General features: G+C 44.2%; 1 protein-coding gene and 1 pseudogene across 5 annotated transcripts; both read left to right on the top strand.

Annotated features, from left to right (window-relative positions):
* The first annotated feature begins 13227 nt into the window (after positions 1–13227).
* Positions 13228–13436, top strand: LOC146060858 (U2 spliceosomal RNA; annotated as a pseudogene).
* A 1765-nt stretch (positions 13437–15201) lies between these two features.
* NUP58 (nucleoporin 58) lies at positions 15202–71549 on the top strand. 5 transcript variants are annotated; one of them, XM_083169894.1, is made up of 15 exons: positions 15202–15435; positions 17299–17438; positions 26926–27065; positions 29660–29789; positions 32797–32898; positions 34106–34130; positions 34310–34375; positions 36134–36308; positions 37552–37631; positions 45951–46069; positions 47076–47158; positions 52168–52369; positions 59911–60009; positions 67196–67291; positions 68384–71549. In XM_083169894.1, exons 1-15 carry the CDS (start codon positions 15332–15334, stop codon positions 68545–68547), a joined length of 1725 nt encoding a protein of 574 aa, XP_083026020.1. In that variant the 5' UTR covers positions 15202–15331; the 3' UTR covers positions 68548–71549. The 5 variants fall into 5 exon arrangements, with proteins under 5 accessions (XP_083026020.1, XP_083026019.1, XP_083026018.1 ...); XM_083169893.1 differs by having other exon boundaries at positions 15203–15435; positions 26929–27069; positions 29661–29789; XM_083169892.1 differs by having other exon boundaries at positions 15204–15435; positions 26926–27069; positions 29661–29789.
* The last annotated feature ends 540 nt before the right edge of the window (positions 71550–72089 follow it).

Raw genomic sequence — 72089 nt, 5'->3', positions numbered from 1 at the left:
TGAGTGCCACGGTGTGCCCGCAATGCAACAGACACACACACACTCTTCAACTTATTATATAGATATTGTACATATATGAAATGAAGCTACAATATGTATGTATGTCAGGAACAATCTAAAATCCAAGGCATATGCCTCAATAGTTTAAAAAGTCATAAATGCTCCTAGTATACTTTCTCAGGGATACGGTCGTATTGTCGACCTGACTTAGGTCGAATCATTAGGCTGACACTGTAGGGTCGACAAGCAACAAGGTCGACAGGGTTCTAGGTCGACATGAATGAAGGTCGACATGGGACAAGATCGACATGGTTTTAGGTTGACAAATGCATTAGTTCAACAGGTCGCAAGGTCAACATGGGTTTTTTCACTGTTTTTTGAGCCGACATGTGCCGACAGGTAGTAATTCATGCCCTACCATCCACTAGGGAGTGGTGGGAGAATAAAATAGTGTGCCAAGCGCAGTGAGGCACCGTGCCCGAAGCATTGCGAGCGATGCGAGGGACTGCGGTTGACTTCCTACTGTGTCCATGTCGACATTCAGGTAAAAAAACAGTGAAAAAACCCATGTCGATCTCGCGACCTAACCCATGTCGACCTTGTCCCATGTGGACCTAGACACCTGTCGACCTTCATCAATGTTGACCTAGAACCCTGTCGACCTTGTTGTCTGTCGACCCAACTGTGTCGACCTAATGACTATCGACCTAAGTCAAGTCGACAATATGATCCAGACCCACTTTCTCACGGTGAATAACACGGTGTGTACCAGTGCTCACCAGCCCCAGTAAGTTCTTTAATTGCCTGGGAAGATATGAGCTCCTGCTAGGGCTGGAATAAGGTCCTAATGAGCCTGGAACTGGAAATGTTCAAGGACCTGTTATGAGAAGTGGAGGAGTTGAGGCCAATGCCATGTAGAAGCCATACACTAGAAGCCCCAGTGGAAATATATAAAATGATATGACAATATAGAAATTGCATAAATAGTTATGCAATTTTAATACTTATGATTTAAAGCCAACCATGTGGCCAGCGGATGTATACCTCCCATACCTGAATCGCCGACAGCGCGCAACCAAAATCAAGGTGTGTGGTCTTGTGATTAGGGAGCGTGGCCTACAACCGCGTCACTACCCATGAGATCATGCCCCGTTTTAGCCACTATGGGGTTATGGCCAGCGCTCTGAGAGCTGCTGGCTATGCCCGCTGTACCTCTCTCCCAGTGAATACTATTCAGTGAATGATGGGGGTCTCCCAGCACTGCTACCTGCTGGTGGGATGCAGGACAGTCACAAAAAAATGTGAAAATCTGGACAGTTGCGAGGTATGCTGATGTCTGTCTGGTGAGCATATTGCTGTCATGATGATGGGCCTATTTTTATGTGGAGACCTGGAGCTGCAGCTCCATCTGCCCATTATTAATCTGGCTCTGGCTCCTGCTTTGATCGATCGTGGAGTAGTTCACTGTAAATGCATTTATGTGAGATCATCAGAACCTTAGGCTGTCTCTATGTATAGTAACAGGGATCCTGTAGTAGTCTGTGTGTGACCGTAACCCTTGTCTTCTTTTCTCTTTCCTATGAATAAGGCAAACTGAGGACCTGATGTATCAAGCTTCAAAAGGTGATAAACTGGAGAGCGATAAACAGTCAGCCAATCAGCTCAGGAAGATATGAGCCCCTGTCAGCGAGGGAATACTACCCTAATGGGCTGGACTGTTACAGGCTGGACTTAAAAAAATGACACATAGGAGCTGATTGGCTGGTTGTTTATCAATCTCCACTTTATCCATTTTTAGCGCTTGATACATCTGGCCCTAATGAGCATAGTATGTAAAGGCTGACAAAAGCTGCTGCTCAGGAGGGAATTGTGGGAGCCCTCAGTGAGTATCAGAAGTAGAAAAAAAGGGGGGAGGTTTGAGCAGCGCTGGGTTTTACTGAAAGAACCACTGGTGCCAAATAAAATCAACCATTTATTCAATTACAAATATTAATGACATTTATTTAAGAATGTCAATAAAAAATTAAAATAAGGATTAAAAATATTTGAGAAAACGCTGGTAAATGTTGCAACAAGTCAATCCTGCATGCTTTGTGAGGAGAAGGGGAGATTAACCTATTGATGATGACTATAATGGTAATGTGCTCTTTTTTTAAAAATATTTGTAAATAAATAAAATAAAAATGCCACAGCCTAGGAAGCAGCAGCAATGTTTGGCGGACACACAGTGTGAGCTCTTCTGGACAAAGCTTCTTCCAGTGCAAAGCCCTGGACTGGTGACACAGTAACAGGGTAGTCTGCAGCAAGGAGAGGTACATCGCTCAGTATCCCGTTTGCATCAGCAACCAGAGATGGTCGCTGATGAAAAAGAAACTGCCGGGGGAGCCTGGCAGTGGTAATCAGCTGGTCGCAGGAGCATGTTCCTGCGACCAGCGATCACTACGGGGAAAAAACGGGAGCGCGCACCCGACGATATATCGCCGGTGCACACTCCCATCGCGGGCAATATGGTCGCTCAGCGACCATATTGCCCGCTATATTAGCAAAAATCGCCCCCGTGTGTACACACCTTTGCCGTCATTATGTCAGACAGCTCCAGCCTGTGGATCTGGATGCCACCAGGGAATGTTGATGTTGGCAATTCTACAAGACCAGCATGCTCTGGCAGCAATAAATATACCAGTGGTATAACAGCAAAAAATAAAATATTCTGATAAATTAACACCACACCCTCTACACCAGGGTCATAGGAGGAGCAATCAGGCTATGGCTGGCCAACACTATGGATTTCCATGCTATAAGGCAGTGATGGCTACCCTTGACACTGCAGCTGTTGTTGAACTACACATCCCATCATGCTCTGCTACAGTTTTACTATTTGGCCATTCTAAAAGTGATGCAGGGCATGGTGGTATGTGTAGTTCAATAACAGCTGGACTGTTAAGGTTAGCCATCACTGCTAAAGGGTTTCCAGCCAGCCTGCCATAGCCTAGCACTGGAAGTTGGTTTATTTAGGCTATAAACACTAAAGATGGTCACTTTTGCAACAGGGGTAGGTACCCATAACAAATGGGTTGGATCGATCTCCTCCTTAGTAAATGTTTCTGGCTGATGGGACATACCATATCACCTGGCAGGGCAGGGGGAGCATGATAGTAGGCAACAGGTAACACAAAGTGTACCCACATTGCTTTGCTCGCCACACTTCAGTCCTAGTGGCTCGCTCTGCTTGCCACCCATTACTAGATGGAATAGATAATAGCGTGGATAAAGAAATTGTTGTTCCACCGTCCTTGCTGCGGACACTGCCACTTGGTATGTTCTATCGATCACGTGGTCCAAACTACATTCAGTACAGAGGAACTAGCCACAACCCTGCTTTAGGGATGTACATCAAAACCGCCATTGAATCTATCGATCGATACGATGGCTACTGAACATCGCATAAAAAGATTGGCCCATGTGCAAACAAAAACCCCTTCTTTTTATTTTTTGCGCATGCGCAAACATCTTCAGCCTGACCACTCAGGCAGAGAAGCACTGGCAGGCTGCTGAATGGGACCAATCGACTGTTTACCACTTGATGCAGCAAACATCGGAATGAAGCAATCGAATGGTAAAACCACTACAATAAAAAAAAAAAAATTGACAGTAGAGAAACATCGCAATGCAATGTCCATCCCTACCGTGCTTTACTGATTTGTATTTCCTAGTAACTGATGGCTGTCATGTATTGTCCACCAGGTTTCATGTATTTAACGTAAAGGAAACTTTAGCATACCTCCCAACATGACCCTCTGGGCTATTTCACACGCTCCGGCTCCTGCCGGATGGCCAAATGCCGTGCCGCACACAGTAGTTAATAATGGACACAATTGTGTCCATTCACACGGCCCGGCCGCCGGGTTGAAGCCGGACTCCACCACTGGAAAGGCTGTGACCATCCTTACCATTGTAAATTGCTGTGTGCGCACGGCAGGAGCCGTAGCGTGTGAAATAGCCCTCTGCAGGAGGGACACAATTAGGGAAGCCAATCCCGGGGCATTTTTTCAATCCCGGGATTCGGGATTGAAAAATGCTCAATGCCAGGATTCCCGGGATTGGCTTCCCTAATTTGAAAAAAAAAAACGCCCCGGCCACCCTGCACATTCACAGAACTTACATTTGCGGGTGCTGGGTGGGTGGGTGGGCGAGCGTGCAGATATTGCTGGGAGCCGGGTGGGCTGCAGGTATGTCCGCTGGGCGGGTGGGCAGCTTCAGCTGGGCGGGCGGGTGTACAGCTTCGGGTGGGCAGCTTCAGCTGGGCGGGTGAGCAGCTTCAGCTGGGCGGGCGGGTGGCTGGGTAGCTGTTCGGGTGGTCGCGTAGCTTGGCGGGTGGGCGTGTGCTGATAAACCGGGTTGCTGGGTGTGTGGGCGGCTCCGCTGTGTGGCCTGCGCAGAGTGACAGCTGACCTCATCACGCTGCGCAGGCCGCACGCCGGGTATGGGAGAAGCCGGGCAGCGTCTGAGCGGGTGCTCAGACGCTGCCCGGCATTAGACTGCACATGTGCAGTCTAATCCCGGGATTGGAATCTCCAATCCCGGGATTGAAATCCCAGCATTTTGGAGGCCAAATCCCGGGATCGGCCACCCTAGACACAATACTCTGTTTCTGGACTTCCCTGATAATGTATCATTGTCATCATATGATTTAAACAGGTTAAAGCTGCCCATTCGCTGGCATCTGTTCTGTACTATGCGATGCGCGCTCCCGCGCATCACATAGTACGGTACAAAAAGTATGTGCTGCACATACTTTTTGTACTAGGTACATCGTATCGGATCGCAGTGCATGCACACTGCATGCACTAGGGATGCGATCCGTTGTGTGCTGTTTAAGTCCCAAACGGATCCGTTAAACGGACCGTGTATGGGCAGCTTAATTGATAAGAAAGGTGTTTCACAACAGGTGATGGCAATTGTAAATTAAGAGGAAAGTCCATGACTAGAGCATTCTGTCCTCCTGGAGAGGGTCATGTTGGGAGGTATGCTTTAGTGCAGGGGTAGCCAACTCCAGTCCTCAAGAGCTACCAACAGTTAATGTTTTCCATGTCTCCTCACAGAATCACAAGTGAAGTAATTAGCTCCACCTGTGGATCTTTTAGAATGAATTAGACAGTAATGAGTGCAGCTGTACACCTGCGAGGTGAGCTGGAAAACGTGCACTGTTAGTAGCTCTCGAGGACTGGAGTTGGCTACCACTGCTTTAGTGCTTATTCCACAGTTGCTGGTTACATTTGTGAATAGAATATAAACTATATGGAACAAATATATCTTTGCGAGCGTGTTCCTATTATAATTAATATTTCTATGATTATACTGCAGTAAGCACCAGTCTGTGTAAAGTGTAATTTCAGGTAAGCAGTTGCATACCTCCCAACATGACCCTCTCCAGGAGGGACACAATGCTCTGTTACTGGACTTCCCTCTTAATTTAGGATTGCCATTCACCTGTTTAAAACAGGTTGATTGACATGACAGGTGTTTCACCACAGGTGATAGCAATCATACATTATCAGGGAAGTCCAGGAACAGACTAGAGCAATCTGTCCCTCCTGAAGAGGGTTATGTTGGAAGGTATGCATACCTCCCAACTTCTGTGTTGGTGAAATAGGGACACTCGCGCGGCGAAGCCACGTGTGCGCCCAAAAAGGGGGCGGGCATATGCAAATGAGGGCATGGCTTAGGCTAATTAGCCACGACCTCATTTTCATATGAGAATAGACGCTGTGCGCATGCGCACAGCGCCTATTCTATTAGATTGGGGGGTCTCCCAACTGCCACCCCCCGCAGTGGGACAATGCCTGCCGCAGGTGGGACAGGACCCGAAAATCAGAACTGTCCCGCTGTAATCGTGACAGTTGGGAGGTATGGGTATGCAGTTGGTGTGGCTCAGTATAAAGCATACTTGCCTACCTGACCCTCTCCTTCAGGGAGAAAATGCTCTGTTCCTGGATGAGTGCAGGTCTGCAGGGGTAGCCATTCTTATTAGGGGTAGCCTCTTCACGTTGGATTCTGTTCAGGAGCTTGTCTGCGGCAGATTAATCGTCGTAGACGGCTCCTGGGCAGGCGAGCCCATCAGGCTTATCTGCGTGTATGCTTCACCTTTTAAGAATGAGCGTTTGGAATTATTCCAGACTCTGCGGACCCAGCTCGCCACCACCAGGGCTGTAGTGATGGCCGGGGACTTCAACTGCCCGATTGAAGGGGATGGTCGAAGCACCTGCAACTCTGCGAAGCTGGACATCACGTCCAATCTGCTCAGGGAAATGGTGGCCGAAGCATCACTGCGGGACGCTGTGGGCTCCATGGGGGCTGGCTCCGTGAATTTCACGTGGAGCCGCCCCGATGGCTCCGTGCGTTCCCGCATTGACTTTGTGTTCACATCCCGGGCAGTGCAGCAGGTTAGGCATTCTATGGTTCCCTGCTTCTTCTCTGACCACAGGGCCATTCACTTCCAAGGAATTCTGGGCCATGGTTTTCCATCTGGCCCAGGCTCCTGGAAGTTGAACTGTGCCCTACTGGAAGGGGAGGAAGTACTGGCTGAGCTTAAGGATGCCTACATCACATGGAAGAATGACAAATGTTATTTTGACTGTATGTCTGATTGGTGGGAATATGCCAAATCTAACATCCGCAGTTTCTTTCAGGCTAAAGGGCGTATCCAGGCATGCGACCGTAAGAGGAACCTCAGAAAACTGCAGCGTGAGCTCCAGTCCATGGTGGACCTCCAGCGGTGCGGCTGGGACGTGAAGGACGACCTGGACGAGACCAAAAAGAGCCTGAAAAGGCACTTTGAGGAGGAGTCCAGACGTATCGTCTTCCGTTCCAAGGTGGAGAATCTGGAGAAGGGTGAGAAGTGCACTTCTTTCTTTTTCAGGAAACTCCACTCTGGCCATACGCCCCTGACAGAGCTGCGTGATGAGAATGGCATCCCCAGACAGGGGAAGGAGGGCGTGATGAAGGTCGTTCGCGACTACTACAGCGACCTCTACTCCCCTAAGACTACAGACACCGATGAGGCGGATAAGTTCCTGTCAGGTATCACTAACACTATTGATCCTGCAGGTAAATCAGCCATGGACGCTCCCCTGGCGTTGGAGGAGGTGCTCTTTGCCGCTAAATCCTTTAGGCAGGGCAGGACTCCGGGCAGTGATGGTCTCCCAGCAGAGCTCTATGTTGCGCTGTGGGATCTCATTGGCCCGGACCTGCTCGAGCTGTACGAGGAGATGGTGGTGGAGGGCAAAATGCCTCCTTCGCTGAGGGAAGGAATGATCACGATCTTGTATAAGCGTAAGGGGGAGAGATGTGACCTAAAAAATTGGCGTCCCATCTCTCTTCTGAACGTGGACTACAAAATCCTCGCCAAGGTACTGGCCAACCGGCTGAAGGCTGTCATTGGGCAGATCGTTCACCCAGACCAAACCTGCGCCATTCCCGGCCGCAGAATCGCAGACAGCCTTGCCCTCCTCAGAGACACGGTCCATTACGTGAAAGACCGTAATGTGTGCACGGCCCTGATCAGTCTTGATCAGGAAAAGGCCTTTGACCGTGTCTCCCATGAGCTGATGGGCAAGGTACTGCGTAAATTTGGTCTTGGTGAGCTATTCTGTTCGTATGTTAACCTGATGTACCTTGACATTTACAGCTCGGTGTTGGTGAACGGCTGGAAGACTGACCCCTTCTCTGTTATGTCTGGGGTCAGACAAGGCTGCCCTCTTTCACCTCTTCTTTTTGTTTGTGTTATAGAGCTCTTCGCTGTATCCATCAGGCAAAATCAAGAGATCAGAGGGATCACCGCACCGGGTCCAGACCACCCAGAGGCCAAGTGTTCGCTGTACATGGACGACGTCACTGTGTTCTGCGCAGACCAGAGATCGGTGACGGCCCTCGTTCAGACCTGCGAAAACTTCGGCCGTGCTTCAGGAGCAAGGGTCAACCTTGGGAAGTCAGAGGCTATGCTCTTCGGAAAGTGGCACCTGTCGTCCTCCACTCCATTCCCATTCACGGTAAAACCAGACCTCATCAAGATCCTTGGTGTCTGGTTCGGGGGAGATGGAGCGGCCCTGAAGTGCTGGGATGAAAGACTTGCGACAATGCGTCAAAAACTTGGATTGTGGAGTCTCAGAGATCTTACCATCGAAGGGAAAACACTTGTGCTGCGGAATGAGATTCTTCCTGTTCTTCAGTACACCGCCCAGGCCTGGCCACCTCTGGCGGCGATCTGCAAGGCCATCACACGGGCTGTTTTCCACTTCATCTGGGGCTCCAAAATGGACAGAGTCAAGCGGATTGTTATGTACAAAGATCCCCTCAAAGGTGGCAAAGGCATTCCAGACATTCCAACTATGCTGAGAGCCTTCTTTGCATGTAACTGTATCCGCAGAACTTTGATTGACAATTGTGCCGGCTCTGCGGGGAACTCCATGTCCCGCTTCTTCCTCCTACCTATGTGGAGGACCCTTAAATGGGACAAGTGGGACAGCTCCATCCCTTACAACTGGACTACTCCATGGTTCTACCTGGATGTGTCCAAGTTTGTGAGGGAGCACCAACTGGAGGGATTGAAACCCGACTTGTGGAAACCTAAAAATGTCCACAAGCTCATCAGAGCCAAAGACGTCATGGAACCGATTTCAGGGCTCCCTTCAGCAACTGCCAAGTTTGTCTGGGAGTATGTGGCCTCCAAAAGGCTCACAAATAGACATAAAGACATGTCATGGATGGCCATTCAGGGCGGCTTGCCTCACCGGTCATTCATGCACTCCCGAAACTTGTGTAGGTATAGACATTGTCCCTGGTGCCTTGTGCATGAAGAAACCTCCATGCACATCTTCTGGGACTGCACCTACGCACAGTTGTTGTTGGATGCCCTAGAGACTGAATTCAAGGACTCCGTGCCCAGGAACTGTCTTTCATACCTTTCGGTATTGTATGGACTATTCCCGGGTACCCACACATATGGGGCGACCCAGGAAGCCTGGCGCCTTATAAACTGTGTTAAGGACGCTTTGTGGTTTGCCAGAAATCGTCTCATATTGCGGAGGGAGAGAATGTCCGTTCAGGACTGCCGCAGGCTGGTTCACAGCCTGCTCAGAGACTATTCCATTCGGGATAGCCCTGAGGAGGAAGAGGACTAAACCCCTTTTCTTCTGGTCCTTTCCCCTTGTTTGGACTGTTTTATAAGACTTTGGGACCGTGGCCCCTTCCCCCTCACTTCACAATGTCTGTTGTTTTTGTTGATGTATTTCTATTTATTGCCCTCCCCTTATATGTGTCTGTCTGGTCAATAAAGCTTCGGGCATGTGATTCCTCCTCCCTCACCCCCTACCCTCCACACCCATAGTCTTGTATACTGTTGTGTAAATGTTACCGTTAGAATGCATAGTGCATAGTATAGTCTATAGTGTGAGTTTATCTCGTACTGTATTTTATAATATGTACTATACTGTCTGCATGTGTACTGTGTTTTGGCTGTGCTGCGACACGGTATATGTGTGATATTTGTTATCGTCTGTTTTTTGCATTCTTTATGTACAATAAAGACCTGCTTTTTCAATCAAAAAGTGCAGGTCTGCAGGGGTAGCCATTCTTATTAGGGGTAGCCTCTTCACGTTGGATTCTGTTCAGGAGCTTGTCTGCGGCAGATTAATCGTCGTAGACGGCTCCTGGGCAGGCGAGCCCATCAGGCTTATCTGCGTGTATGCTTCACCTTTTAAGAATGAGCGTTTGGAATTATTCCAGACTCTGCGGACCCAGCTCGCCACCACCAGGGCTGTAGTGATGGCCGGGGACTTCAACTGCCCGATTGAAGGGGATGGTCGAAGCACCTGCAACTCTGCGAAGCTGGACATCACGTCCAATCTGCTCAGGGAAATGGTGGCCGAAGCATCACTGCGGGACGCTGTGGGCTCCATGGGGGCTGGCTCCGTGAATTTCACGTGGAGCCGCCCCGATGGCTCCGTGCGTTCCCGCATTGACTTTGTGTTCACATCCCGGGCAGTGCAGCAGGTTAGGCATTCTATGGTTCCCTGCTTCTTCTCTGACCACAGGGCCATTCACTTCCAAGGAATTCTGGGCCATGGTTTTCCATCTGGCCCAGGCTCCTGGAAGTTGAACTGTGCCCTACTGGAAGGGGAGGAAGTACTGGCTGAGCTTAAGGATGCCTACATCACATGGAAGAATGACAAATGTTATTTTGACTGTATGTCTGATTGGTGGGAATATGCCAAATCTAACATCCGCAGTTTCTTTCAGGCTAAAGGGCGTATCCAGGCATGCGACCGTAAGAGGAACCTCAGAAAACTGCAGCGTGAGCTCCAGTCCATGGTGGACCTCCAGCGGTGCGGCTGGGACGTGAAGGACGACCTGGACGAGACCAAAAAGAGCCTGAAAAGGCACTTTGAGGAGGAGTCCAGACGTATCGTCTTCCGTTCCAAGGTGGAGAATCTGGAGAAGGGTGAGAAGTGCACTTCTTTCTTTTTCAGGAAACTCCACTCTGGCCATACGCCCCTGACAGAGCTGCGTGATGAGAATGGCATCCCCAGACAGGGGAAGGAGGGCGTGATGAAGGTCGTTCGCGACTACTACAGCGACCTCTACTCCCCTAAGACTACAGACACCGATGAGGCGGATAAGTTCCTGTCAGGTATCACTAACACTATTGATCCTGCAGGTAAATCAGCCATGGACGCTCCCCTGGCGTTGGAGGAGGTGCTCTCTGCCGCTAAATCCTTTAGGCAGGGCAGGACTCCGGGCAGTGATGGTCTCCCAGCAGAGCTCTATGTTGCGCTGTGGGATCTCATTGGCCCGGACCTGCTCGAGCTGTACGAGGAGATGGTGGTGGAGGGCAAAATGCCTCCTTCGCTGAGGGAAGGAATGATCACGATCTTGTATAAGCGTAAGGGGGAGAGATGTGACCTAAAAAATTGGCGTCCCATCTCTCTTCTGAACGTGGACTACAAAATCCTCGCCAAGGTACTGGCCAACCGGCTGAAGGCTGTCATTGGGCAGATCGTTCACCCAGACCAAACCTGCGCCATTCCCGGCCGCAGAATCGCAGACAGCCTTGCCCTCCTCAGAGACACGGTCCATTACGTGAAAGACCGTAATGTGTGCACGGCCCTGATCAGTCTTGATCAGGAAAAGGCCTTTGACCGTGTCTCCCATGAGCTGATGGGCAAGGTACTGCGTAAATTTGGTCTTGGTGAGCTATTCTGTTCGTATGTTAACCTGATGTACCTTGACATTTACAGCTCGGTGTTGGTGAACGGCTGGAAGACTGACCCCTTCTCTGTTATGTCTGGGGTCAGACAAGGCTGCCCTCTTTCACCTCTTCTTTTTGTTTGTGTTATAGAGCTCTTCGCTGTATCCATCAGGCAAAATCAAGAGATCAGAGGGATCACCGCACCGGGTCCAGACCACCCAGAGGCCAAGTGTTCGCTGTACATGGACGACGTCACTGTGTTCTGCGCAGACCAGAGATCGGTGACGGCCCTCGTTCAGACCTGCGAAAACTTCGGCCGTGCTTCAGGAGCAAGGGTCAACCTTGGGAAGTCAGAGGCTATGCTCTTCGGAAAGTGGCACCTGTCGTCCTCCACTCCATTCCCATTCACGGTAAAACCAGACCTCATCAAGATCCTTGGTGTCTGGTTCGGGGGAGATGGAGCGGCCCTGAAGTGCTGGGATGAAAGACTTGCGACAATGCGTCAAAAACTTGGATTGTGGAGTCTCAGAGATCTTACCATCGAAGGGAAAACACTTGTGCTGCGGAATGAGATTCTTCCTGTTCTTCAGTACACCGCCCAGGCCTGGCCACCTCTGGCGGCGATCTGCAAGGCCATCACACGGGCTGTTTTCCACTTCATCTGGGGCTCCAAAATGGACAGAGTCAAGCGGATTGTTATGTACAAAGATCCCCTCAAAGGTGGCAAAGGCATTCCAGACATTCCAACTATGCTGAGAGCCTTCTTTGCATGTAACTGTATCCGCAGAACTTTGATTGACAATTGTGCCGGCTCTGCGGGGAACTCCATGTCCCGCTTCTTCCTCCTACCTATGTGGAGGACCCTTAAATGGGACAAGTGGGACAGCTCCATCCCTTACAACTGGACTACTCCATGGTTCTACCTGGATGTGTCCAAGTTTGTGAGGGAGCACCAACTGGAGGGATTGAAACCCGACTTGTGGAAACCTAAAAATGTCCACAAGCTCATCAGAGCCAAAGACGTCATGGAACCGATTTCAGGGCTCCCTTCAGCAACTGCCAAGTTTGTCTGGGAGTATGTGGCCTCCAAAAGGCTCACAAATAGACATAAAGACATGTCATGGATGGCCATTCAGGGCGGCTTGCCTCACCGGTCATTCATGCACTCCCGAAACTTGTGTAGGTATAGACATTGTCCCTGGTGCCTTGTGCATGAAGAAACCTCCATGCACATCTTCTGGGACTGCACCTACGCACAGTTGTTGTTGGATGCCCTAGAGACTGAATTCAAGGACTCCGTGCCCAGGAACTGTCTTTCATACCTTTCGGTATTGTATGGACTATTCCCGGGTACCCACACATATGGGGCGACCCAGGAAGCCTGGCGCCTTATAAACTGTGTTAAGGACGCTTTGTGGTTTGCCAGAAATCGTCTCATATTGCGGAGGGAGAGAATGTCCGTTCAGGACTGCCGCAGGCTGGTTCACAGCCTGCTCAGAGACTATTCCATTCGGGATAGCCCTGAGGAGGAAGAGGACTAAACCCCTTTTCTTCTGGTCCTTTCCCCTTGTTTGGACTGTTTTATAAGACTTTGGGACCGTGGCCCCTTCCCCCTCACTTCACAATGTCTGTTGTTTTTGTTGATGTATTTCTATTTATTGCCCTCCCCTTATATGTGTCTGTCTGGTCAATAAAGCTTCGGGCATGTGATTCCTCCTCCCTCACCCCCTACCCTCCACACCCATAGTCTTGTATACTGTTGTGTAAATGTTACCGTTAGAATGCATAGTGCATAGTATAGTCTATAGTGTGAGTTTATCTCGTACTGTATTTTATAATATGTACTATACTGTTTGCATGTGTACTGTGTTTTGGCTGTGCTGCGACACGGTATATGTGTGATATTTGTTATCGTCTGTTTTTTGCATTCTTTATGTACAATAAAGACCTGCTTTTTCAATCAAAAAATGCTCTGTTCCTGGATCGCTTCTCGGCCTTTTGGCTAAGATCAAGTGTAGTATCTGTTCTTATCAGTTGGGTATGGACTGGCCTCTGGCAGAGAATAGAGAAAGGTGGGACTGAGTAGCTGCTCTGATGGGCGGAGGGTGTGGGACCCCTCTGTTTTTTCCCGGGAGTAGTGAAAAGTCTCACTAAGTATCTTCACCTCTGCCAGTGGTAGGAGGCTCCGTAAACCCACTGGTAGGAGGGGGGGAGAAACACTGGGCTTAGTAGTTTGACTCTCTTGACGGGGTTCGTAGCCCCCGAAGGATGAGACAACGAAAGGCTCAGTCTAGTATCCATTCCCAGGAAGCGGAGAAAAGCTGAGACCGAGTAGATTGGTCCAGGTTGGGAAGGATCCAACCTGGGCACAGCGAAAAGCTCAGCCTAGTATCTTAACCCTGGGAGCGGAGAAACACTGGGACTGAGTAGATTGCTCTTCCGAGGGGGGTGCAGCCCCTAAGGGAGTCTTTCGAAAAGCCCAGTGGAGTACCCATTCCCATGCCGGGGGCTGGAAAGTGCCTGCTGGTGAGACGGAGAAACACTTGGTCGGACGCTGACTGGCTGGCTGCCTGGAGTCCGAGGCTGCACTGTGCCCCCGGGGAAACTCGGGGGTGCCGGACATGCACGGGTGATCCCAAGTCACCTTGCACGAATGGCACTTGCACTGCGCACTTCCCTTTAGGTTAGCGTTTCACGTCCTTACCCTGTCCTTTTGGATGGGGTAGGACAATTTTTCACACCCCCCCCCGGCCTTCTGGCTAGGGCCTTATTCTTTTCTTTTTATGATTTGCACGTTTTGCACTCCACGTTTTTCGTTAGTTTGTCACGTTTTTTCATTTGGGTAGTGCGGCTGTCCCTAACGGGCCTTCCGTTCCCCAAACGTGACTGGGACTCTTCACCTTTTGGGGAGAGTCCCGGTTCCCTCGAGGGCAACCCCGAGCCACAAGGCGGAGGGAAGCCTAAGCGGGTCCTTCCAAACCTTCGGGTGCGGAGGACCCACCGTCCGAAACCCTTCCGGGGGTGGAGGAAACGCGGGTCCCTCTGAGCTTCGGCGAAGAGGACCCACCGATCCCTTTTTTCCCTTCCTCGGCCTTATGGTTGAGGGGGGTTAGGGGAACCATGGGGCCTTTCTCCTTTGGGAGAGGGCCACAAGTTCTGTACGGCTGCCCCCTGTGCACGCGTTTAGTCACGTCACTGGTGGTGGTGGGAGCACACCTCGGGCTCCCTGAGTTTCTTCAAACTCATGCTCTGTTCCTGGACTTCCCTGGTAATGTATGATTGCCAGCACCTGTGGTGAAACACCTTCTTATCCATTACCTAACTCACGACAGGTGATGGCAATCATACCTTACAAGGAAAGTCCAGGAACAGAGCATTTTCTCCCTGAAGGAGAGGGTCAGGTAGGCAAGTATGGTGTAAAGGTGCGTACACACAAACGGATTTTTCTGTCTGATCTATCTGGTGGGAACAAAAACCTGGAAATGTATGGGAGCAAATGACAATAAAAAATTGTTCCCAAACACTTGAAAACAGTCATCAGTCAGACAAATTGTTTAAATCATTCTGCTATAACAAATTTATGAAAGCATATATTTTTTTTCTGTTTTCCTGCATTTCAGTGGAAATTTTTGATTGTCTTATGCTCCCATACATTTCCAGGTTTTTGTTCCCACCACATAGATCAGACAGAAAAATCTGTACGTGTGTACGCACCTTAACGCAGTGACAGGTGAGCTGCTGCAGTGGGAGCGGCCTCCGGGGACAGCATGCAGCCAGGCGTAACAACCTGTGCATATACACACAGCTCTCCCGCAGTAACATGAGGCGGGCTGGCAATGGGGGTGTATGACAGTCTGAGCAGCGCAAGAGAAGCTGCTGTCCTTCCCTGTGTCTGCGGCTCTGCGCTAGTTGAGACGTTTGCGCGGCAAAGAACTGATTGAAGGCAGCAGCTCGTCGCTTCGGCGTGTGCGCCGGCAAGCGGCGTGACGTCACCAGCCGGCGCCTGTTCCCAGTGGCCACGGGCTGTGTGTGAGTTTGAAGTGTTTCCGGTGTCGGAGGTAACGGCGGGCCTCCTCTGTCAGCGACATGGCCACCGGATTCAGCTTCGGTACTCCGGGCGCTACAACCACGACGCTGAACCCCACAGCACAGGCGGCGCCATTCTCCTTCGGGACAAACCAGCCTGCTAGGTGAGAGGAGAGGGGAGTCGCATGGCAGCAGCGGCTGCTCATCCTACCTGTCACTTCACTAGGCGCCGAACTACACATCCCCCCTGACAATAAAAAAAAATTCTTTCCCCTCTTCATCTATGGCAATTATTTTGGTGAAACAAACCAAGCTGTTTATAGCCAATTTGTCTCCCAGTGTGGACAGTTACCCATGTGCCCCTCTCCCCTCCCTTTAAGAATGTGTGTGGCCTGGAAGGAAAATCCCACCTTATACCCCAGTTCTGCAACCCACCACCAAGGGAAAAATATGCCCTTTTATGCCATGCACACTGTCATTCCATTTGTGACACACACACATGCACACTGTCATTCCATTTGTTGTTACACGCACACTGTCATTCCTATTGTGCCACACATGCTGTCATTCCCCTTGTGACTTATGCTGTGTACACACGGGGGCGATTTTGTGCAAAATCGCGGGAAATATGGTCGCTGAGCGACCATATTGCCCGCAATGGGAGTGTGCACCGGCGATATATCGCCGGGTGCGCGCTCCTGTTTTTGCCCCTGTGATGATCGCTGGTCGCAGGAACATGCTCCTGCGACCAGCTGATTTTCACTGCTGGGCTCCCCCGGCAGTTTCTTTTTCATCAGCGACCATCTCTGGTCGCTGATGAACAGGAGAAACTGAGCAATATATTGCTCAGCAATATATGGCTGAGCAATATATCTCCCCCCGTGTGTACGGGGCTTAAGTCAATAAATGACTGCCAGGACCTGGAAGATGCTGCTTGTTCACAAAGGATAGGGGGGCAGATGTACTAAGCTGTAACCCTTTGAGTACCAACATCGCAGTTAGAGATGTGCAAAATATTTGCTAACAATGCCAGCGCCAAGAAAATATATTTCCTATATAAGGTAAACATTGTAGATTATTATGGTGAATAAAAATGTTTGCTTGCCAATTTTCACACGTATTTTGACAAGTTCATTTGGCACTCAAAGGGTTAAAAAGTGATAAGGTGGATGGAGATAAAGTACCAGCCAACCAGGTCTGTCTTGTTTTAAACCCTGCCTATAACATGAGTTAAGGACTGCTTGGCTCGTACTTTATCACTTTTTGAAGCTTACTACATCTGGCCCAATATGTTAATATTCTAACATTTCATCAGTGTTGACTTGATCTATTTTGACATTACGACCATTTTGTTATTATGGCTCTTGGCATATTATACTCAACCTGGTCAAGCAACCTGTGTTGGTCCACTCTATGTACAATGACCAAAAACCGAAACATCCATCTGCGGACAGGGGACATAGCCAAAATAGTGAAGGTTTGATTGAGATTTCTTGTTAATAACTTTGGGTAGATGAAGTGCATTTGGGGGAGCCTTGTATGCAGAATACTGCATATATTTGGTCCGCTACTAATTATTTTTTTGACAAAAATGAGAATGTGGATACACCGCTAAAAAATATCTGGTTAGAGGTAGGGTGCGGATTATTAATTCAAATAAACAAGTTTGGTCTGTTTTGCACATTTTGCTCTCCATTCACCATGTCATAAAGTATACAAATGTTTCTATAATATGTGAATGAATTCAACACTAGTATTAATTTTAACTGCATCCGCTATTAAATGAATTGATCTAAAAAAAAAAATGCAATATATTTTCCCTATCGTACTTGCCGATGAAACCCTCAATGGGCGAGATCCAGAGGGTGCAACCACGGGCGAGGGACGAATAGGCATGGTGCCACTATTATGTCATTAAGTAGTGAGGTAAAATATTTTCAGATTAGATTTGAGACGTATGGTTGTGTAGAACTGGAAAATGTCTATAGACGATTAAGTATTTTATGATTTATTTAACTTTCTTACAGTAACACTGCTGCTGCGACACCTTTTGGTGGTTTTGGTACAACTGCAGCCCCAGCAACAAGTGCAGCTGCCACAGGGATCCCTGGAAGTATTTTTGGAGGAAAACCTACCACTGGATTCACATTAGGTGGCCAAAATCCAGGTAAGTTACCCTTCCTATATCCTTTTTGGTTTATTGATACCTGTTTTCCAGTGAATCAAACCTATTTTCTAAACAACTGAAAGAACACACTATATTCTAGGTACAGACTGCATCCTTCGTAGTATCAGTTCATTCTAAAAATGGCAGCATCTGTTCAATGTAGAAAACTATGCTAACCTCACTCTAATACCCCTTTTACACCGCTGCAAAAACCCGGATTTTTCCCTTGTGGACCTGTGTTCCAAATACGGTGTCTGATCCGGGATTTTGGAGTAAAAGGGGTATTACTTTCTCTTTAAATTACATTAGCTGCATTTGTTGCTACTTATTTCGCTAGTTTTACTACATGGCTGCTTAGTCAGTGGACCACCGAATAGGTGGGAGGCTGGTCCATGTAAAACTATGTTTGGTGTCTGTATTCTTGGAATCGGCCCAGTTGAGAACTGTTCCACCTAATTCTTTGCAAGACCAGTTGCTAACTTTAACTGTTTTTGTATGTCGTATATCTAAAGCAATGTACCTTTTTTTCTGCTAAATCTAGCATGTTACTCTTTAGAAATCCATTAAGAAGAGAAGTGTTGCTTGGCTGTGTTAACCCTTTGACTACTAAGAAATTAAGTGTTAATTCTTTATCTAGCAGAGAGTGCATTCTGTACTGGAATGTACATTTGTGTTCTTTGGACCCAACATAAAGGGAGGTGGTGGTGGTGGTGCTGGTGCTGGTGCTGACTGATAGTTGTGTATGGCTGTAAGAGAATTGGATGGAGGATGATCTGTGCTTTGGTAATAAGTGAAAGATGTAGTGTTGAAAGCCAAATCATAGATACAATGAGCGTCTGTAGGGTATACTAGTGTTCATTCTAGCACCCGCCATCTTTGAAAACCCATGCAGTTCCTCTTCCCTGCCTGGGGTGTCGCTGTCTGCTGTGGTGTTTCTAGCACAGGTCTGGTTTGCATTGATATACAGACCACACTGTGCTAGAAGCACTACAGCAGACAGCGACACCCCAGGCAGGGAAGAGGAACTGCATGGGTTTTTAAAGATAGCAGGTGCTAGAATGAACACTAGTATACAGTACACCAGTGTTCTCCCCATGTTTTAAATGACGGCTGGTGTGCCTGGCATGCGTTCTCTTAGCACTGTTTCCCCAGTTGATCAGCCACAGCTCCAATAATGTATGCGTCCCCTGTTATTTGCCTGGCACCCTCTCGGAATGCCTATGTGACGTCGGCTTCAGTCTCATGATCTCCGGGGATGTGCACATTGTGATGCTCATTGAGGACAGAGCTCACTCCCACAGTGATTTAAAAAAAGAGGCGTGCTCTCTGTGCAGGAACAGATGCCTGAGGATAGTGGAGTGGTTGTCTACTCTCTGTGTTCTTTATGTTACCACAGGAGCTGTTAAACTTTGTGGAGGAGCAAGTGGGGGCAAACACTTGTTTAGAGCTGTTTGTATAGGCAGTCAGCATGTCTGAAAAGTAGGCTCAGCTATTATTTCTGGGCCTCTAAGAAAAAGATTGGAAATAATATAAATATATCAAGTTTAAATCATTATTTTCATGATTTAAACATTTTATTATTGTGACGGCCCCTACCCGGTTACTGTTTGATGCCAACCAGCTGGAAAAAGATTCTGGGAAGAACACTGGCATACTGGTGTTTCCAGTAGTAACCAGTGCAATTAGTTTGCCTTCAAAGGGCCTCCTATAGCTAATGAACAAATACTATTGAAGACCTTATTTGTATTAGTAAAAATAGCTTTTAATGCAGATGTAATGTGGGAGCAGAACTTTATTAATAGGACTTGACCTTCAACACTTGTGTGGGAATTGAGGTGTGGCTCATGTACATAGGACCTTATTCTGGTTGACTCGCAAGGCTGAAAATTTCGCAGCCTTGCGAGTCCGCCTGACGCCACCCACAGTGACTGCCTCCCCCCTCTCGTACGCCGCGATCCCCAGCGAATCGCCGTCAGTCTGCGAATGGATGATTTGCATAATCATCCATTCGCAGCTGGGGAGAAATCGAATGATTTCTCCAGTGCCTGCAGATCAGAGACACCTCTATGGTGTGTCTGATCTGTGGGCACCCTGTGCGGGAAGCAGGCAGCTGAAATCTGCTGGCCGCCCCCTGCACCCGCGTCACCGGACGATTACCATGGGAACGCCCAGCATTTTCATGAGATTACCCATGAAACGTTGCCTGTTCCCATGGGCTGCGCCAGCTTGCACCCTGCGTCCGCACATGCGCATAAATGTGTCTGCGCAGACACAAAACATCGGTCCCCCGTGCAATTGCACGGGAGACTAAATGAACTAGAACATAACCCCCCTAATGTGTACTGGACGTGCGGTTATTGGGATTTCTCTTTCCTCCACTAGGTGACACTGGAGAGTTACAGCGGGGAATAGAAGGGCGACCACAGGGAGCTTGGGCACTTTAGAATAAATTAACAGTGACTAACTCCTCCCCTTCTACTTCCTCTCCTAGGCAGTCTTAGCATGTGCCCTACGGGAGCTGGGTGCATTCATTGCTCACTCCTGGGCTTTTTTAATTTTAGTTGATCTGCAATCAGCAGGAGGACAGGCAGGTAGCCCCCTGTCCCTACCTGCTGGCGACAAGGGCGCTGTCGGCGGGTCCGGTCGCAGCTGCACGCAGCTCGCCTCCGGTACCCTGCTGCAGGATCCACAGATCCTGAGGTCCCGTCGCCGCTGCACGCAGCGTGCCTCGAGGACCTGTCAGCACGCCGCACCCGACAGCAGAGGCAAGGGTAAGTATAACTCTGATCCCCTGTCAGCGGGGGATTCAGCAAAAGACACGGCAATGCACTTTTAAAACGGCGCCATAGCGAGGAGCGGAGCATAGGCGTGCGGCATGCTGGGCGCTTCCGCTTCCTCCTTCTTTAAGGTGCGGCAGCCATTGAAGCAACTGCGTGATCCGCGGCTCCCTCCAGGCGACGGTGAAGTGCAGGTGACCATGGTACAGTGAGTCACAGCGGGACATAGGAGGTCAGGGCGGCTTGGACTGTGCCCAAAAAGGTCCCATAGCCGGCGCAGGATATATTTATATACAGTGCGCGTCTCTGGCTTGTGGCAGACTCTGCCTTATATACCTCCTCTCCTGTCCGGTACTTAACCTCTCTCTCTCTCCTCTCTGTTGGATAATTGATAAATGTGTGATGGCTGGTGGGGCTCCTAAAAAGATTGCTTGCAAGAAGTGCAACACCAAATTCACCCCACATGCTGATTTTATGTCCCCCATGTGCTGCAGCCCCAGTCCCCCCTCCTTCAGCAGTGGGGCAGGATACTCCTGTATGGGCTTCCCAATTGTCCACAGTGATTTCTCAGCTGGCATCTGAGTTATCTGCAGCCAGACATGACAGGGATGCAGCCAGGGATCAACAGGCAGAGTTAACCTCTGCTGTTGAGGGTCTGTCTAGAGCATTACATGCGGACATCCCAGCACCCCCTCCCCCTACACTGGCTCCTGCTAATAGTATTTTTCCTCAAGTCCCTCTGTTAGATGATACAGATGATGACATGCCAGATCTGGAGGAGGGTGAATTTAATGAGCCTGAGGCTCCAGTTATACAGGACACTGATGTCCCCTCTCAGGGTTTAGAGGACTTAACACAAGCAGTCCATTTAACCCTCAATGTCAGGGAGAGGCCTGCTGCGCGTCCCTCTGTTTTTGCTAAAAAGCAGAAGCAGTCTGCATTCTTCCCAGCCTCAGAAGAGCTGGATGATCACCTGCAAAAAGCTTGGTTACACCCTGACAAAAAGTTTCAGGTGTCCCAAAGGTTTTTCACTTCCTATCCCTTTCCTAAGGATGCTAGGAAGTCATGTGAAACGCCCCCTGCTGTAGACTCTTCGGTATCACGCTTGTCTAAAAAGACAGTACTGCCCATACCAGGAGCCTCTACCCTCAAGGATGTCTCTGACAGACGGTTAGAGAGCACCCTGAAGCATATTTATTCGGCCGCAGGTCTTTTACAAAGGCCGGCCCAGGTGGGCTGTTGGGTCAATAGAGCCATGGAGGTCTGGGCATCCCAGGTTGCCTCCTCTCTAGACCCAGGTGCAGGCGATATGTTACTTCTAGTTGAACACATACGTGAGGCTGCAGGATACTTAGTTGAAGCCTCGTCAGACGTCTGTATGCTGGCGGCTCGTGTTTCTGCCCTTTCAGTTTCAGCTCGCCGCACTCTTTGGTTGAGACAGTGGAATGCGGACGCCGACTCCAAAAAGGTGGTGGAAGCATTACCCTTTGCTGGTGAAGCGCTCTTCAGTCCAGAGCTGGACAAGATGATCTCACAGGCTACGGGGGGTAAGTCGCAGTTTCTGCCTACAGCAGCACCTCCCCCACGCAGGTCCTTCCCAACTACAGGAGGGCAGTCCTTTCGTTCCTTCCGACCCACCCCCAGATTCAGGGGTAGTTCACGTGGAACTGCTTCCAGTTCTAGAGGATTCCGAGGCAGAGGTTCAGCCAGCGCACCCATCCTGGATGCAAAGGTTACCTCCAAGCCCTCTGCATGACTCTCCCAATCCCTGCCCGGAGCGCAGAGTGGGAGGCCGTCTGCTGTTTTACCAGCACGTTTGGTCCATGTCCTGCCAGGACGCATGGGTAAAGGACCTGGTGGCAGTAGGCTACAAGATAGACTTCTTGTTGCCTCCTCCTCTAAGTTTTTTTCCCTCAGCTTTGCCAGCTTCTCCGGAGAAAAGCAGAGCACTACAGGCGGCCATTCACAAACTCAGGGACATGGAGGTTGTTATCCCAGTCCCAGACTCCGAGAGGTCAAGGGGTTTCTATTCCAGCCTGTTTCTGGTCCCCAAACCGGACGGCTCGGTGAGGCCCATCTTGAATTTGAAGCAGCTCAATCCGTTTCTGCGGTTCACCCGTTTCAAGATGGAGTCTCTGCAGTCAGTCATTGCAGGCCTGGAGCCGGGGGAGTTTCTCGTATCCATCGATATAAAAGATGCATACCTGCACATCCCCATCTGGCCTCCTCACCAGGCCTACCTGCGGTTTTCCGTTCAGAGCTGTCACCTACAGTTCAGAGCCCTTCCCTTCGGCCTCTCCTCTGCGCCCCGGGTATTTACCAAAGTCATGGCAGTCATGATGTAAATACTCAGGGAGTTGCCATTGTCCCTTACTTGGACGACCTTCCGTCCAAGGAGGTCCTGCTACACAACATCCAGCTGACACGTCAGACTCTGGAGTCCCATGGCTGGATGCTCAATATCCAGAAGTCGCAGCTGACCCCCTTGCAGAGGATTCTGTTCCTGGGGATGACCTTGGACACCGTCCAAAGACGGGTTTTCCTCCCAGGGGACAAGATATTGTCTCTGCAGGAATCCGTTCGCCTGGTGCTACAGCATCGGAAAGTATCAGTCTTACTCTGCACAAGGCTGTTGGGAAAGATGGTGGCCACGTTCGAGGCGGTGCAGTACGGGCGTTTTCGATCTCGCCCATTCCATCTGTGTCTGCTCCACCAGTGGTCAGGTTCGCATCTTTCTTCACCAGCGAATGACCCTTTCCCATCAGGCTCGAGCATCACTAGCGTGGTGGCTCGACTCCAGCAACCTGCAGGAGGGTCGGAGGTTCGCCATACACAGCTGGACGCTCTTTGCCTCAGGGGCTGGGGAGCGGTCACACTGGGACTCCACTTCCAGGGTCTGTGGACACCGGAGGAAGCACAGATGTCCATCAATGTGCTGGAACTCCGAGCGGTGTATTATGCCCTCCTTCAAGCGGAGGTCATTCTCCGGAACAAGGACATCAGAGTGCAGTCCGACAACGCCACGGCAAACAGGGAGGCTCTCGCAGCCGTGCAGCGATGAGAGAAGTGAAGAGGATTCTGCTCTGGGTGCAGGAGCACGCGGGGGCTGTGTCTGCCATTTTCAGTACCTTTACATCTTCCATCCATTGCCTCTTATCCCTCGGGTTCTTCAGAGAATACGCAGGGAGTCGGTGACAGTGCTGTTCATTGCTCCGGACTAGCCTCGCTGGTCATGGTACACGGTTCTAACAGGCCTGTTAGTAGACGAGCCGTGGCCTCTTCCACTCTGCGACGACCTGTTAACACAGGGTCCGTTCACCTGTCCCAACGACATCTACATTTGACGGCATGGCTGTTGAGAGATCCATTTTGAGAAAAGCAGGGATTCCGCAGGCAGAAATCCCTACCATGATAGGGGCCAGAAAACAGGTTACCTCAGTGCATTACCATCGCATATGGAGGGCCTATGTGGCCTGGTGTGAGACCAGGAGGGTCTCCCCTGTCAATTTCAAACTGGCCCGGTTGCTTTTGTTTTTACAGAAGGGCCTTTCCTCAGGACTCCGGCTGGGGTCCTTGAAGGTACAGGTATCCGCTCTCTCTATTTTCCAGAAAAAGCTGGCGCTTCTTCCTCAAGTTCAGACCTTCTTCCAGGGGGTGTTGCGGCTGCAACCTCCCTTCAAGCCTCCCACAGCACCGTGGGACTTGGACTTGGTATTGACCTTCCTCCAGTTCTCCCTGTTTGAACCCATGGAGGACGTGGACCTAAAATATGTCACTTGGAAGACAGTCTTACTGCTGGCCTTGGCCTCGGGCAGAAGGGTGCCGGAACTGAGTGCTCTCTTTCTTGTAAAGCACCCTTCTTGCGTTTTCACGACGATAGAGCGGAGCTGCGCACCTCTAGTGGTTTTCTCCCTAAGGTGGTCTCGGCATTCCACATTAACCAACCTATTGTGGTGCCGGCCTATCGGGAGGAATCAGATGAGTCTAGAGCGCTAGACGTGGTTCGGGCCTTGCGCATATACGTTGCCAGAACGGAGTCTGTGCGTAAGTAAGATGCTCTTTTTGTCCCCTATGACTCCATGCGCCCTCGATGGCCCGCCTCCAAGCAGGCCCTGGCCAGGTGGATCAGGCTGACAATCCGTCAGGCTTATGTGGCTTCCTCTAGAGTGCCACCGTCTTCTATATCCGCCTATTCTACACGGTCGGTGGGTACCTCCTGGGCAGGTGCCCGTGGAGTTTCTATTCAAGATCTATGTAGAGCGGCTACTTGGTCTGGCCAAAAGACCTTTGTTCTATTTTACAAATTCGACACATTTGCTCTCAGCATCATCCCACCCGTGTTGGGAGCTCTGGGACGTCCCCACTGTAACTCTCCAGTGTCACCTAGTGGAGGAAAGAGAAAAGGGGATTTTGTACTTACTGTTAAATCCTTTTCTCAGACTCCATAGGTGACACTGGACGCCCACCCGACGCTCTCTCTCTCTTTTATTGCTGTTTCAGGTTTGATCAGTTACCTGAGGCTAGGAGATTTTTGTACTTAGCCTTCGTTCTAAGTTTCCAGCATTTATGGGTGTGTTCATTCGGTTATGAGTGATGTTTTTCAAACTATGTTTTCACTCTGTGTGTGTGTGTGTGTGTGTGTGTGTGTGTGTGTGTGCGTGTGTGCGCGCGTGTGTGTGACTTGTTATGTTATGTTTAACCTCCCCTTGGAAGTGTGTTTTTTCTTTCTTCCAGCTCCCTCCGGGCACATACCTAGACTGCCTAGGAGAGGAAGTAGAAGGGGAGGAGTTAGTCACTGTTAATTTATTCTAAAGTGCCCAAGCTCCCTGTGGTCGCCCTTCTATTCCCCACTGTTACTCTCCAGTGTCACCTATGAAGTCTAAGTAAAGGATTTAACAGTAAGTACAAAATCCCCTTTTTCTGCCAGGGACTTCCATTACTACTACAAATGGCTCGGATTTAGACGTGTAAATCAACTAAACCGTGCAAAATAGTAGATGCGCTTAGTGTGGGCATCCAAAGCTTGACTTTTGGATGGTTTTCTGTTCTGCACCTCAGGAGGGTGCACAAACAATTGAATAGCTCCTGTCGCTTGAGGCAAGCGCTGCTGATGGACAAAAACTAATTCATTCCCCTTTTTGAGTGCTTTGTGTTGTGTTGTATAATGAAGACCAGCTTCACTTCAATACCTGTTAACTGTAGAAGAAATTAAAAACTAAATATATAAAGGTTACTGAAGTCATGTCCTTATTACATAACAAACTCTCCCCAGACTTTGAATTAGTAGTTTTATATGCTTATCTGATCCACAGAACCTCATCACATCTAGACAATTCATTTCTGTTTTTCCAATTTTGGAATTTTCTTTATCAAATGTGGATGTGCACTTAGCAATGCCATAAATCAATATATTTTTATAAAAATAGTCTCCTCGTATAGTGGGATTAAGCTTGTACATAATTAAGCCTGTATCAAAATCAAATCACTATCATGATGTAAAGACCATTATTGAGTCCCATTAAGCAGCCACAGAAATGATAACAGCCAAATTTCAGGGGCGTGCATACAAAATACATAACCATAATGCATGTGTTGCTGTAATGTAGATCAAGCTAAAAGGCTAGGACAGGTGGGTTCCCTCATCGACATCACATAAGCGTACACCCTATGACGATGTAAACCATTCAAAACCCTTAGTCAACGCCTATAATGTCATCCAATCCAGTGATGGCTAACCTTGACACTCAGCTGTTTTTGGACTACACATCCCAGCATGCCCTGCATCAGTTTTAGCATGGACAAGTAGTAAAACTGTAGCAGGGCATGCTGGGATGTGTAGTTCAACAACATTGTGTTAAGGTTATCCATCACTGGTGTACGCACTTATACTCGCATGCAAGACATCTAGATCTGAGCATGTGTGTGGGCATGCTTGAGGTGTGTACACAATATGTATGCATACAGAGTTACAGGTGAGTCCTATTATGTCTTTGTGCCCATAGGAGTTCAATCCAACATTAATGTATGAGGCAGGTTGTCTGTGTGGCTTCTCGGTAGTAACTTACAATGATGGGGCACAGTATAATACATGAACAGCATAGTGAATACCACTTAGTATTTCTACAGTAATTACACTGCTGGCATCATATTCTATACAGGTGTGTCCTATTACAGCAAGCCACAATATGCCATGCAGCGCAAGGTAGCCACTTTTTTTCATTTTATTTGCAACCGCCACTCAATCTGTACCAGAGTTGCCAAGTGGCTGTGTCCGCTGCACAATAATTCAGTTGCGGATGGAGCACAGCGGTACTCAAAGTGAAAAATAGCTGAAGCCGCTGCCTTATAGCACTTTCCATGCAGGTCCAGATTAATTTGCACACAAGGGTTGTGTATCATATTAATCAGTCCAGGCTCGTTAAGTAGCTTTGTTACATCTGCTTAATTTTTGCGACTACGACGCATGTTCGAATGAACGATGGTGGCGCCGAGAAGGACTGTTTGGTGCAACTGTGCTGTTGGTGTACGATAACATGTTTGTCATTCCACTATCCAACCTTTTACACCACATGAGTGTCTCCAGGGTTTTAGTAAGTAAATGATGTGCGGTTACAAAAACATTTCTCTCCAGGCTGCTTTCCATGGCAGCCTATTTGTGTTTGTCTTCTAGTAGAGCTTATGAACAATGTTCTTCTTGTTTTGTACTCCAGCAGCTACTACAGCCACTGCACCAGCCACTGGCTTCAGCTTGAATTTCAGTAAACCTGCAGGCTCTGCTACACCGTTCTCCCTGCCTGCTGCTACTACCTCAACCCCTGGATTAGCCGCCTCTCTGACGTCAGCCCCAGCAACAGGTAGGGATATCCTGGGCTATAATTTATCTTCTTTGGTAATTCACAGGTGGTCCTAATGGAGTGATTGACTGCATAGACTTAAGCCAGCCATACATCTACAGATCAATTGTCAGATTGGGCTGGTTGGAACAAAATCCTGGTAATGGATGAGAGCAGATGACAGTTGACCATTTGCTTTGAAATGCTGGAAAACTGCCAAACTGTCATTCAGATATTGCCAGATTTTTGTTCCAACCAGCCCAATCTGACCATCGATCTGTAGATGTATGGCCAGCTTTAGCTGTGTGTAGGTAACAGGCAAACATCTGCTATGCTTAAAGTGAACCTGTACACAGTGAGAGCAGCCATTCATGAGTGCGGATTGTTTCCATTCACTAGGAACCGGGGCATCATGTATATATCTCAGGCATTGCCCAAGTTTTGTTACTGGATCACAGCCAATTTAAAGCCCAGCGACAAAAACGCATGGCTTCATTGTGGTTTAGACGCTTAGCGGATGACTTAATTTTTTTTCCAGCAGCGCAATTCAATTGCTGCTTGGTTTGGGTGCAGACTTATTTCTGCTCACAGCCTCCTGAAGAAGGGAGAAGCAATGTCTGAAATCTGTGGATTGGGCATCCTAGCCAGGAGCTCAGACGGCTTAAGCTGCTATACACGTATTAATCCGGTCTAATTGGACGCCCAAGCTGATTGAATTGCTATGTCAGGCACCCGTGTACATTATCTGGACAACCAAAATGTTGATGGGGACATAATATAGACAGCATATATAGACGGGTCAACAAATTTAGACCGATCTCTTAAATGCAGGCTACACTATATGTAACTACTTGGCTTTTAAACGTATGTGGTTCAAATGTCCCCCTATAAAATCTAGACGTTTAGGTAGTTTATATTAACATGATGGTTCAAATTTCCATAGCTGTAGCAGAGGAAAGGCTTCTTATAATACTGTTGCGTTGCTTTAAACCAGGCATGTCCAACGTTGGCCCTCCAGATGTTTTGAAACTACACATCCCAGCATTCTTTGCAATAGTTTTAGCATTCTCTAATACAGGGCTCGACAAATTTCTTTAAAATCTAGGAGCCAGGATGAAAATGTAGGAGCCAGATATTATCGACCGCGTGCACCAAAACTCTCTGCATGTCATAATGCATGTTGTGCAAGAGAGCGGGAGGGAGGGGGCAGGGTGAAAAAGAGATGCTGACCAGATTCTCCTGCTCTAATTGCAGGGGCTAGGGGTTCTAACTGGTGATCTCCACTGACAGGCAATTCCCCCGACACACACACACTCTAAAATGATGAAGTGGGAAAAAAATCAAACATGTTTTGGCCGTTTAAGTCCGTGCACACACACAAAAACTCAAATACTTATTACACACGCTTAAAAAACAAACAAAAAAACAGCCCCTATAAACAAATGTATGCCACATACATTTATAACACCCAACCACCCTTCCCCTCCCCACCACACTCCTCCAAGGCACTTACCTGGTTCCAAAAAGGGAGGAGGAAACAGGGTGGATGCTGCCCAGGAATAGTATGACAGGAGGGAGCGCGTTGGGAGATAGGGGGAGGGGCTATCTCGTAAAGAGCCCAGCTCATTGGTGGCTGGTGTAAGGTGGAGGAGCTCCAATAACGCTGGACTACGCAGCAGCAGCGGCAGATCAGGGAACTGTGAGCCTGACTGCTCCAGTTTGTATATGTGGACACAGTGGCTGACTCACGCAAAGGCATCAGAGCTGCTGGCAGCATAGTTCTTACACAGGCTTTGCGCAAGTACAGCAAGCCCGTGACCCCAAACAGCTGACCCCCCTTTGGTAGCCCACCCCTGTCTGTCACTACCTGTTTCCTTTTTAGCACACCCCATCTGCCCACCCTCCGTCAATTTACGCAGCTGCTGCAGTGCTGCTTCCGACAATCAGCATCAGGTAGTGTGCAGGAGCGCGTAACCTTGTTTATTGTGAGCCGGCTGAGGGACCGTAGGACAGCCCGCTGAGGGAACTATGGGTAAAGTAGGGCCAAAGTAACGCTGAACAGGCACCGGCAATGTGGAGTGGAACGAATGCTGCTCAGGAGGCTCTCTGGGGGGTCGCGGACCTCCGATATGCTGCAGGGGGAGGGAAGGAGAGACGCACACTACTATCCGCGGCTGTATGGACTCCTTAAACAGGAGCTGAGATGCTGTGATATTGCGTCCTATCACCTCCGGTCGCCAGGGAGGAAATTCTGGTCGCCCTGGCGACCGGGGTTTGTCGAGCCCTGCTCTAATAGCAAAACTGTGGCAAAGCATGCTGGGATGTGTAGTTTCACAACCTCTGGAGGGCCAACGTTGGACATGCCTGCTTTAAACTGTCATTTTTAAACATGTAGAGGTAGTGGGCTGCGCTCACTGTAAAGGGTACACACCGTGTGGCGCAGAGTACAAATAAATTGCACGCTTACACCATACAATTCCTCATAATCTCTTTTGTACAACACAGAAGTTTACCCACACAGACACATTAGATTTTTATTACAAAGATCACATATCATGCCCTAGAAATTCTTGGTTTGTATCTTCTATTTAACATTATTGCTTTACTTCAAGGGGGAACTGGATTTTCTTTGAATTTGGGCGGAATCGCAGCCACAACTACAGCGCCCACTGGTCTGTCACTTGGGGCTCTTCCTGGACTGACTGGATCACTCTTCCAAAGCACAAATGCATTATCTACAGGTAATTGTTATTGCCTTACTACCCATGTTTCCTGTCGTGTGTATATATTTACATATTTAGAATCTCCATACATACTATATACGCTTTCCAATGTGGCTAACTAAAGCAACTGCATGTAACATAGGAGAGAGACTTGTGCTAATAAGAATATGGGAAGTATATTGGGAGAATGGTGGCAGCATGGCAAGCTGGGTCTGGAAGCAGCAGGCCATAAACCCAGTGGGTCACCCCCAGAGCAATTTCAACCACTATACTTGGTTTCATTGCCTAAATGAAAAGGCGCATAGAGAGTTAAATAAATACAAACCATCGATGGCATTCATTGGCAATTATGAGGTTCTTGTATGTGTCAGGTTTGATTAAAACCTTTTTCAACTTTGGTATTGTCAGAGCGAAAGATAGACACTGGATACCAGCTGTTACTGTGCTTGGGGCGGGCAGCGTTTTTTTTGGGGAGCAAAGCCTGTGAGTAGGAGAACGGCTTCACTTGTGTTGTAGTGTGCTAATATTCATTGAGTCGTAGTATTGCTTCATAATTTTAAATACTTCAATGCAGTTATGGGTAAGAGAAAGTCCCTGTAGAACAATTTGTCTAATGGCCCCCCATACACTTATGTGGAAGGAGAAGTCGCCTAAGAATTCCCTTGAACTGCCCTGGAGCTTCCTGGGCGGTAGGATCGCCTGTGATACAATCCCACTGCCTGTGTCGGAGTTAAGCAGCCCATACACGCTGCTTTGTGGGCGTGCTTTCCGTGCTGTACTAGCTTGCACATACTTTTTGTACTTCCGTTTCATCACATTGCATTGCATTGCATGCACAACGGATGCACATGCAATGCAATGTGATTCGTGCTAGTACAGCACGCCCACAAAGCAGCGTGTATGGGCTGCTTTAGGCCTTGCAAGCAGGACCAATCTCCAACTCAGATCCAATGCGCATGGGACCACAAATCGGATTGGATCAGATGTCAAACACATACGATTTGGCGTTTTTAAGTAAAACTCATGGTGCTAGGGACTCGGTGGGATAAATCGGTAGTTTGGGCAATAACTAATTGGGCACCACCCTGCTAAAGCTGTAATGGCAACTATTTGCAAGAACTGTAACAAAGGTAGAAGATGAATGAGCTGCCCTCGGGGGTGGTCAAGAATTATGGATATTAATGTTAACCATAAATAGGTACAATACATAGTTTAATAATACATTTTATAAGAAGGTTGTTGATCACATAAGCAATAATCAATATAAGTCCTTAGGGATAAAGGAATTAGTAAATGCCTCCATATTATAATGTAGAAATAATACAAATGTCAAATGTTTAGGAGTTCTTGGAGAAGTTATCCTGCAGTAGGGATGAGTGTAAGAGGAGAGAGGTTCCGAGTGTCCTCAGTTCTCTCTAAGGGCCTTATTCTGGTTGATTCGATCAGTTGTGTATTTTCGGACAGGAACCGACTGTTCTTAGCCCTGCCTTCCGTACGGATCGCTCACACTGTCCGAATGCGGTAAGATGCCGACCGAAAATCCGAGTGGGTTTTTCATGTGAACACCTCCTCCATCTGTGGGAACCTCCCCCATCATTCGATGCTCGCCGACCATCGAATGCAGGACCGAGTGGTCAGGCAGCACAGAGTGCTCCAGACCACTCGGGCATTTCTCCGTGCAAAAGCAGGGATATGGGCGGGCAGCTGGCATCCGGCTATGCCATATGTCCGCCCCCCACACGTGCGTCACGGCCGCATTACCATACGTATGCCCAGTGTTTTCATGGGAAAGCCCATGAAACGTGGGGCGTACGCATATGGTAATGAGCCCAAACAGCCCTTCACGCCCCTCTCCACCCCCTGTTCGGATTGCTCCGACCGATCGTTTTCTGTACAGAATTCACGCCGTATTCGAACGTGCGCAGCGTTCGCATTCGGAGCCATCCGACTCAACCAGAATAACCCCCTAAGTGCAGTTGCACTGAACCTCTATTGAGGTTGCTGTTTTGGTTTGATCAGAACTGAAGTTCATAAGTTCATGCTGGCTTCGAAGTGTCAGCTCGGATGTAATGTCGCGGCTGGAACTCCTGCATGGGATCCAGTGATGGTGTGTGCAGCAAGTCTAGTGAAGGGCTACAGCTGAGTCTTATTTTTTTTTTCTTCCCACGTTCATGGGCTTAGCCACAAGCCATTGCACTGTGGTATGCTATCGGACCATAAGAAGCGTCCCAATGCTCAGCAGTGGCAGAAGGTAGACCGTGGGAGCGCACACAGCCAGGAGGAAGTCCAGAGTGTACACTACTGGAAGGAAGTCTGGATCACCTGACAAGTGCTGCCAGTATTCCATTAAGATTGGTGCATGCAGTTGCAATTGTTACTGCACTCGGACTGTTGAAGATTTTTATTTTGGCAGACGTAATTGACTAAGTTGGAGCGATTTAATGAATTTGCCTGGGAGCTCGTCAAATGATGATCCCCCAGGCTTTGTTTATGGTGGGTTCCTGCTTGAACCCTCCTGTGGAGTAAGCTAAAATCCATGTTAAGTAGGGCTGCTAAAATGTCTGCATGTTGGGTGCTCCATTTTCTAGAAGTAACATTTTTATCAGGGTCCCCTACTAGTGTTTATTCAGGTGCAGGGTGATAGAATGAACACTAACCTACAGCACAGACTAATGGCATGCCAAGCCAGTGGCACCCATTGTACAGGTATGTGCTTCATTTTGAAAATGTTTTAAATTTTGAGCTGATTTAAAAAAAAAAAAGTGCTCTACATGTCAGTCTGAAACCACTATGATGTGGACTTAGGAGGTTATTCTGGATGCTTCACAAATCTGCAAAATTCGAAGCTTTACGTGTAAACCAAACGCCCCCTTACCACCCCCCCGCACCCCAAGTTCCTCCGCACGCGTGCAAATTTTTTTAAGCTTGCCTGCGGGCAGGAAATCATTTGATGGTCACCGCAGGGCAGCGAATCAACCACAATAAGGTCCCTAGTGCTAGTAACAAGTTTATTCTTTGTTTCCAGGTCTGGGACAGAACCCACTAGGCTTGGCTGCACCCACTCCGCAGGTTACCACTAACGAAGGACTCGGCGGCATCGATTTTAGCAGCTCTTCAGACAAGAGAAGTATGTACTGTCTTTCCACAAGTTCGCCCACACACTACATACACTGCGAGATCATATACCATAAACCACACGCAAAAGTCACATTCCCTCTCCCTTGTGTACTGGAAACCAGTGCTACCATGTAATACAGGATACTGCAACCTTTAATAGCAATCTCAGCCGTACACACAGGGGAGAAATCGATTCGGAATCACTTGCCATCGAATGGATTCCCCCTCCCTGTTTGCAAGCATCGAGTCTAGACCTGGGGTAGCCAACTCCAGTCCTCGAGAGCTACCAACAGTTAATGTTTTCCAGATCTCCTCACAGAATCCCAAGTAAAGTCTGAAGCGGATCTTTTATAATGTGTCTGTGAGTAATGAGTGCACCTGTGCAGCAGCTAGGTTGTCTGGAAAATGTGAACTGTTGGTAGCTCCCGAGGACTGGAGTTGGCTACCATTGGTCTAGACTGACTTGGCGCTGCGAAGGCCGCGGGGAGAAGGAGGCTGCTGATGACATCAGTACCCCTCCCTCCCAGAAAACACTGGGTTATTGCAGGATGTCAATCACCCTGCGTACGGATAGCGAAGGCAAACCTTTGGTAGTTGCATTCCTACAGATGGCTTGCGCATGTGCATAGTGTACGATAATTGGCAGGCCTGCGAATTTGCCACCCTGCATGTGGATCTGAATCGGGCCCATTGTCACAGCCATCGTAATAGCTGGGCGGCAGCTTGCCCTTCAGCACACTCTACCACAGTGGTTCTCAACCTAGGTCCTCAGGACCCCCCTAACAGTGCACGTTTTCCAGATCCCCCGGCAGGTGCACTCATTATTCACTGACACATTTGAAAAGATCACAGATGGGGCTAATTATTTCACCTGTGATTCTGTGTGGAGACCTGGAAAATGTGCACTGTTTGGGGTCCTGAGGACCGAGGTTGAGAACCACTGCTCTAGCATGTCATTCTGGTGGTGATTTTCTTTTAAATGAATTGTGAACAGCAGCTGCATGGTTATTGTCCTAATGTTTGACTTGTGGTGGGTTTTGCTGGGGCAGGACAAACCTGCCCTGGTAGGTTTGTCTTGCCCCAGCAAAAAACCCACCACTCAAGGGATTTTAATTGTGAAAAACTTTATTTTTTTTCAAAAGGATGGGGAAATATACAGATTAACTTAATTTGCTTTGGAAGCTTAATTCATTAAAATTTTCATTTGTTTCCTTTAGGCGATAAAACTGGAACCAGACCAGAGTAAGTTATTTTATTGTTTCTTTATGCCGCCTATTCCTCTATTGTCAGCAATCTCCATATACAAAGCCACACAACACACATTATACATTTATACAACAGTGTTCTCTTAACAATTGTTCTGCATTGTGTAATAGTAGATTCTATATGAGTGCTGTACCTACAATATATTTTTCTTTTAGGGACAGTAAAGCACTTAAGGATGAAAACCTACCTCAATTAATCTGTCAGGATGTTGACAATTTCCAGTAAGTTCTGCGGTTACTGAAATATTTTCTGTTCCAGTGATCTACAAACAATTTAATGTCAATTTGTTTATATGAACAGTTAAATGCGGTACAAACAAGCAGTGAAATAATCAGCCGAGTGACTGTTAATAATTGTGGCCCCCCATGCCCATCTCCCTGGGTAACGCAGTCAGGAGGCTTTGATTTTCATTCCCCTTTATCTCTTTCATGTTAAACAAGGGGGGGGGGGGGGGGGTTTAGGAAGGTGCACTGAATTTACCCTATGTGCTGGTTTTTTTATAATCAGAAACCGGTTTACTAAAATATGTGTGAAAATTTCGCACTGTAGCTGTCCGGTGGTTCACCCTAGAGCAGGCATGTTCAAACTATGGTCCTCCAGCTGTTATGAAACTACACATCCCAGCATGCTTTGCAATAGTTTTAGCATTCTCTAATTTCAAAATATTTGCAAGGCATGATGGAACTTGTAGTAGCTGTAGGCTCATAGTTTGGACATGCCTGCCCTAGAGTAATGGTTTAGAGCAAAAAATACAGAGGAAAATATACTTTCCTCTCTTGTATGTTACACAGCTGCTAGTCGAGATGTATTTTCCCTTGTTTCCTAATGGTTGAGGCAATTGATTAATGATTATATAATGTAATATTTTCTCTATTTACATGTTACGATATAGTAGATATTGGTGCACAAGACACATCCAGACCCGTTATTTAGTTGATATCACTATTTCAAGAGATCCAACAATGGTGGTTGTTTATGGCATTTCTTCCCTGCGGTAATACAATACAGAGAATCATTTGACTTAATGATTTTCCCACCAAGCACAAGGCCATTCTGCTTAGCACTGACTCATGGGTTTGATACATAAATGCTTAGCAGGATATAGAGAGCAGCTAGTGTCGCACAGTGCAATCTGTTGAGAAATTACCTGACTTGATGCTAAGTTGATCACATGTGAGTTTTTTTATGTACACATTGCATTGGAGCAACAGTGTCTTGGTGTCTGTTCACATTGCAGCTGTTGTGTTTCTGATTTTGTTAAAAACCCAGTTTGTGGCATGCTCTTTTTTTTTTATTTTATTTTTTATGGGACTTCATTGGGGGGAAGGGGCCTTGTCAAGGAGGTTAAGAAGAACGCAGTTTTGAGCCAACTTGCCAAGTGAAATGATACCAGTGTTACGCTTAACCTAAGGGTCCATACAGATTAATGTGTAGTCACCCGACCAGAGACAGATCTATTTATTGTACTAAACTAGATTTACTCTTCAATGCATGTATAGTTTTCATGCAAAGCTGATGTTGGCCCCAACATAAAGGCTTTCTTCGTTATTATTTTTATTTTAAATCTTTTTATTGAGAAGGCATATTATACAAAGTTCAGATGTAAATGAAAATATAAAACATATATAGCAAATATGAATACACTCGATTGTGTCGTCAATCTCGAGTAGAAGTCAAGAAAAGTCTTACAGCAAGGATTATTTAACAACACATAAATGAATATGGTGAAACAAACATTTCCATTTGTAAATCAGAAACAAAAATAAAACATTAATATTGAAAAAGAGATATCTAACCGCCTCATCGATTTTTGTTAGTTTTATCGCCTTATCCGAATGAAGTAACATTAACAAGAACGGAATGCATGAAAAACCCAATGGGAAAGGATAGAGAGAGGGTGGGGGGGGGGGATTACTCAGTTTGCCATCTCTTCTCAGATATAAAGGCTTTCTTAATAAGAGACTGTGTTTTCTGTGCAGGAAGTTTGTGAAGGAGCAGAAACAGGTGCAGGAGGAGATCAGCAGAATGTCCTCCAAAGCTATGCTGAAAGTACAGGAGGACCTCGAAGCCCTGAAACAGCTCCTATCTGTTGCATCCAGCGGGCTCCAGAGAAACACTTTAGCTATTGACAAGCTTAAATTTGAAACTGCTCAGGTATTTACAGCTTCTGTAACTGTCTGCGCCTCACATCACATTTATGGGAAGTTCTATTAGAATTCATGTACAATGATATATCACAGTCAGTCTTGCATATGAATGGGATTTGCTTATATACAGCAGCTTTGGTACCTCCACGGGTCTGTGAAATAAACCACCAGTACCAGTCTTAGTGTTCTAGGGATACTGTAAGTTGTTCGCACTTCCATGCTGAAGAGTTACAGCATAAAGCCCAAATAAGCCCTGCGGTGTTGGTTACAAATAAGTTAAGGTGCCCATAGAACTGCATGCTCAATCCCCGTCCTGCCGGCACTGCCATTCCACTGACCGGATGCGCTAAGAAAGTGACCCTGATGACCTCTCCCAATTGAGACTGTGAGGTACCTAGGATAGTGCAATGATGCTTCAAGTGGTGCGAAGCTCCGCCAATTTACAGTCTCCCCGAGCCACCGGCTATGCGGCGTATCCGGGGCTGAGCTGATGGCAAATCTCCACGTGTTCTCACCCTCACAGGTAATTCCCGACTCATGGCTGAGGGCCGTGCTGTGGATTGCAGCTAGCAACGGTTAGTGGCAGGGCTCCACTTCTTGTCCTTCTGTAGTTTTCAGATAGCAGCTCTTTAGATGGCGGGACTGCACTCCGTCTTGAGTGCTGGTGTGGGAATAACTTTGTCAGCTTGGGTATACCTTATTGGACTATTGGCATCGGCGTTTGAGGCCCTATTCCGGTAATGGAGAGACAGTATGCGGTTGTGGGTTGTTAGGTCTACAACAACTAGGTCGACTTGCTTCGGGTCTAGGTCGACAGGACATCAGGTTGACACAAGCATTAAGTCGACATGGGCAAGGTCGACAGTCAAAAGGGTCGACATGGGGCTATTCACTGTTTTTTTTCCCCCGAATGTCGACATGGACACAGTTTGAAGTGCACCGCATCCCCTCGCTTCGCTTGCAATGATTCGGGCACGGCGCCTCGCTATGCTCGTCATACTATTTTTTATTCTCCCACCACGCCCTAGTGGTTGGTAGGGCATGAAATACCACATGTTGGCTCAAAAAACTGTGAAAAACCCAATGTCGAAATTTTGACTGTCGACCTAGGCTCGTGTCGACCCAATGCTTGTCGACCTAGTTGCTGTAGCCCTAATGACCATATCCCGCTAGGACAAATCTCTCAGTCTTTATGCATTCCTTATCTGGTGTGTGCTTAGTATGACTCTTTCCTTTCTCACTCTTCTTAGGAACTCAAAAATGCTGAAATAGCTTTGAGGACACAGAAAACCCCACCAGGCCTTCAACATGAAAATACAGCTCCAGCAGAGTAAGTTCCCTTGACAAAAAAATGGAGAGGATTAATATTTTATGTACAGACTAATAGAAACATTGTATTACCTTTTGTGACTTCATTATTGCTGTAGCAACAATGGTGGCATTATCATGAACCATAAAAGGATACTTGCTGTGGACTTGCCAGGATCTCTTTACAGCTATAATGCCGGTTAACTCATTGTCCAGTATTCAATGCCTCTGATTCGCCACATTTTACAGCGAATCAGGCAATTCGCCGGGGTTACGGCGAATTTTCTCACAGAAAAAACAATTCGCCCTATGCAATGGACACAATTCGCTGCAAATGAAGAGCGAATGTCTGGCGATTCGCCGTTTGTGATTCTCCGCGATTCGCCAGTGGTTTTCAATGGGGTTTTTAGTGGAATTCGCCCAGAGTGTATTCAATGCTAGGATGGCGAATTGCTTTCTCCCTGATTTTTGCCATGATTCGCTGTTTTGCATTCTGCATTTTTTTTAGGTGAACAGGAAAGTGATCCTTTGAAATAAAGGGTTTTGCGGGGGAAGTTTGGTGTCAAAAAAATCAGATTTTTTTTTCTAAGAAGGGGCATGCGATTTGTAATCATGTGCTTAAAGCACATTAATATATATTTAATTTTATTTATTTTTTTACATTTTTTTTTTTATACACTTTGGCCAGCATGGGTCCGGGAGCCGAGAGCAGCTCATTAATATTCATTTATTCACTGCACTCTGGTCCCGATCATTACATATGCACGATTGAGACCAGAGTGCAGCGGCTGATGATCCCAGCCCCCTGCCAGCTCTGGGGGGGCTCTGCCAGTAGGCGCAGGCAGGGAGACTTCCATCTCCCTGCCTGCTGCCGTCTCCCAGCTCCCTGTGGATTCGCCGGCAGGGGCTCGCTGCCCCTGATGAGTTGAATAGGGTGACACGGAGGGCTGGCAGCGAATGCTCCAGCCCTCTGGAACCCTGTGAATGTGCAGCGAATCCTAAACAGGATTCGCTGCACATTTCGTTAATGTGCATTGAATACTGCACATAGTCTTACATCTACATTTTATTAACCAGACAATAATGTGTGATTGCGTAATGCCTATGAGGGAAGTGCTGCATCTACACCTGCTTTGCTTATTAGAGGCTGTGCATGGAGATGAGTACAGCAGGGGGACCAATGCAAACAGGGACCTCGGCAGGTCTGGCAAACAGCAAATCCGCCAGAATTACTGTAGTAACTCTTTGAACTACACCCAAAATTAAATTTTTTACCATTGGGATAGTTTTTCTTTACTACCTAGTAATGTTGTACTGAGCTTACATATCTGATATGTTTTAACATAAATTCAGTCTACTGATAATGCAGGCATGATTTAGGAGGCGGTGCTTATCTGTTCAGTTCTATTGGTCGGTTCATTATCAGTGATGGCTCAATAGGTATGTCTGATATGATCTGCGGTGTCTTCTAAGTATTTTCTGTTTCATACAATTGGGGAACACTGTATTTATAGGGCGTGATGAGTTGCTTATGTGACTGATGTATCGGAAGCAGAAACCGTTCTATAACTGTCATCGGGGTGATGATAACAATTGAATCACCCCATTAGTTCAAACTGAGGAAGGGGTTGGAGGGGAGGAGCTTATATGCAGACTAAAATTAACTTAATAAATGCTAGCTCCTCAACTCGCTACACCACAGGCTCAGAAGTGTCCTCAAGATGGATTCAGAGAAAGAGACTTGGCCAAATAGCTTATATTTTTTAATGTAAATGATTTGTTACTATAGTATCATCTGTTTGACTGAATAATAGTAGTGATCAGAGAATAACTTCTGTTGCTTCATCGGTGAATTCTGCAGAATTTTTTTTTTTAACAAATTCTACCAATAAAGAGCATCAATACCACTTCATATAAATGGCTTCAAATATGTTTAATCATTGTAGTTGGTTCAAACATCCCACAGGTGGCAGAGAAAACTTTGGGCTAAATGTAATCGCCTCGTTTTTCAGAGGGGCAGGACTATTGTGCGATTCTGCCTGGTTTTATTAAAGCCATGATCCTTAACAATGCAAAACCAGGTTGGATTTTGCCTTGTAAATGATCGCTGCTCAAGGGCAGATTCGCAGATAGTCAGATCTATAAATATTGGGACATCGACACAGTTCTCATATTTTGGGCTCTATACACCACCTCAATGGATTTGAAATGAACCAAACAAGATGCGCTTTAACTGCAGACTTTCTGCTTTAATTTGAGGGTATTACATCCAAATCAGGGGAACGGTGTAGGAATTACAACGGTTTCTATATGTGCCTCCCACTTTTTAAGGGACCAAAAGTAATGGGAGAATCGACTCAAAAGCCAGTTCATGGACAGGTGTGGGTTATTCCCTCTTTATTTCATAATCCGTTAAGCAGGTAAAAGGTCTGGAGTTGATTCCAGGTGTGACATTTGCATTTGGAATCCTGTTGCGGTCGATTATCAATAGGAGATCCAAAAAGCTGTCACTCAGTGAAGCAAGCCATCATTAGGCTGACAAATCAAAAACAAACCCATCAGAGAGATAGCAAAAACATTAGGTGTGGCCAAATTAACTGTTTAGAACATTCTTAAAAAGAAAGAATGCACCAGAGAGCTCAGCAACACCAAAAGACCCAGAAGACCACGGAAAACAACTGTGGTGGATGATAGAAGAATTACTTCCCTGGTGAAGAAAAACCCCTTTAACAACAGTTATCCAGACCAAGAACACTCTAGGTAGGTGTATATGTATCAAAGTCCACAATCAAGAGAAGACTTCACAAGACTTCACAAGAGTGAATATAGAGGGTTCACCACAAGATGTAAACCATTGCTGAGCCTCAAAAACAGGAAGACCAGATTACAGTTTGCCAAACATCTAAAAAAAAGCCTTTACGGTTTTGGAACAACATCCTATGGACAGATGAGACAAAGATCAACTTGTACCAGAGTGATGGGAAGAGAAGAGTATGGAGAAGGAAAGGAACTGCTCATGATCCAAAACATACCACCTCATCAGTGAAGCATGGTGGTGGTAGTGTCATGGTGTGGGCATTTATGGCTAGCAATGGAACTGGTTCCCTTGTATTTATCGATAATGTGACTACTGACAAAAGCAGCAGGATGAATTCTCAAGTGTTTTTGGGCGATTATTATCTGCTCATGTTCAGTCAAATAAATACAAGGGAACCAGTTCCATTGGCAGCCATACAAGCACACACCATGACACCTTGCTTCACTGATGAGGTGGTATGTTTTGAATCATGAGCAGTTCCTTTCCTTCTCCATACACTTGTCTTCCCATCACTCTGGTACAAGTTGAATGGGGTGAAAAGGAGTCTGAGATTAAAGCCTGAGGCTATTTAAACCCAGACTCCTTTTCACTCCATTAATGTAACATGTTAATAGTTGTTAACGCAATTCACAGAATCCATGGAAAGTTCTTGGGCATCTGCATTAGCATGGTTATGGCACTCATTATTGCGGCTAATCAATATGTCCCAGGGGATTATTTGTATTAATTTTGTGTTAACCCAACAATAGTGGAAGTTTTTTAACATTCAGAAACATCCAGCGTTGTTCACTCTTTTTTTATTGACTTTTTGTTTACGTAAGAGGCCTACACACCTCTTTTGAACGGCAGCTTTGATGGGGCCTTGTGGTCCTCATTGTTTGCTCTAGCCAGAAAAGCTTGTTGCATTGAAGAGATGATACAGAAGTCTTGTTGTGTAGCTTTGGAATCTTATCCACTAGTCTGTAGTTCTCAGGTGTAGGATGCAGGCGAGGAGCTCAAATAAAACCTGAATGTTTGGCTCATATGACTGCGAGGCCAAGCTACCAACTGGAGGACCAATCTATTGTAAGTTTCTCTTTGGTGAGAACGTACTTAAATAGCATTGGGACCACCCTTCAGTTTATTTACACAGCAGTGCAGGAACTGTCTGGCTTAGGAATGAATAAGTAAAGTAGTGGAGATGTGCATGGAACGGTATGAGAAGGGTTTGGAATTTGACAGCCTGTGGACCATATCTACAATGTATCCAAATATCAGGCAGCTTCCACCACCAATGCAGAACTTATTGGGGCTAGAAGATCAGTTGCGGTGTTAACCATAAGTCCTGCTCTCTGACAAGGAGTAGCAGGAAGATGGGTGGATAATAAACAACAAGAAATCCAAACTGACACCTTACCGATCTATAATCTTATTGCTTCTGTTAGACCAGGGGTGGGGAACCTTTTTTGTGCCAAGGGCCGTTTGTATGGAGAAAAAATCCTTCAGGGGCCATATGTAAAAATGTATCTTACAAATTATCCTGCTGCAGCTGTCCCACGCTTCAGCAGCTGTAGCTGAATAGGACTGATAGTCTCTGACTGCTGTTAATTAAGAGGAATCTCGCGAGAACTACGACCTCTCACGAGAACTCCCCTGTACATGACTCCCGGCAAAGCCACTGGGCTGGCCACTCAAACCACCAACGGGGGCCGAATATGGCCCCAGGGCCTGAGGTTCCCCACCCCTGTGTTAGACACTCGCCAGCAGAATGCATTCATAGGTGTGTCTGTCACTTTGCTGGTAGCTGAGAAGCTGCCAGCAGGGTTTGCCAATTCTCCATTGGCTAGATGATTGTGGCAAAGTGCACCAGACAGATGACTCCAGCTCTTGCAAGGAAGGATTCAGTTAGATCAGGCCCTGAGAGACCAATGGGTACTTGTGTATTATCACGACTCCCACGATTTCCATCTTATGGGATCTTATACAATTTAAAATTGTATACCATTGTATATGGCATACGATGAGATGAGATTTTAAATTGTATAAGCACACTAATGGGTGCTTTCAAGGTCAATTGGCCCCCCTATAAGATTTTTAATTGTGCTTACAATGTTAAATGCACCCCCACTATCAACGCCAACCCGAAGCGCAAGGAGCGGCGGTACGCGTCCTCCGACCTTTTCATACCCCCACTATCCATGTCGGCGTGGAGTTGATTGCGCTCGCCACCAAGCCCGAAGCGTGGCGAGCGGCCGCGTAATACTTTACATGTATTACGCGTCCCCTCGTGGCGCTCGCTGCGCTCGCCACACTATATATACTCAACTCCACGCCGACATGGATAGTGGGGGTATGAGAAGGTCGGAGGACGCGTACTGCCGCCCCTCGCGGGCTCGCTGCGCTCGCCACGCTTCGGGTTGGCGTTGATAGTGGGGGTGCATTTAACATTGTAAGCACCCATTACGGTGCTTATACAATTAAAAATCTTATAGGGGGGCCAATTGACCTTGAAAGCACCCATTAGTGTGCTTATACAATTTAAAATCTCATCTAATCGTATGCCATATACAATGGTATACAATTTTAAATTGTATAAGATCGGGTCCCATCGCAGCACATCTCATCTCATTACATACCATCTTAAGCCTTATGGTATGCAATGAGATGGGAGCCGTGATAGTACACAAGTACCGGTCAATGTTATCAAGGAATGGGTGTAGTTAAATGTTACAGCTATTGCGCCAGGTTTCATTCAGTTCTAGAAAACAGAGCATATTCTCATTGGATAAACCCTTCACCACTAAACTTGTTCCCTTCAGCAAGATGTTGACCTGATTTCCTCTCTGGTGAACACCAAGTTTGCGGACATTGAATCTGAATTTATGTCTGGCAGATATTATGTTGGTTACTTGGAACTTCCATCCGACATACCTCTACACTCAAATCCGTACTCTGAGTGCTCAAGAATGGTAAAAACTAAGTAATTTGAATGTTTCCGGTAGCATCAGACTGTCCAAGAAGTGCCTTCAAGTACGGATCTATTCGGTTAGGTCACCTTTTACTTTGGCTACCTTTTTAACTGCGTTGAACAATAGAGCTAGTGCTTTCCTAATTTTATGCTCTAGGTTGGTCTTCTTACAATGTTCTAGGCTCAAAGTCCCCATACACGCTGTGATAGCAGCATACAATGCGACGCGTTATCGGATGGATCGGATCGCACGCGTGCGTTTTGTATGCCACTTGTGTGTGATGCGATTCGCGGGCAGTACAAAAGGTATGTGCAGCACATACTTTTTGTACTGTGCGATGCAATGCACACGGGAGCGTGCGTCGCATTGCACGCTGCTTATCGTAGTGTGTATGGGGACCTTAATAAAACGGTTTTGGCAGAGATTTACTGCAGGATTTAGTAAACCTTCATTTTCTGATGTAAAAAAAACAATTTTCTACCTCTGAGCTCTATTGCAGGTTTCTTTGTAGTTGCAGGAACATCTGGATTTACACCCTTTAATGCAGAAATGGGGACCTTTGGCCCTCCAGCTGCTGTAGAACTATACATGTTAGCATGTCCTTCTACAATTGTACTTTTTGGCCATGCTAAAACTGTTGCAGTGCATGCCAGCAGCTGGAGCGCCAAAAGTTCCCTATCCCTTCTTTAATGGCTCCGGAATCAACCCTCTTTGAAATAAATCTAACTGTTTTTATCTGAAGAGTTTTCATACAATGCATTTGCCTAAGCACAGCAATGCCGCACATGGTAGCTTAGAGTAACTGTACTGATTCAGGGCTGTAGTTCATCCAGCTCCGCAGAGTGCAATCCACACCATGTCTGAGCTCAGCACTGCCACCTGTGGCAGCTGAGATATACTAACTCGGAGAGTATTGCATTGGCGGCAGAGCTGCTGAGTGCTGCTGCTGAAACAGGGCTGCTGCACAACAATCTGGAAGCAAATGCTGCTCACAGGAGTGTACCCAGTACCAGAAGCAGCATAGTATCACAGAAAGGTGTGTAGCATGACCACACATTCTCACTCACAGACACAGACTTTGGCTAGGCAGTGCACAGGTTTTTTTATTTATTTATTAGATCTGTGTTTGCTGGATTGTGTAGTACTTTTAACTTTCATTTTACAGCACCAGATTTATGAAGTAAAGATCATAGGCCAGATGCACCAGCCAATTAGCTCCTGCCTGCCATTTTTCAAACACAGTCTGTGACATGTCAGGTAGGAGCTGATTGGCTGGTGGTTTATCACTCTCCATTTGATCACTTTTAAATCTTAGTGCATCTGAACCCCAGTGAGCTGGGCTCCATCTGTCTGTGTCTCCCACTTGCTTTACTTCCAGGTGTATGACAGCTCTATTACACCAGTGACCACTAACAGCTATGTGCTACAACATTGTCTGGTATCAAACGGTCCCCTCTGTCTGGCTTCATTTACACGTGTGTGTGTGTGTGGTGGTGAACACATTGAGGCCTGACGCTGTAGAGATAATAATTGAGGCCCCCAAAAGAACCGGATCTTTTCACTGAGCGCTCATTTAAATCCCTCTTCATTAAGTCACTTTGCCCAACTCTAATCAGGTCCTCATGTCCAGAGGACCTGGAAATGGCACATAAAGTATGACCTGTTGGTCCTATGGTCTGTCAGAATCACGCTGGGTTCCCTCTTCTCAACACAAGACCAGACTGTTTAGATCAGTGATGGCTAAACTTGACACTCCAGCTGTTGTTGAACTACACATCCCAGCATGCCCTGCTACAGTTTTACTACTTGGCAATGCTAAAACTGATGCAGGGCATGCTCGTATTTGTAGTGTGACAACAGCTGGCGTGTCAAGGTTATTAGTAAGCAAATAGCCACTAATTTCTCGTCTTTTCTACTATCCTTGGCAAATGTTAAAGTGCTTTGGTTCATTTTGCCATGAAAATGTGTGGATAGCAACATTTAGAGCTATTTCTAGTGTTCCTGCTAGGCTGTTTTAGCGTGGGCGCTGTGCCCTTCCCGATTTTTTTAAAGGCCCGGGCACGCCCCTTTTGTGACGTCGGCAGCCTGGGACCGCCCAGAACAGTGACATCAGCGGGCCCGGTCTGCCCCCTTGAAGGAACACTAATTTCTACAACTGTATATATCTTTGCTACTGCAAATAGGCATATAGAAATATTTGCTGAGAATATAAACAAAAGGGCAAATTCCCTCTCTGGTACAAATGGGTTTATACGTCTCTAAATGCTGACTTATACGTAAAACCAATATAAGTATGTCTCCCTGGCTGTCATTATTTCCCCTGTGTAAGTGTTAAATCTCATTATTAGCAGATATCAACAGGTGTTTGTTTGAGATTGGAAGAGTCTCTGAAGACAGACTGCCACGTAGCATTCTACGTGTAACAATCTTTTTATTTTTTCTTGTATGCTTTCAACATCATGTCATTTTTTTTAGATTATTCTGTCCCGGCACTCCGGTGTAGGTCACTGCATTGGCATAAGTTAGATCATTGCTATTATGAATACATACCTGTTTGTCCGTGTGTGTGTTACAGCTACTTTCGGGCATTGGTAGAACAGTTTGAAGTCCAGTTGCAGCAGTACAGGCAGCAAATTGAAGAGCTGGAAAACCACCTAGCGACACAAGCCAACAGCTCGCACCTCACACCACAAGGTACAGTAATAGAAGCTAGGCTTTCATTGTAATCATGCATACTGTGACAACTGGATGTTCTGGCTTAATCTTGCTGAAATCAACTTCAAGCTGATGGCGCTTATAAGTTCATTATTAAATATTTTAGATGGATCAGAAAGAATAATCTTTAAGCTGTCTTTGGATTTCTTGAATAACCTGGGCACCCCCTTTGTCAGCTGTACAAAATACTATTGGCGGTATTAAATGTTGGGCGCTATTTCGAACAGGGGAAATAGCGCCTGTCACCTATACAATGCTGCGGATTTCGACAAGTGGGATCGGTTTTGTCTGAAACAGTCATAGATTGACTAATTTTGGCCGTTTCTTGACAATTCACGGACTGTTTCGCTGACACGCCCACTTTTCGCCACTCTGCAGACAGAACATTGAATTCCGCCTGTGGAGTTACAGGCGAGCTGTCCGAAAACGGCCCGGGATTCGCGATGTTCTGACAGACGGAATCCCACATTGACTACACCCTGTATATTTATTGTTAGCCACAATCTGTAATGCCAAATGTTCATCCTCAAATTGTAGCACATTCTAGATGGTATTTGTGTCCCCTCGTTGTCCATGAGGCACATATAGCACTTAATAAATGAGTTAAATACAGTAAATGTATAACCGTTTTTATAATTTTAATCTGTTGTAGTGTCCTGTACATTGGTTTTGCAAAATAAAATCCTGTTATTTGTGTAGATTATGGACTTTTAACCTGCCACGAAAAGTATTAATGTATGTGTATCAGTCGTTTTCCTAGGTGCTTTACAACAGGTGTTTTGGTAACTGCCTTCCCCCTTTAAAAGCAAAGTTGCTGTGTGCTTTAAGGCGCGTACACATTAGACAATTATTTTAAATGATCTGCACAATAACGACCATTGTTAATATTTGTGTGCATATATTCTCGTGTGTACACACTACTGTATATCAGGTACTGTATAGCTATAAATAAAACGTAATACACAATCATTTTTTTGTTCTACAGACCTCTCCATGGCAATGCAGAAGCTCTACCAGACATTTGTAGCATTAGCATCCCAGCTGCAGTCAATACATGAAAATGTTAAGGTATGTGCCAGTTTACTTTGTCACATTTATAGCATTGTGTGTAAGTATTGATATCCTTTAATGTACTATGAACATCTTACAATTGTTAATCATGTAGTGTTTGCATCTGTTTATCCTTTAGATTGTAGTATTACATTGTTAAATGATCATGTGTAAAAGATTGATCTTTTATTTCCATTTAGCCTTTTCTCACATGACCGTGTAATGCCATTTAAATGTACTTGGGACAAAATGTAATGGGGTGCGATGATTTTACTTTTTTTTTCGGGGGGGGGGGGGGGGGGGGTAAAAAAAAGAAAAAATCGCACCTGTCAGATGTGTGATTTTTGAAGAGTGGAACAGAAATCGAAATCACACCCTATTACATTCGGCCCTTGATCTGTGATTTATAGAAATAACTTTGGTCATCTGTATTATGGTTTTTTTGGTGGGTAAATTCAGTTGGATGCTGGTTTGCAAAAGTCATCTTATACAATAATACTTCCATACCTCGCATTAATGCACATACCCAAGAAATTGTAGATACAATTAGAAATGGTGACTTGCGTTGTACTCGCAGAAGAAATGTCTGTAGACTGCTTTTTAATACAGGTTTTTTAAAATGTTAGGAAACACTAGTAACTCCCATCTGCAAGTTCAAAAAGCAGCCCATCTATACAGTACCAACTTACATTTCCCACATCATGTAACCCATTTTTGAACTGTGAACTATTACATGCTGCAATAGTACATGTTACATAGCCGCACTGCACTACTGCATTCCTGTTGGGCAGCGTGTACCAGAAAATAATGAAATATGGAGTTTTTCTTTCTTTTTTGGATTTCATTGGAATGTCTATGTTAATTCTGAACGTAGATTTATGTATAACTTTCATATATAAAAAAAAAAGCCAATACCATATATAATGTATGGTGAAGGTAATTGTTAACTTATTTTGCCTAGTGTAAAGCAACCATGTTAAATGGGGCAAAATGTTTTCATTTTGACATGACATTGGCTTTAATAGTACACGTAAAATCTTATTGCATACTGGCAATCTTTATGTGGCTGGTAAGAGAATCCTTGAGCATTACTGCCCATCTATCCAGTGAGTCCCAGCGGTATCTAGGCGTATGACTACACACTTGTGTACTTTGCCTGTTACTAAAGTGCACAATAAGGCGGAACCCTTATTGCATAGTTGTGATAGGGATGTTAGCACATATACAAAGTGTATAGAGAAGAATATAGGTCTGGGTAAAATCTAAACTTGACATGTATAGGTACAATGGTTGTTTGGTAAGTGTGGTACATTTCTATGAGATAGCGCCACAAAACCGTTGGAGGCATGACGTCCGGAAAGTCCCAGACTTCTAAACACCCCCTCCCCAGGCCAAATTGCTGCCAGAAGTGAGGTGGCGTTTAAAGCAATCTATTCAGCAGGTACCGCAAAAATGAATACCGTGCAGTAATAAAACACTTTTATTGAAAAAAGTGGACAACAGCACAGATGAAAGCACAATTAGACAAAGTTCATGGGAACACTGATCCTGTATTGAAGACAGCCTAGGACAAAATAATCTAAATGTGGCCGGACCTTCACTGAAGAGGAAGTGCACTCTGGATGCATTGTTGAGAGCACCAGGGTGGAAAAAAATTCATGAATGTGTGTGAGATTGCCGTGTGCACGGTGTGTACCGCAATTGCTATCGTAAACACACAAAAAGACATTTCATCACAGAGTTTGGTGATGTTTAAACATAATCCGCAGGCATTTTATCCTTGATTAATGACTGTGGACGAAACTTGGATCCATGACTACACTCTTATTTGAAGAAGTAGTCATGGCAATGGACAATACCTGGTGAAATTGCGCAGAAGGTGAAGACTGTTTTGTCAACTGTAAAGGTGATGGCTACTGTTTTTTGGGCTTCCCAAGGAATTAACCTAAATGATTACTTGTAAAAGGGTAAGACAGTAACAGGAGTGTATTAAATAAAGTTATTGGACCATTTTGAAAGAAGAGCTGAAAAAGAGTGGTTACAAATTGGCATGCAAATAAGTGCTTGTCCACCAAGATAACGTGCCATCCCTTAAGTATCGGTAATGGGCTGGACCAAGTGTAGCGCCCTCGAGGGAGACTGTCAACAAAGGCCATTAACATTTTTTAATTGCGTTACTTTAACACACTCCTGAAACAACCCTTGTATATAGTCGTAGATATATGGGCCCATTTATTCTTAGGAATGTGGGAAATACTCAGTGATTTGGACTGCAATAATACCCCATTTGCCAAACTAGCTTTGCCCATTTGGCTAAGGATCCTTCTCTGGTAATTACTGCTCTAGCAGTAATTAAATATTCTGCTTGTCCGTGTGCCGGATCTGAACACTGGAGTAAGGCGATTGCTTTTAACAGGACAGTCCTTTTTGGAGCCCGTGACCCATCAAGGCTTCTGATAAATAACACACACAAAATATTGCAAAGATATGAAGCCGTAAACGAGTGTTGTTTTATACTAATATTTGTGCCTCTGTCGTATCATCATGATTCATCTTCTACCTCATCTATTGCTCCCTTTACATGCCCCTCTACTCCTCTTCTTGTTGATATCCCACACAGGTCTGCTCTTGTCCCTTCTTTGTTTTCTGTACCTCCTGCCTTGCAGATATTATCACCCCCTTTGGCCTTTACAACCATCTGCATAGCCTATAACACCCAGATCTATATGTGCTCCCCTGACTCCTTTCCCCCCATCCTTTCACATGTCTCCAACTGCCTGTCTGCCATCACCTCCCGGATGTCTCTGCTCTTCCTGAAGCTAAACATGGCCAAGACCAAACTCTACCACCGTTTCACTCCTCTCCTTCTCCGCCCATGCTTTTGTCCTTCAGGTCTCCTGCAGTGGTCATCATCAACTCCTCTCGTGCTCTCTCTCGCTTGCGCTCTCTCTCTCTCCCTCTCTCTCCCTCGCTCTCCTTCGTTCCCAATGTTGAGGCTGTCAGTCATCCATGCTGCTTCCAGCTCCTGAACATTGCCAGAATTTGTACCTTTCTTACCCTCTATGCCAGGGGTGGGCAACATGCAACTCTCTTGCGGCCAGTGAAACGCTCCTGACTGGCCCACTGCTCAAAACTGTATCGCAATGGCAAGCGGCCCAACTGGCTGAGCTGATTGTCATTGTGGTACAGCAGTCCCATTCTGTGATGCAACTGAGAAGAGTTGGGATTTCCTTCTGTGATGTGAGGTGACACTCTACGAGAGGCTGGCTTGCTTGGCAGAACCAAAGCGCCAGTCAAAACTTGCATGCCGCTGAGGAGAGCCGGGATTTCCTCCTGTGATATTAGTCTTTCCTTAGCGGCTTACTGGACGGAGTGGAGCCAAAGTGCCAGTCAAAACAGGTGTGCCGCTTTAATGGACACTCGCGCATTGGCTCCGCACCCCCAAACCACGCAGCATCGGACTTCACAGAGATTCTTAGACTGCTGCCTCCGGCGAACACATTTCTCCGTAGCAGTGCAACAGAGTATAAAAGTGCACATTAAAATACCAGGTAATTTAATTGCGCTCTCTTTGGGGGGCAGCTGTGTTAATGGGATGTAAAATGGTAGATGATGCTGCTATCTGGGTCTTGTATATACAAGATATTTTGTGTGCTTGTGATTGTTGTATGTCTATAGAATTCCGCTTTAAATCAATCTTAATGGGGACAAAAGTCCCTTAATTATGTTGGGAAGAATAAAACAAGCAAATGACTTAAAAAAAAAAAAAAATACTTGTGCTCTGTGCTATTATATACAGTTTTGTCCTACCTCGACTTTTGAGAGATTTTCATAATAGAAGTCCCCAATATATGTGAGGAATGGATACTATGGCTGTAATTGGTTTGTAGAGTTCTGTTTTAGGAATCGTTCATGAGATGTTAAAAAAAATAAAATAAATGTATCTGTGTAAGGAAATGTTAATCTGTTTTGGGCGGATTCTATCCTAGGAGTTATCCGAGGTGAGTCCTTCAGTTTACAGTAGTCTCCTTAGCCTGCCACCCGGTTATGATTGGGGTAGTGGAAAGTGGCTCTAAATTGCACACCCTCAGTAATGAAAGGTGCCATCTGCTGAGAATAAATGGGTTACACAGAGAGAGAGGGTGCAAATGCACTATGCTATCATTACATTATAATATAATAAGAGGTTGTTGGTATATCATTGGCCAGTGATATTGGCCTGCCCACCAATCGTCCAGGTCACCTCTTGTCGAGCAGGTCCCTAACACTCTGGGGTCACCACCTGGGACGCAGGGAACCCCGAAACATGATCCAGCCAAGGACCCCCCCAGGGCATCACAATAAAGAATAGGGATAGTAAAGTGGTGAAATTATAAGAATGGAGGTCCCTACTATATGTTTGAAGGTAGAGAGTATGTGAAATAAAAAGTGCATACATAAATAATAGACATACAGGATATAAAAAGTGACTGTGTATTTAAGTTGTGATGCCCTGAGACAGTCCAGCCAGAGCAGCCCGGGGCCCCCACGCCCAGATGCCAACCCCAAAATTTTCTGACACTATGCACAAATAAATAGGACTTACTTGGAATTATGCCTCTGTCTCAGTGCAGTCCATGCTGGTTCCATGCTTAAAAAACATATGATTGGGGTAGTACCTTCTCAGCCTTTAAAGAGCTATAAATGAATGTCTGGGTAATTTACGCCACATATGTTTAGAGAAAACAGTCATTCAGGAATTGTATTGTTAATATGATCTCTAACCCAGATATTTGGATTATATTATTACTACAGACACTATGGAGATGTACTGTATCAAGCCTTCTAAGAGTGGAGAAATTGCTATTGGCAACTTTACAGTTTCTCCGCATTTCAGGCGGCTTGATTATCCTCCCCCCATGTTCTGCTTTGTGGTTATGTTATTGCTAGTCTTGACAATATGTATGATGTTACTGTTCATTGATCACTTGTCCATTACAGTCACATTAGGTATATTTACTTTCAAAACTAAAATGACTTTTCTTCAGATGCTCAAAGAACAATATCTTGGCTACCGGAAAGCGTTCTTGGGTGATTCCACAGATGTATTCGAGGCCAGGAGGGCAGAAGTGAAGAAGTGGCAGAGCGCCCCACATATCACCACCGGACCCACCCCCTTCAGCAACATATCAAACGCAGCCGCCGTTGCAATGGCTGCCACCTTGACCCAGCAGCAGCAGCCTGCTACAGGTCTGAATGCATTGAAGTTTTAGATCCTTTTAAAACTATTCTGCGCTCATTAAACTTCTCCCAACTCACGCACTGAGGCTTACTAGTTGCTGGCAAAGATTTTTAAATATTTTTCTTATTACCTGCAGCTTCTAGAATAGGCAGGGTTTAGTCTTGGCAATAATTACATCCTAGTAGTTGACTGTGTGAATAGTCTTTTTATTTATTTTTTTCATATACTCTTAACTATATTTAAACAGCAATTCTGCCTGCTTGTTTTTTTAAAATATTATTCACGTTCCCTGCTTTCGGGGACATTATTATACTTGAAGAGACTAACATGTGCCTCTTTTTCTTGAATGATAGGAGAGCCGTGTCAATGTATTGCGAAGGTAGCTTCCTAAAAATACAAGGCAAGCCAGACAGCCATGACTTAGCTTTATCCTATATTTCCTCTGCTCCTTTGTACAATGTAAAATTGGTGCAAATGGCTGTTGCCATGTGCTAAGAGGGTGGGCAGGTTACAGGAGCAACCCTTTTCAGTTTTATGGGTTCTCAACATCAGGCAAGATTGCTGTATTAAACTGCAGGGTTGCTCAAATGCTTTTAGATTAGTAAATGTGTGATTATTTTTTTTTATTATTATTATTTTTAAATTATGCTTCATACAGATTTACCTACTGCCAACATTTATGGTTTTTTTTCTTTCCGTTTTGTTTGTCTCCTGTTCCAGTGATATTTTAAAAGTTGTTTACATAGTTTGGAATTTTTCGTTTCCATGCTGACAGACCAATATTTAAATTTTTCTATCATGGCCGCCTCTCGTGAATTGCAGTTTTGGCAGGCAACAGTTTTTCATGTGTTAATAATGATGTTTTAAGTTATATTTATGTGTTTTGAAGCACTACAAAGAAAACAAAACCTTGCATTAAATGGTTATTTTTTTTTATTTTAATTTCTTATAATCCAGATAATTAAAATAAAAAAAGAAAATTAAAAAATAGTTTTAAGCGGCTATCCCTTTTGCCATTGAAGAAGTGCAAATAACTTTGTACTGTTAAATGCTACAAGTATTAAAAAAGTGCATTACAAATGCGGATGCGTGACGTGATCTGGTGCGGCAGAATTGTTAGGCTTTAAATATGTATATTGTAATACATTAATTAGAGCTGACTCTCAAAAGGTAATATTGGCAGTTGGTAAATGCGTGCCAATTTTATATTGCCTTGTTAATTATGTCAAAGGAGTTCCTACCTTTTGTTTGAAATTAATTTAATAGGTTGAGCAGAGTTACAAGTTTTTATATACCTATTCAGGATGATATAAAGACTTTGTTATAACAAAAAAAAATCCAGAAAGACAATGTTTTTGGTAATCGTCATAGGAGAGCATGTATAAATCAAAAAAAAATTTAAAACCCTTAAATTATTAATAAATAAAAAGCAATTAATAAATATAATAAAAAATTGATAGAAATAAACTAAAATAATAATAAAATATAAAGCAATTAATAAATAAAAAGTAAATTAAATACACTGCAACCTTTTCTATTTATTAATAACCTATGGGTTGATTTTTGTATTTCTTTAATTGCATTTGGTATAATTAGCTGAAGAATCTGCTCATTGTTAGACTGCAGAATAAGTAGGGAGTTACATTTATGTAACACACCAGAACAATGTAGACTGTAAGAAGATCGTACCACGATCTATTGAAACATACGATCTGATCCTGATCCGTACCCATTTGAAGGGGTCATTTTTCAAATCCTGCCTGCTGCAGGTAGGATCGGAAAAGTGACCAAACGACCAGCGGGGAACACGTATCGGATCATAAATGGCCCAAAATATGCCCAATTTACATACAATCGGTCGAGATTGTATCGAAAATGGTTGTTTTGAGGCTAGATCGTTCAGGTATGTATCCTACATTATTGTAAACTAAATACACAATTGCAAACTTGGAGAGAAATATTTACTTTTTAGGACGAAAACAATAAGTATAACAATTGTGATTCACCATGTGAAGCACTTATGACAATGGAACGGCAGCTTCCGAATACATTTGTAAATGCACTTAGATTATATCTTCAGTTCCAGACAAACGCAGCCATAAGAGTAGAATTTATTATGTGTTTTCTGAAGTGCCAGTATCCCATCTGGTTGTTTGGCTAACATTTATCACGTTTTGGTTTTAGACCTGAGTGTTTATTATTCCATCAGTACGAGACTGAATTTTTATTTTGGCTTTGTAAATATTTGCATCTCGTTGTATTTAAAGGGAGCCTGTATCATTAAAATATATAACAATCATAAAAAAAAAAAAAAAAATGTGGATAATCTGGATAATTTCCTATGTTGCAAATATTGTCACTTTTTTTATTCGATTTTTTTCAAAATTAGATTTTTGCAAATATTGTCACTTTTCATTTACAGTGCATTTCTACTTTGTTATAAATTGTTACTGGTAAACTTTTATGCCCAATCCTGCATATTTGCCAGTACAGCAAGATACAGTACCTGTGAATGAAACTTTACAACATGCAGCACTACCAGGCCTTTCTTAAGGACTGTAGGACCCAGCACTAATGCCAAAACTATTGTATTACTGTGACCTGCAATGCAGCTTTTTTGTGGTACAGGGAGCAAAAAGGTCACAAAGGTGAGACTGCAATTTTGTGCTGTTAACAAATGTAAATACGTAGTGGATTATGGGAACTGACAAATTCTGGCATCACAATAAATAAAGTAACATATCTCTTAGTCTTGGACTACAGCTGAGTACACACTGAGCGATATGTCAGTAAAAAAACGCCAAATCATAAAACATATCGATCAATTAAGCGTGTATCTGGCATGGTGTATGCCCAATATGCAGGAGCCCATGGTTACTAGCGACATCGTCAGGTTTGTGCCGCTCATCAAACCTGACAATATCCCTAGCTTCCTGTAGTGTGTTAACGCAGGAGGGAACATTAAAGTTCAGACCTTTATTAACATTGCTCTGGTGTGTACGCCAATCCAGGCTTATGGGGGTATGTTCCCCATGTCTGAACAAATCCATAGAGTACCCAGTTTAAGACTGTCTGACATAAGAGCGGCTCTCTGACTTAGCGCCTGTTTGATATAAATTATTGAGGTAGGCTGTGTGCCATATTTTGATGCATAGGGTTGTCTGCAGTTGGATAACGGCTCCCTTTGAATTCATTCATACTTAGGTCAGTGATTACCACTAATTTCATTTTGAAATATATATATATATATATAATTTTTATACACAATATAATTTTTTTATTCTTAACCAGATTGTTTACTGTTGTGTCTTGCGTTTTTGAACTTTGCTGTAGTATTTTTTTATTTTAATTAGTTAAGCGGTTTACTTTTTTTTTTCTTAACAAGCGATAAACTGACAACTGACTTGAAGTTTAATATACAAATACTGTATAACGGGTAGTTTTTGACCAAGTAGATATTCTTATTTGGTCAGACACTTATGTGGCTGTCCATAACCCAACAAATGTGAATTTGATATTGATTTTATCAGTTATTAAGGAGACTAAGTTAGCCTCTAAATATGAGCCTTCTGAATTTGTATGATTGGATAATAACGAACAATAAGGCCTTAATGGAAGACTTGATAGTTGTTGTTTTTTTTTTGTTTGTTTCCCGTTCTACTACTTGTATTGAATTCTACTACTCTATAACAGTCTTAGAATACTTGGTTGAGGTGTTCATGAATTTGGTCTTTTTGTGTTGACCATTTCTTCTAAGCAATATGGGGGCTTTACATCTATAACGGTCTTCCACTGGCAGTGCCTTTACATAGTGTAGGATAAGCGACATTGCACGGTCTAAAGAAATTGGGTTCTGATGATCACACCCTGAAAAGCTACATAGAGTTAGCACCTGGTTTGCATGCAGTGGATTATATTTGTATTTATCAAATGCTATCATTGTGTTTAGACTCTGCACTTGGAGATTTGTAGAACTGCATGTTTTCTAATCACAATTTGTAAGAAACCTTGAATTCATTTGCCAAAAAATTGTATCTATGGCCTAAAAAAGTGTCTATCTAATTGATTCATGTTAGTTAAACCCAACGTTGTTTTTTTGTTTTTTTTGTCTCCAAGCATTAACCAAGGGAGTCTTTTAAAGTTGCACTCACGCCTAATGCTATATTGCTAACTTCCTGCATCCGCTAGAGCTGGGGTAGCCAACTCCAGTCCTCAAGAGCTACCAACAGTGCACGTTTTCCAGGTCTCCTCACAGAATCACAAGTGAAGTAATTCGTTCCACCGGTGGATATTTTAAAATGTGTCAGTCAGTAATTAGTGCACCTTTTGCAGCAGCTAGGTTGCCTGGAAAATGTGAACTGTTAGTAGCTCTCGAGGACTGGAGTTGGCTACCACTGCACTAGAGGGAGCTGTGGAGCAGCCATTTTTCCAGGGTCCTTTCCTGATTATTCTTACAGACTGAAGGGAGGAGAATTAGTAAACTATATTACCTGTGTGGGAGGGTGCACACTAAAATAAACTTTTTTCATAATAATCCTTAAACATTTGATAGGTGCTATAATTCTTTCTTTGCAGATTCTTTCTTTTGCTTTTTATGTTTCTATGTAGAAAGTCTTTAACACTCAAAGTAGCGATACTTGATATTTATTTAATGTAAGCTTGCAAAAAATACCAGACCAAGATGTGCATCCTTTGCTCACACAAGAAGGTGCTATTCATGTAGCACATATTGGGTTGGCATGTGACTTATTATGATGACATCACTGTGGCACACTACTCTGCAATATCTGAATCTATAAGACTCTGTCTTACAGTGCCTTGATAAGATGTATGTGCCCCAGTTTGTATATAATGGCAATTCTTAAAGTGTAGAAGAAATGTTTGTCAGACCTATTTACCGCACCATTTTAATTGAAGACCTTTAAAAGTTTCGCCAACCTAAATAGCATAGTGTTCACAAATGACCATGAACGCACCTCTAATCAAGTGTATTTCTCTCCTGGTGTTTGTAATGGCCCAATACTCCATCTTCTTCACACTTGCAGTGTTCTCCCTTTTTGAGATGGGCAAGATAAGTGTAGGCTTATGTTTTAATTATTTTCACAATTGGCCTAATTAAGCACCAACAGCAAGATTTTAGATGCTCGTGACCCAAATAAATAACTTCATATAGTTGTTTTATGCAGATCCTGTGAGGTGGTTAGTTCCTAGTTATTTGATTGGCTGCTTTGTCTTCACCTCCAATGTGGCTGCCTTCACTGTGTGTAGGTGACGGTGCTCTTTAATAGTTCAAAGATTGAAAATGTTACAATTTATTGTTACTAGGAAAAACCATTATTTCTTGGATGCAATTAAGAAACTTATGCTTGAAACACACTGGAGCGACGTTTACATTTGGTGTCATTGAGTGTAATTTACAGATGGAATGAGATGACACTCCGTACTACATTGCATCATTTTGATGTCTGTGTGCGTAAAGTACTATATGTTGCCTGGCGTATCGTCTGGGTATACATAACACCAGTGTATACCTAGCTTTACTGCTCTTCTTTGCACTCGACTCATGAGGCCTTGCTCGGGTGTATTCTTTGCTAGGTCTTGCATGCACTGCACAGGAATCCTCTGCTTTGCTTTCCAGTATAAGATTTGGATTTACAATAATTAAATGATACGTTAATGAAAAAGTCTTTATTAAAGAATAAAATGCTTTCCTTTAGTAATAGATTTCATTGATCTGTAGCAGTCTGCTTCAGTAAGGTTTGAACTTTTTAGAAGTTTTATCTTGAGGGCAAGCTCGAAATCAATGTGATGGATGTTGCTGACCACTTCTTTCATCTAACATTCTTAACCTACCCATAACCATAAACCCCTCCGACCACCCACCCGTCCTTCTGCTGTTTCTTTTTGGAAGTTTACTTCACTAGAACAGTGACCTCTCTTTTTTTATACTGCAAAATGATTTTAATAGACAGGAGTATGTCTCAAGCTACAGGGCAGGACAAGTCTCAGTGCCTAAAATGTTTCTGGTGGTGCTTAATTTTGCTTAGTGGGAGAAGACCGTGTCTGTGCAGAACACAAACCTTTCTGTGTTTTTTTATTTTTTTTTAATGATTTTCTTTTGTGTACTTATAAAAACAAAAATATTTTTTTTATGTAGAAGAGAACAAATCTTTTTTTCTGTTAGGGGAAGGAACTATGCTATGTTCCTAACTCATTGATTTTTTATTCAATTGACCAGTTCATCATATGCGTTTGTTGTGTTTCTAATCAATGCTATCCAAACAAGTGTATCATTGCTAATAAAATGTGAATCCAAAAAGAAATAGTGCTCACACGTATGCAGATTGACCGCACATTGTGGCTATTTTGTTGGCTGTTTCTGTTGGCTATGTGTGGTTTTAAATGGCTCAGCTTTACTCTGGGCTCACAGCTGACAACAGTCCGATCACTCGGGTCCAGAAACTGGCCAACAGCTGACCACAATGGTGTGTGGACTGTATCTGTGCTAATCCTTTCATGACCACCACCGACCCGGTGATTACCCGACTTTTTTGAGTGCCAGGGCATTTTGCCAGGTGCAGTCTGACCGGAATTCACACCAGAAGCAGATTACCGGGTTAAAGCTTTTCAACCCGGGAATTTGCTGAATAACCCAGTCATTTCTACGGTGTCGAAGAGTCAGCCCAGGTCTTAAATACCGGATCACTGACCCTGGTGAAGAGCAGAGTCGGTGACCTGCGATTTAAGAACCAGGTTGACCCTTTCACATCAAAGAATCTGTGTTCAGCAAATTCCTGGGTTGAGAAGTTTAGAACTGGTAATTTTGCTTTTGGTGTGAATGGGGTATTATAGGGACAAAACTGATTCTAATGAGTGCATATTTTCAATTTACAAGGTGATCATTTCTTTTTGGCGTATAGAACAAAAATAATCTTGTGATCTAAACCAATTGCATATATGAAGTCTGCTCTTTTGTTAGTATTTCTTATTCTTAGTTTTACCATATTTCTGTAAGATAACTACTGTATTTTGATGGCAATTCCAAACAAACACATTTTGACCCACACTAATTGAACTGAATATTTTGTCGCCCCTGGGGTTCTAAGTGTGACTGGAACCATGTTTCAGCGCACACCCCGATATAAACCATGAACTTTTTTTTTTCCCCCTACATTTCACTTCTGTAATTACCCCATTTCCAGAATCCCAGCTGCCACTCTGTGTGTGTGAAAACAATTGAATTGTCATGTTACTATTTAATTGATTTGCTGAAACTGAAAAATAAATTCAATAAACAATATACTATTGTTGTGTTCTTTATATTACAGTGTAACTGTAATCTACTGTAGAGCTAGCTTCTCTTTACATCGTTAAAATGTCAGTAACCTCAATGTGGAAGGAATGGGAGTTTGGCCTATATGGTTTTCTCAGTTGGTGTCTGATTTTAAGTTTTTCTTTAATTTTTCAAGTAAGGAAAGTTTTTTTTGTTTTTTTATTTGTTTTTTTGGTGTCCTTTTTTTTTCTTTTTTTTTTTTACTTTTCATACTAGGGCCTCGGCCTACACTAGGAGTGGGTTTTGGAGCACCATTCGGCTCAGCTATGAGTACTGCTCTGCAGCCAGCTGGCTTGGGCTCATCAAATCTTGGAGGTACTTTTTACGTTTTTATACATTCATTATAGTAGCAAATGACTTTCAGTCTTGCGAGGATTCTTGTGATCATGTGAAATCTGAATTGTGGTTTATTAGGCCTTTTTAAAATGTTCTCAAAATAATTTAAAAGCAATATGAAACCAAAATATCAATCTATAAAAATTACTCTTTTTTAAATATAACCTTTATGGCGTGAGTCTGTAATCAGAAACAAACAGCGGTGTGTTTTTCATTATAATGTTCCAGACAAGCTTTTTTGTTCCACCCTTTGAACTGTAGCTCTATTACGAAAGCCGCCACAGACCTGGCTGCACCCAAAGCAGAGTCTGTTCTATGCTCTGAGCTTCAGTTTTGTCCTAGAACTCCTACGTGGTTATTTTAGATCTATGTACCATTGTAAACATGAACGCAATTAAATTATAGAAACATAACTTTTTTTGCTATTGCTTGTAAACCACATTTCTGAGTTCTGCATGAAAATACACATTGGAATGGTCTCAAAAACTTGTAGCATTTTGCAATGAATATTGTGAATATATGCATTTGTCTATACCAGGGGGTGGAACCTTTTGGGGTCCAAGGGCCATTTGAATTGAGGCATAATGCCTTGGGGGGCCATTTAAAAAAAAAAAAAACGTACAAATCGTCCTGCGGCAGCCGTCCCATGCTCCGGTGGCTGCCGCAGTTTGAGTCACCGGTCTGTGTGGTCCGGCGGCTGTGCAGAGAGTCTGACACAGGGGAAATCTTGCGAGAGGTCAGTAGCTCTCGTGAGATTTCCCCTGTACTTGACTCGCTGCACAGCCGTCAGGCAGGTGGACAAGTCACAAAGACCGACTCCGGGGGCCGTATACGGCCCGCGGGCCGGAGGTTCCCCACCGCTGGTCTATACAATCCGTTACAAAAGAAGTAAATTGTAGTCATAGAGGTGTCCTGTTTGCCACAATCACTTTACTCGGCCCAAAAAACAACTTTTTTTTACCAATTTGGGGGTATTCAAAAAAATTGCAGTATTTGCCCTATTCAATCCCTGTGTTGATTTTTTTTTTTCGCCTGGGTGAAAAAACCAGCATCAGCGAAATTGACGTAATTTCATGTATTTTGGTGAATTTGCAGCCATTTTTGGCAAATGATTGCTGATTTTTAGCCTAGCCAGGAAATTTGGCCAGGATTGAATACTCCCACCTTTGTGTTGGGTCATTATCATGCTATCCAATTAATGACATTTTTACCTTAAGAAAAATGTCCAATTTTTGTCAATAACGCATGTGATCCAGGATAACTTATCAAACGCATGTGTTATTGCAGCATTCCCCCCCAGCCCCCGCAGCCCCCCTGGATCACATGCCCACAATGCTCTGTCGCCACCCCCAAAACAGTCTCCGATTCCCTTCCCTTAAAGTGGGTTTGCATTTATAGACATACAACCAGAGTTTAAGCGGCTGAGCGCATGCGCAGACTGGCAAACCTGAGGGGTTACTCAATTAGTCCCTATATCCGTTTAAACCAGGCATGTCCAATGTTGGCCCTCCAGATGTTGTGCAACTACACATCCCAGCATGCTTTGCCACAGTTTTGCTATTAGAGAATGCTAAAACTGTTGCAAAGCATGCTGGGATGTGTTGTTTAACAACATCTGGAGGGCCAACATTGGACATGCCTGGTTTAAACCCTCCTCTGTACCAGATGACAATCCTGTTGAAACGGATAGGATTGTTCTCAAGCATGGAAGAAAATGGGACTAAAATGAAATGATCCTTTCTCTGTTATTATGTTGAGCTGTACCTTCAACCACACTTTGCTGCTCATGTACTGAATCTCTGCTGACTTAATTGCTTTCCATGTGATGCACTTCTTTCAATGGCTTTCACTTTAACTATAGATTCATAGAGTAGCACACTTACAGTATATCCTTTCTTCCGTCTTTGCCTGTAGGTCAGAAGGGATTCTTGTAGTGTTCCAACCAGTTTTCAATTTGCTGCCCAAAAGATGTTAAGTGATGACTTGCAGATTACACCGTATCGGAGCATGTTCTTGATCTTTACATACCACAAAAATGTAAATGTTATTGGTGTACTATGCGTAATGTTACCATCCTGGTTATATAGCTGAAACTACTATTCACACCTTTATTTTCATACACCATGGAATCAAAAACAGTTATTTGAGAATGAAAAATTAAGGTCAGTTGATTTACCTATGTTTCCACCCCTTTTGCTAGGAGACACCCAAGTAATCCCGTTTGCTGTCATTTGCATTCAGTTTACATAATTGACTCTACTTGGGGACAATTAAAGTCCTTTGATGTGAAAATAGACCATTCTTCTGAGAATTACTGTGCATAATTTTGAAGATCAAATGAATGTCAAAGCAAATTAGAGAAAATGTGATTGAATAGCAACAATCAGGGGAAATGCATATAAATATTCTCAAGACTTAATTCAATTGCAATTCACCCGTCACTTTACACTGGATGGTATGCAGTTATCTGTATGCCCATAGTTGTATTATGCTGATTGCACCCACAAGTGCTGGCTTTAGCTGCACAAACTAACCCTGACCTGAGGTGTGCGTGACACCAAAAAGTCCCATTTGGGTGCCCAAAAGGAACAATTGGCACATTTCTGCTCACCACCTCTGTAGGCCGTGAGCAGAAATGTCGGCGTCAGCTGCTATTGCGCCCAAATGGCAGAACATTTGCAGTGGCAGGTGTCAATATAGCAGTTGAAGTGCTTGATATTTATTTGTACTGTCATGCCCATCAAGAACGTCGAGACTATATCCACACTGAATATGTTACACAGATTTTCAGACTTGGTTGATTATCTGTTTTAACATGGGCTCTTGTTGGGAAGAGGTGTATGACGAAGACGATCCATGGGTACTCCATTTGCACTTTATGGGAGCATGGCAAAAACAAAACCATTATTGATGAAAACACAAACCTCTCACCTAGAGATTTCCCAAGTGCATGGTTGAGACGAATACGCCAAGTACAGAAAATTCTACTGTCACAAGAGGCTAGGGTTGAAAACATTCATTCTGTGTGCCATCCCAAGAACATTATACATTGCAGTCAGAGTATAATGCTATGGGGACAATGCCATTCATCTAAAACGGAGGATAGAATGGTGAAAAAGAATGGGGTCAAACATTGAACTGCTGCAGAAACCAGGGCTAGGGGGAGATTTTAGGAGCTGAACCAAACCCACATTGTAGTGGAAGGGTGCCGGACGGGGTCCCAACAGGCATTCACCCAACGTCGGGATCCCAACTGTCAAAACACAGACAGCCGGGTTCCCGAGGGCTGTCGGCTATTTTCCCTCCTGGGGGTCCACTACCGTGCCCGCAGTGTGGCGAGCGCAGCGAGCCCGCAAGGGGCTTTGTTGCGCTCGCCATGCTGTCTGGGTCCGGCCAGTCGGGATAATGACTGTCGGGATCCCGACTGTCGGACCCCTATACCACACCCGTAGTGGAATACCAAGAAAGGAAATATCTTGTAGGCGGCACTCGAGAACTAAACCCTGTAAGAAATCGGTGGATGATTTGGAAATTGATGGTGGCCAAAATTGTCCTCAAGATCTACCAACAGTTCATGTGTTTCAGGCAACCTGTGGATCTATGGTAGGAATGAGTGCAGCATGATTGACAATGTGACAGTTAGTAATGACTACAGCTGTGCTCCAGCTGGGGGATTTGGAGAACGTGGACCGTTGGTAGATCTTGAGGAACAGTTTGGCCAGCCCTCTTCTAGCAGTTTACTGCTAACCTTATTGTATTGGAGAACATGTGAAGAAGAGATCGCAGTGGTCAGCTGGCAGAGACTTTCCCTGGAGACCGTACTTGGTAAAAGCACCTTCCAGCTAATATACTTGGGACTGAAGCCTCGCGTACAGTCATTGGGTATTAGGTGGTAGCCAATCATGTTGATTCCATGATGTAGGAAAATCGAATGTGTTCACTGCCTAATCTTGTTGTAGCCTGTGTGCATGTGTGCAGACGCTGCATATTTATTTGTTTGGAGACACAATTAGGGAATTAGGTTTAGGCGCCGCAATATTAGTGATGTAGTCCTCAGAGCCAAGTTGAAACAAACCAAAAAAAAAAACCACCCCCTATTATTCTGTGAATAATTCATTAATGACCGTGGCATGTTTGTAACTATGTTCAGCTGTATAAAAACCTGACTGTCTATTTAGTTCAGCGGCCCTGTCCTGCATTGTAAATGCTGGGTTGGGTTTTAACAATTGGGACAAACTTTCAGGATACTTTTCATTCCTATAAAACATGTGGTTTTGCTATACAAATGCTCTTTAAAGTTATTTTAATACAAGGCTGCATTTAGAGCTGGCCAACCCGACAGCAATGAGCTGGAAGAGCTTCCATGTCCAGCAAGGCTATGTGCTGGTTTTATCGTTTCATGATGTTACGCTGGAAATAGTATAATAGCACATAACTAGCTGCGGTGTGTTTTATTTAATGTAGAAATTGTGTGTGTGTGTTTGTTAATTTATATATAAATATATATAATATAGTTACACACACACACACACACACACACACACTTACACACACACTTACACACACACTTTGTCTCAGGTACCTTTCTCCACCCCAAAGGGAGCAATGTGGCCAGCGCCAGTGACCACCTCCAGCATTGTGAACAGACTGGTACAGGATCAGTGGCCAGTATATGTGATACCAGCATATAAAACCAAAGGGAAAAGGGTTTGGGGGTGAAGGAAGGGTTTATCACATTACCCAATTCAATGGCCATGCAACAAATTATATATACACGCCTATGTTACAAAAATGAAACTAAATTTCAATAAAGTCATTCCAAATGAATTGGACATATCAATGCCCATTAAAGTATAATCTATATCCACTGTGAATCTGTTTAATTGATTATTGGGAGAGAGTTTATTGGGATTATTGGTAGAGAGTCTCTGCTTCTCATTCAATCTTTGCTCCCCCCTCCAAGTATTTTCACAGGCTTATTGATGATGATGATATTCGCTCTTCTGTGTGATACAATTTGTATCTAGCTGTAGTATTCCTTCTACATGGTCTTATAACTGGCGGCTCAGCTTTATATGTGCATGACATCTGTTACATTAATTAATGAGTGGCCGTGGTGGAACAGTGCATGTGCCAATCCCCTGCGACTGGGACTCCCCCCAGCCCCCCCTTGATGCAGTTATGCTGAGAAGTTGTCCTTCCTGTTTTTGGGGAAGAGTATAATTATTTTGAATATGGATGTCCAGGGCCTCTGCCTACAGTGCTATCGTGAAAGCCATTTTACTTGCTCCCGTGCCATTTCTTTTCTGCTTTACCGCAATGTGTTTCGGCTCTTTCAGTTCCTCGTGCACATTTTGTTCTTCCTGGCGGGGCTTTGTGGTATAACTGGCAGAACTGTCCCCAGGTAATCTGTCTGGGCTACATTTCTTTCTCAATCCATATCTATGGCAGAATTCTATACGTAGAACAGGGATAAGAGCTGCTGTACCTCCGCCTGTCCCCATATTCATTCCATGTGTCCTTTAGAATGTAGTAGGGTGAGAGTTGGAGAATTCTATTCAATTTGAGGAATAAAATGTAGTTTCAACAGATGTTACATCCTATTTTACTAGACATGGCTGTTACACTGCTAATGTATAAGCCAAATTCAGATTTAACCACGAGTGATATTCCTGTGATCACTCGCTACAAGTGACAGGAGCTGATTGGCTGGAGAATGGTTTATCATTTATCATCACTTGTTAAATCTGCCCCACACAGGTACACGGCTAGGCACAAACGTTGTGCTAATCAATCATGTAAACACTAAATTCCCTATTTTAAGGTTAATATGTCAGAAGTTGGTTCAGAACTCCGGGGACCAACACACTAAGGGGTGAATGTAATAGGGTCCGGGATTGTCAGCGGTACAGGTTGCTGGCTGATTTAAGTTTTTTTTTTTTTTAAAGCTGTAATAATTTACAAGGCAAAACCATAATTGCTGCTGTAATGAAACATCTGAACAGCCGGTGTCCTATTTATCCTGCAAGTTAGTCCCTCAACGTTCTGAGCCAACAAGGTTCAAAAGTGATGAAGTGGAGAGTGAGAAACAACCAGCCAATCAGCTTCTAATGGCCATGTTACAAGATGGGTTTGAAAAATGACAGGAGCTGATTGGTTAGTTGTTTATCACTGTCCACTTTATAACTTTTTGAAGCTTGGTATATCTGGCCCAGAATTGTGTTTAGCATGGCAAAGAATTTGCATATACCACCGATGGTAACATTCTCTTACCCCAAACTCTGGAAAGCATGTAATCTAAGATTGTTAGGCTATCGTATTATCAAGGTCATCTGGTTGGATTGTTTTGTTAGCTAGCGATATTCAGGGTGTTTTTAATAGTGTGTCGCTGTAAGATGAGATCATATTGTAGGTGGACTTTTGTTGCCTCTCAACGCTGTCAAGAGAACGCTGATATTCAGATACTACTTGGTACAATGTAGAGGGAGGTTTTATAGTTATATATTTGGGTTTATTCATTATTTTCCCTGTTTTTGTTTGTGGAATCATTTTCTTTAATTCCTACCATGACAATTTCCAGTACAAATGGAACACAATCCTAGTACAATCATACCTCGTACCTCACAATGGGGCAGATTTACTAAGCCAGACAATCGGTTTCTAACTGTCATTTATCAAAACCAGCCTGTAACTTGACAGTTAGAAGTGAATTGGCTGGTGCTTGATCACCTTGGCTTAATAAATCTGGTACCAGTATTGCTTATGCTAACAACATTAACAATCTTTAAAAATGAGCCTTGAAAAAGTTATCAAAGGAAAGATCTACTGAAACTGTTCGTTTTTATGGTTATAAAGCATGTAGAAAGTATTTCTAGAGTCTAGATCATTTTTTAGTATGTACATGTTAGTATTGATAGATATATAGATAGTATAATGAGATATATATTTAATTTTATGTACAGCGAGGTCAAGTACAAATAATCCTTTATTATTTGTGGCATTACATTTACATAATTTGGAGTTTAATTCACCTAAGGGGATATTGAGTACTTTGAAGTGGCTGGCTGTGTAAGTTAGTTAGGGAATACTCCTTTTAGTGGCATATTTCATTTGTGCTACAACTTATATTACGTATGTTTGTTTTTATCTAATACTGTTCTACTAGGATTTGGAAGTAGTACGGCTTTTGGAGGTAACACCACAGGCGCATCCTCCTTTGGCTTTGGGACAGCAAGTAAACCCTCTGGAAGCCTCAGTGCAGGTTTGTATTCGATATTGATGCCTTTGTGTGCCCAGTTCCACCAACCCGGGAAATTCGACCCTGGTTTTTGTTTGCCATGCTGCCTGATTAAAATAGACCTGTTTTGCCATTGCTACAAGCCTGGTGGGTGATTCCTTCATTTGTGGATTTATATTATTCCTTGTCCTATATTGTTCATAATTTGGACCATCACCCCAGCATATGCCCCTGCTGATTATTTATTTATATTATAGAGTGTGAGAAAAACAAGTAGCTCCTAACTGCCATGTTACAGGCTGTGTTTAAAAAATGACAGATCGGAGCTGGTTGGCTGGTTGTTTATCACTCTCTACCTTCTCACTTTTTTAAGCTTGGTACATCTGGCCCAGAGAGGGAGACTCCAATATTTTAATGTGATGATGTCTGATATCTTTGCCATACGTTCCATTTGTACAAGTGGTGACTGATTTATAATTAGATTGAGATTTCTATCCCTCCACCCCCTCTCTGTCCCTGTTTAGGGTCATAACGGACATTAGTTCATTTCATCCCTAAGATATAAAGTGAATCTGACACTTAGATGTCTGTAATGGGAAGTGTTTTATATAAAAACCTCTGTCCCATAGAGTCGCAGACAGTGTTGTAACTAGATACATGTGGGACCCATAGCAAAAGTTTGTAAGGGCCCCTATTTATCACCTAATGCTGAAAAATGTATACAGCACATGATACTTTGACAGGAAAAGTGGCCCCCTCTCAGCCCTGGGCCCCATAGCAGCTGCACCCTCTGCACCTATGGAAGTTACGCCCTTGGTTGCAGAGTCTCAGCCATGCAGGCGTTTGCAACAGGCACATACAGGATTTGGTATTAGAACTGATTATTAGATTTGTCATGTGACTTATAATTTCACAGTTTGACATCTGTATGTGAAACTGGTTCGGCCAAGAAGATCTATTTATAAAAAAAATAAAGTTCATGATGAATATCGCACTGAAATCGTAACTCGCCAAGTATCGGTGTGGTGGGAAAGGTGTCTTGTGTTTTTGGCTAGGATGAAGTTATTTAAATGGGAACCTAAATTAATGGTTTCAAATGTATTTTATTCCCTAAAGGATTTGGCAGTTCCTCTACGTCTGGATTTAACTTCAGCAATCCCGGCATCAATGCCTCAGCCGGCTTAACCTTCGGAGTATCTAACCCCTCATCTTTTGGGACCGGATCACAGCTGCTACAGCTTAAGAAGCCCCCAGCTGGAAACAAGAGAGGGAAAAGATAGACATTTTAAGTGAAGAAAATCTAGTTAATACATTGAAAGGGTCTATTTTTCTAAACCAGTGGAGTAATTGTTTCCCGGGAGATTTATAAAGTTATTTTCATGTCCAAAAACGATGCTGTATCTATGATGTATTCTATTCCCCGTAATATACGAGGGCCGTTTCTGCCGTGCCGTCTTGACCTCTGAACTCCAGAATAGAAAAGTAACAAACAGTTGTCTTTTTGAAAGGCTTCTTGTCTAATATTGTATTTTTTTTACTGTATTTCCACATTTAAAGGCGTATTACCAAAAATGTATTGTATCAAGATTTATTGTTCCATAATGATGCCAGCTCTTTTTAGTATAGTGTGCAGTACAGTCGTAGGTTATTTTGCAATTTTTGTTTTGTAGGCCATTACTCTAATTTGTTGTCTTATAGCATATAAGTTTAATTGGGTCTTATGGAGAGAACTCCAGCTGTTGTTGAACTACACATACCAGCATGCCCTGCTACAGTTTTGCAGTTTGGCCATGCTAAAAGCACTGTAGGGCATGCTGGGATGTATAGTTCAACAACAGACGGAGTGCCAAAGGTTCCCCATCCCTGCGATAGAGGATCTTTCTGATCTTTCTGGTTTGGAATAAAAATCTGGTAATGTATTGAAACAAATGGCATTCCATCATTTGCTCCCAAAAGCTGGATAATGGGCAAAAATGATCATCCGGACAAATTTGATGAATTACCCTTTTTTGTATGAACATCTGCTTTCCAGTATTTGGGAGCAAATGGTCCATTGTCGTTTACTCCCATACATTACCAGATTTGTGTTCCAACTGCAATGATTGGACAGATAGTCTTAGTGGTCCTTGATGGTGTTTCTGTGTCTCGGGTGAAGTTATCATTGCCCTAAATAGCAACAGAGACCCCTACAGGCAGTTAAGAGTACTACACTTCTTTCACTCTAATTTGTTCTAGAGCTTTGTATTATCTCTGCAATTTGAATGCTGACATTGTAACCAGCATGGAGAATTTTACAATACATTATTTTTGACTGTGAGATATTTGGGACCATACAGCCCTGCACTGCTAACGCAGGAAGTTTATGTTGCGATGGTTTTTCATGCATACTTGTATTACAGATGTGTTTTCATACACTTAGCCTCAATGCATCATGCGCTGTGGTAATGTCAGTTTACTGATTTGCTGAAAATGTGTCCTATTTGCATTGCTATTAAAAAAAAAAAAAAAAAAAGGCTAGATGTTTGTGAACACATCTATACGTCCCCTATTTTTTCATTAGTAGTTGTCCTCTGGGATGAACACACGCACACACATATAATGTACAGTCATATTTGTTAGTACTGCAACTAAAGAGAAAACTGAGGTTTCCCTGTCGTAGGTTAAGGTTTGCTTTCCGTCCACGGAACACAACCATAACACAATGATCTGTTCATCTGCAGATAACCTCTTCCATGTAAAGTAGCCTCTGCTCTGAAAAATGCACAGTCCTGTCCATGGTGCATTGGTATTTTTGGACAGGGCACTTCACATGCATTGTTTTTTATGGGGATTTTTTTCTGTTCATTTCTCTGTATTTCTGAAAAATTCTATTTTTTTTCAGCCTGTTGTCAGTGTAGAATCTGAGGCATGCACTATTGTAATGGTACTTCACATGGTGAGTATTTTCACCATCGATGCCCAACTATTGGTGGTAAAATATCAATAGCTAACCAATGGCAACTTTGTTGTGGCACGTTTGGGCTCCAAATGCTAATGCTCACAAGCCTTCTATGGTCATCCTTAATGCAAAGGTGCAAGAAGAAATGTCCCGAAAAATCTGTTTTATTGTTACCATAAAATGCCAGTGGAACTTGCTTGAACTAGCATTGCCACAATATCCAACAACCTTTACTTGTCCTCAGAAGTGACCGCATATAAAAAGTAATCATTAAAAAAAATAACCCTAACTTAATAACAACACATATATATATATATATATATATATATATATATATATATATATATATATATATATATATATATATATATATATATATATATATATATATTACACGCTTAATAGCCGTTCATAATGCAACTGCAGGTTGATCAGCTGTTAATAGCTGCACTTCAGAATCCATGTTATAGTTGATAGAAGTAATTCATAGAAGTGTCTAGATGCTTAAGATGTACATGATCTAACCTCTCCAGGGACCAAAAGCACCACAGAAACGTCTGTTTATACTGAACTTCTGAAACTATTTGTCTATTGGAGGTTTTTTATCTCATGTTGTCGATTACGAATTCCTAGAAATTCTAGTCTTTATCATTAAAGACTATGTAATCTATAAGTTAGTAGTAGGAAAACCTTTTGATTTATTGGCGTTTGAGTGCCGTTTTGCCTTTTATTAAAGAATGGGTTTCCATGTTGTCCTATCTGTATCTACGGTAAGAATCCTAGAATGCTATCATCACCGTTCTTTTTGTTTTTTAGTTTTTCAGCAGTGGAGTTACTCTTGCTCTTTTTTGTTCCTTTCCAGGGTTTGCTTTAAGCCCATAATGGTTTTTCTGGAGGGGGGTTATTTGTGTTCTCGCTCGCTCTCTCTTTTGACCTCGATCGCTCTCTCTTTTGACCTTTCTCTCAAGCTCACCACTGAACCGAACACACATTTTTTCCATATTTACAATACAAAGTACCGTACCATTTAATTACCTGTAGAGTGTTGTGTGTCTGAGTTGTACAAGTTGTCTAGACGCAGATGCAGCTGCGACTTTTATGTTTTTATTTGTGGCGTTTGCTTTTGTTTTCTGCTCACTGCTACAATTTCTTTGCTGTACATTGATTAATTGGCGCCTTATGTTTTTTTCATCTATAAATTGTATGTGTATTGTTTTTGTATTAAACTGGTAAGGAGAAATCTAATTGCATGTATTCATGATAGTGTATGTATAATTGATTGTATATGTACTGCATACCGAATATGTATATAAACTGAAGTTGTGTACTTGTCCGCTTTGTAAATTGTCTCCTTGTCTCATTTTTTTTTTGTCCCTTTATTAAAAAAAAAGTGATGGATGAATTAGAGACTTTGTGCCAGTCGCACAAAAAAACAAAACAAATAAGCAGCACTATAATTGGTAGAAAGGAATTGAATGTGTGATTGGCTTTTCTTTACATTAATTTTATCAAAACAAAACTAAAAGAAACGGCTGTGTACACTACATCAGCATAAATAAAATGAGCCCATGCAATGTGAGGTTATTCAATGAAGGAACTAAAGTATGTTCCTATAAAGCCCTATGGACTCCTGTGTGACATTTCCTTGTGACCATAAATAGTTAAAAAGGTTACCATGGATGGGCGAGTGGTAGACCAGCTGGCTGGAGTCTCCTAAGTCGAGGAACACATATTCAGGTGGGTGTTAGTTAATAATAACCACGGAAGACAAGGTGCTGGGGCCAGGTTCTCAGTCCAAGATGTTTTTGTAATCCAAGCAATTTATTTCAGGTCGGCTGGAATAGGTGGGTCCAGGGATGGTTGCCTGTAGATGTATCCCCCTTT

Source organism: Crinia signifera, chromosome 2, assembly GCF_055691185.1.
Source record: "Crinia signifera chromosome 2, ASM5569118v1, whole genome shotgun sequence".
Lineage (NCBI taxonomy): Eukaryota > Metazoa > Chordata > Amphibia > Anura > Myobatrachidae > Crinia > Crinia signifera.
This window is presented reverse-complemented; position numbering and strand designations above follow the sequence as displayed.

Bases quoted from the DNA above. Each gene is read 5' to 3' on its own strand.
- NUP58 (XM_083169892.1), top strand. From the start codon at position 15,332: ATGGCCACCGGATTCAGCTTCGGTACTCCGGGCGCTACAACCACGACG. The intron at 32,899-34,105 runs GTATGTACTGTC...TGTTTCCTTTAG, and splicing joins CAGCTCTTCAGACAAGAGAA to GCGATAAAACTGGAACCAGA. The intron at 52,370-59,910 runs GTCTGAATGCAT...TTTTCATACTAG, and splicing joins GCAGCAGCAGCCTGCTACAG to GGCCTCGGCCTACACTAGGA.